This window comes from Eleutherodactylus coqui, chromosome 13, assembly GCF_035609145.1.
Source record: "Eleutherodactylus coqui strain aEleCoq1 chromosome 13, aEleCoq1.hap1, whole genome shotgun sequence".
In the NCBI taxonomy this organism is placed as follows: Eukaryota; Metazoa; Chordata; class Amphibia; order Anura; family Eleutherodactylidae; genus Eleutherodactylus; species Eleutherodactylus coqui.
Window position 1 is genome coordinate 33233397 of NC_089849.1, and position 72089 is coordinate 33305485.

Genomic DNA, 72089 nt, shown 5'->3' on the forward strand with positions numbered 1-72089 from the left:
TTGGTCAGCCCGCCTGACATGAAAAAGGGACTGCTAGCATCCAGTGGTTCACCAGGTGGTTTGGTTAGACCGCCTGACGGAGAATCTGCGATGGACGGATTGAAATTTATATGTTTTGTGTGGAGGCCCCCCTTGGTGTGCGTGTGTGTGTGTGTGGGGGGGGGGGGGGTAGCTGAAGACACATTGAAAAAGACTAGGAACAGACAGTATGTTGATATTTGGTCATTTTTAACAGTGGATCGGATCACATCACAGTAGACAAGGAACGTTTTTCCGAACATGGCCTAGCAGTCAAAGGGAGAAGTGGTAGGGCTCCATCACAAGAAAACTGAGTTCCAGCACCTCTACTGACTCTAAGGGACAACTTTTGGGGTCACCCTGCCCGGGCGAGCATCCGCAAAGCTTCACCTTCTGCTGACCGGTGGCACTAGCTTGCAGCCTGTTCCAGCCCAGGAATCTTCTGCCCTCCCTCACCATCTGACGGAGTCCAGGCCCTCCCACAAACTGGTGCGCCACTTCTGCTCCTCTCTGCCGGAGTGAAGGGGATTCCCCTGTGACATCGGCGGCATCCACTGGATCTGGGGCTCTTGCCCACGGCATCACTGACTTCCGGCACTGAACGGGAGGTTCCTCCACTTAGCATCCTGCCGCTGAGTGCGCTCCTGCAGGCACCAGAGACTATGAGTTAGAGATGGCTCTGTGGCCCAGGATTTAGCACTGTGGGCCGCGGGCCCAGGGTGAGGAGGCTCCCTGCAGACCAGGCAGCCACCATCTTGTTTGGGGACACTGATAGGCTGGTTCTCCCCTGCAGAGAAGAAAGACGTTAATAGGAGGTAAGGTTCCACACACTGGAGAGGAGTCCAGCTGTTACAGGCGTGCTGCTGGGATCTGTAGTTCTAAGCTTCCTTGCAGCACAGCCCTTACAGGGTTAATTGATTGAGCTGGCTGGGTGTGGTACTTCCTGCTAGCCTGTGCCTGTAAGCAGGTATCCTGACGTCTGTCTTGTTCTGGCTGGCTGTGTGATCTGTGCTCTGTCCTGTTCCTGATGCAAGCTTGCTGTGTGATCTGTGTCTTGCTAGTTCATGTCCGTTTGTTCGTTTAAATTCTGTCAGTTTTGTGTTAGCTTGCTGTGTGAGCTGCTATCTGTGTCTTGTCCTGTTGCAGCATTTTGTGTGAACTCTGTCCGCTTCTGCTGGACTCCTGGTTAGTGTAGGGACTAGCGGCATAACCAGGAGCCGTGAAGTTGGCCCGCTAGCACAAAATGTCAACTAACACCTAGTATTTACATTCAGCTTATCATCTGTTACTAGTGGTTTCATTTTGGCTGCTGTATGCTGTGTTTTTTGGCTCTGTGTATCCTGTTGTTCAGTCCCTGTCATGTGGCAGTGTATGTCTACAGTTCTGCTGGTGCGTTGTTCCTAGGATCAGATAGGGCCCAGTTCCAAAGACCGCGGGGCTGCCCTCTTATTGGGGCGATGTCATACCCATGGAAGCACAGGGTCAGTTGCCTGATATCTGTGTTAATCTCCTGTGTTCCCGTGTGCGTGCATACTACGACTACTCTTTGGTCACGATCGTGTGGGCCCTGTGCTTAGTTTTCCCAAACAATCGTAACACCAGCAGCCCCTGGGGAAGAGAAGGCCAAGTGCTCCCAGAGAGACCATCCAAGGAGGGTCAATGATCTTCTGTAGAAGCATCACACATACTCCCAACACCCCAGAAGCCCCTCCATCAACATACCTTCACATTCTCCCTGGCTTGTGCTCTTCTTATCCCCCATCACAGATCGCTGGCTTGAACAATTAAAGACTTCCACTGCCGTCCATTACATTTTCCCCTTCAAGAGAAACCAGGTAATCTTGTAGATATGATACCTTTTAATGGCTAACAAAATACATGATGTAATAGCGAGCTTGCGAACCTCTCGGGTTCTTCGTCAGGCTAAAAATGAAATAGATCCAAAGAGGCATGTAAACTTTTATGCCTCTTCAGATCTATTCCATTTTTAGCCTAACGAAGAGCCCGAGAGGTTCGCAAGCTCGCTATTACATCATGTATTTTTGTTAGCCATTAAAAGGTATCATATCTACAAGATTACCTGGTTTCTCTTCCTGGGAACAATCACATTTTGTTTTACTGGCTAACACCGTACCAAACCTTTGTTTTCATTTTCCCCTTCTGATTAGGATTGCTTTCTTCCTTTGAAGTACTAAATGGAAGCTATAATGCCACCCAGTGGTGGAAAAGCAGTACAACAACCTACAATTACCTATAGAGGCATTAGACCTGAAGAATCTGCTAAAATAAAACATAGTATGTGAACATAATCCATTCCCTACTCTCCCGGCGTAACTTTATCCAGACAGGCAATATGGAAAAGCTTACAAAAACAGCAAATACTGAAAACTCCAGAGACTCTCAGACACCAAAAAGACCACGCAACGTTCTCCGTTGCCTAAAGAAGAAAAACTAAAGAAGAAATTTTATATAAATCCAGGGTAGCCAAAAGAATAAAATACGGCAACAAAGAAATCCAGATCTTCCAAGACCTTTCTAAATTTACACTAGATCTAAGAAGGCAACTTTAACCCATTACAAGTGCACTAAGAGAAAAAGAAATACACTATAAATGGCTCTTTCCTTATAGCCTTGTCATCTCGAGTGCAAACAGAGCTTGGATTATCAAAACACTGGAGGACCCTTCCCCTAGTCTTAAATAAAATATACCTTTCCCACATCCAGATTCCAGACTGGACATCAGCGGAGGAATCACTTGACCCGTCTCCTCTCCCCAAAGCGGATTCCTGGACTCAAGTCACCCCAAATAAATCAAGGAAGATGAGAAAAACTGAATCTGACCACACTAGATTCCCCAGAAGAAGATAAGTAGTGACTCCATGTTTTCCACAAATGCAGTTTGCCTGTCTTCTCTTTTTCGCTCAGAGTTTTCTAATTACATCTTCGGTTACGCTGGGAGATCTGATGTGAACAAATTTGATTTGGTCCATTCAGCTGATCCCATCAAAATTTGACAAAATAGGAGCGTAAACGTTCCTACCATGTTTGTGCCCCCCCCCCCCCCCCCCTCATAAACTTTGATTATTTACTTTTGAAACTGAGCAGGACTGGACATTTTCCATAATCTCCTGCCCAGCTACAAAACATTACCAACTGTTGTTTCTCTCAATTTCATCCTCATGTTGATTTATAAAGTTTTTCCCTTTTCTCCTTCATCTCACCCTTAGCAAGCACTGCTGATCCTAGAATACAACAAAACCCAACTCTTATAATAATTATTATTTAATTATAATTAAAGGCTTAGCTGCGCATCACCTCCTTTAATGTTAAAGGCATTAATGCACCACAAAAGAGAACCCAGATCTTACGCCATCTAGAAACTAACAAAACGGATATTGCCTTTCTACAAGAAACGCACTTTAAGAAGAGCTACATCCCTTATCCAAGAACAAAATGTTCAACAAATGGTATAATGCCTCTTCTCCGCTTAAAAAACACAGAGGTGTGGTGATTGTCCTAAACAAATCTCCCATTCCAATTTTTGGATATCCAACCAGATCCAGAGGGAAGTTATATATTCCTCAACGGCAGGATCCTTGATAAAATTTACACACTAGCAAATGTCTATGCCCCAAACAATAATCAAGTAAACTTCTTTCAAAATTTTTGACCAGCTAGATAAATTCAAAGACAGACATTTAATACTTGGGGGCAATTTCAATGTACCTCTTCAGCCCTCAAATCGACACATCTCATGGCACATCCTCAATATCTTACTTAAACTTAAAGAAAATTTTAAAAAACTTTTTTTCTGAGCTAAACTTGGTTGACCCCTGGAGGATACAAAATCCTTCCATAAAAGCTTTTTCTTTCTACTCATAAAAAATACTCCAGAATAGACTACATATATATTCTGTACCATTTACTCAGCTCTGTGATCAAATCATCCTATGACTCAATTCTTCTTTCTTACCCTTCCCCATTCTCCCTGGAAATAGCCCTTAAAACAATAAAAAAAAATTTGCCCAACTAACTGGATATTAAACGTCAGCCTTCTTCAAAACAAGGAAGATCTCGCCACCAGCAAACAAAATATCCAGATGTATTTCAAAGATAACGCAAGTTACCTCACAAAACCACCAATTTTGTGGGAAAATCATAAGGCGGTAACACGAGGCCTCTTAGTACAAATAGGTTCTAGAAGGGAAAAAGAGAAAAAGAAAAATCTGACCTAATTGAACACATTAAGAAATTAGAACTGCAACACAAAAAAACAACCATGCGTCTTATAGAAAAAGTCCTCTTTGATCTATGCAGAAAATTAAAGGAATTGCTCAACTCAAAGACTGAAAAATATCTCTACTATGCTAAATTTCTGCATTATGCCTTTTCAGACAAGTGCGGGAAAAGACCAGCTTCCCTGATCAAAAAACAAAAAACTCTAAAACATTTATCACTAAAATCAAAGATAAAAAGTACCAACTTCACCAAACAATAAAGGGCACAGCCAAAACATTTTGTGCCCACTACTCGGACCTTTATAATATTGACAAACAAGATAAAACAGACCCACAGAAAGCTCAAACAAATTCCAAAAAATTCCTAAATCCATTTCTCCCCCACAAATCTCCACCCACCAGAAAGTAGCGCTGAACAACCCAATTTTCCCAAAAGAAATTGAGGATGCCATTAGCGCCCTCCCTAAAGGCAAAAGTCAAGGCCCAAATGGCTTCAGCTCCATTTAAAATGTTTAAAGACACTCTAACCCGGCCTCACACAAATACTTCAAGCACATTAACGCCACAAATGATTTCCCCAGAGATGCTCTTACCGCCCACATCTCCCTTATTCCCAAGGAAGGGAAAGACAATACCCTCTGCAGCAGTTACAGGCCAATCTCACTAATCAACATCATCAAACTATATGCAAACATCCTCGCTAACTGAGTTAAGCTGCTTCTCCCGAACCTCATCAACATGGAACAAGTGGGATTCATGAAAGACAACACTACTAGACTTCTCAATGTGATACACCACGGCAGATACACCACGGCAGATACACCAAGAGTCCAAGACCCCTATCAGCGCTTCTCACTACTGACGCAGAAAAGGTGTTTAATAGGGTAAATTGGCTATTTCTCAAAATGACCCTACAAAAATTTATAAGGTAAGTAAAGGTAATCCTGTCCTTACAGAAGTAGTGTTCCACAAGCCTTTATTCTTAAGAAGTGTTACATAACAACCAGTCGGTCAGACGCTAGACAGGACGTGTTTCTACTCCGCAAAGGAGTCTTGATCACCTGATCTTAGGAATCTGCATCACTTCCTTATATGTCTGAACAAATTTAAAAACAATTAAAAACAATGACAAGCAGCTGACCTACAAAACTCCTTCATATAAATCGCATGAACTACATTTAACCCCTTAAGCACTTATATGTAATACTCAATGATAAATCTTATTTCTTTACACATGAGGCAAATATAAACCATATAAACTCATAAATAAATATATCATGTATTATCCATTAAATATCCTGCAAATGCAAAATTATGTTCAATATTGCAAAATTGCATGATATGATATATAAATAATTTTAAATAGATATGTCTTAGAATGATCTAAGTAATGATATAGCAAAATAAAAAATTTTTAAAAATGATTTTTCTTCTTTTTTCCTCTTTCTTCACCCTTTTCTTCCTTTCTTTTCTTTTCTCTTCCTTCCTTCATCTGCTTCCCTTTTCTTCCCCTTTTAATAAATATATAATAAATCCGATCTAAAATTGAGACCATTAGGGTGTCTGGTGCCCAATTTGAGCATCCAATGTGCCTCTCTTTTCAGTAATGTTTTATGATCTACTTGGAGTTTTCTGCCTCTCTTCCCCACCTCAATACCGTAACAAATGAGTGTATCAATATTCTGGTTATGTACCTCCACAAAATGTTTGGCTACACCTGAACATTTTTCTTCGTTCTTAATATATCTCAGGTGTTCTTGGATACATGTTTTAAATTTCCTCCCGATGCAACCAGTGTATTTAAAATTGCAACTGACACACAATGATATATATGACGCTAATGCTGTCACAATTAATATATTGTTCTATGGGGAATTTCACTGTTCCAGTATAGTCAGAGAATTCCTGTTTATTTTTAACCTTGGTGCAGATTCCACATTTGGGCATTCCACGCTGAAAGAAACCTTTCTGCTCTAACCAATTTGATGTTACATAGTATTGGATTTAAACATACTTGGAGACAATATGTTGCCAAGACACCTGCTCTTACGAGCTACACAGTGTACACCTTTACTCAGGATGGTGTCCATTGAAATATCCTGTTGTAATATTGGGAGGTTCCTCAAAACTATCCATTTAATTGAATAAAAATCTCTACTATACTCCGTAGAGAAAATTACTTTGCCATCATATTGGGTGTGTTGATTTCTAGATTTAACATTTAGCAAGGAATCACGACTTTTTGCATCAACCTTACATATAGCTCTTTTTAGGATCCGATTGTTATATCCTCGTTTGGACAACCTATGACAAGTTTCACTTTTATGTGATCCATAACTTTCTTCTTTAGAGCAAATTCTCTTTGCCCTTGTCATCTCACCTATTAGAACTGCCTCTATGGTGCGTCTCGGGTGAGCACTAGAGGCGTGTAGTATTAGATTACCATCAATAGGTTTTCTATACATGTCTACTATGACCTTCCCTTCCCTGACCCGACATCACCAGTTAATTTGAGGTCCAAAAAGGGCACACTACTTTTGTCTGTACTCACTGTAAACCGCAGATTACAACTATTTTCATTAATATATAGCTTAAATGAATCCAGTGTATTTTCCGCGACGTCAGAGTCTGTATCTTTCCAAATGTCATCTATATATCTGTGATACCACACCATGTGGCCATAGAATGGATTAGATATAGAAAAAATGAAAAATTCCTCCCACCAGCTCATTAATAAATTTGAAATGGTGTCCTCCTCACCAAAGCTTGCAGGGATCGGTCCACCCACGCACTAAGGCACTCGCAATGTGAACCGAGCCCTGCATTATAAGGACAGCATTACCTTTACTTACCTTATACATGTGGCCGTGTTGGATGGAGCGGTGAAGCAGCCCAAACAGAAACCCAAGCCAGTATATGGAATACAAAGTGGAAGGAACACAAGAACAGTGGGTGAGCTAACCTTTCTATTAATTACTACAAAAATTTAGTTTCCCTGACAGTTTTATCGAACTCCCTCCCCCTTTTGACGTGGTTTGCAATGGGGGGGGGGCTGAGCAAAGCCCTGCCTCACTCTGCCCCCTCCCATTGCTGGGTGCGGACAAGGAGCGTGGAGGAGAGAAAAGGTGAGCCAACGAGGGGTATATGCCCGACGGTATATACGCCGAGCCCGTGTATCACATTGTAGCGTATATCGGCCGGCCATGAATGCACTGGCCGATTTACGCTTGTGTGACTAAAGCCCAGAGGCTAAGCCTCGTAGGTTACCATAGCTGGCAGACCCAAAGGCTGCATTCAAGCCTTCGGGTGCCACAGCAACCCATCGGGACTCCACGATCACATTGTGCGTGTCCAATGGATGAGACAGAGCCCTCTCCCTCTATCAGCATTTTACATACCGCAGTCACAGCAATTGTGGCATGCAAATTGTTAGGCAGCGGGGATCCATGTTTTTTTTAGATCCCTACTGTTAGAGCAAGTGCCAGGCTGTTATCCAAGAGCTGAACACCCAATCTCCTTGCAAGCAGTATATAGCCCCTTAACGGCTGCCATCAAAAGGCAAATGAGCAGTCGTTGAGGGGTTAAAAAAAAGTGCAACAACTGCAAATATAAATTATTATTTATAAATAATTAGTGATCATAATGACCAATCAGATTTAACATTTTCAAATGGAGAATAGAAAAAAGATATATTAGATGGTTCTTCAAACCCCCCCCAAAAAACATTTTTCATTACCCAATGGACGATGCCCACACCATACATAGGAAATGAAGGGTGCTTTCATACCCCTGTTCCATTCCCTGTGCTGGTACTGACATGTCTACAGCCAGGTAAACCTGCTTGTTTACTTCAGGTGGATGTATGAAAGTAGCAAAAATGGAGAATTCCTTCAAGTAGACTTAGTACATTACAGTACAACAAGAAAGATGGCATCTGTTGAGAGGTTAGTGTTTGGTAAAACACCCCAGCCGATTCTTAAAGTATAGTAGTCCCAGCTTAAACTTCTGTTGCTCTGCAGTATTTTCCCGGAATGAATTATACTTAATATTCAATTTTCCTTCTTTTTCCTTTTCCTGGTGTCCAATAGAAACATGACTACAGGATCCAACTTTCAGACGTCCCAGAGCATCTATAAAGAATTCTGAAAGTGCAACAAAATAATACAAAAAGTAAGGAAATACTTCACAAGGCATAGAGACAAGTAAACGCAGGTGCCACTGTGCTGGTGGCGGGGATTTGATCGGACTTCACCTAGGTGTGAGCTACATATCTTTACTCTGTAATGAGGAATAGGCAAGGAGGCAAGTGTATTAGGTGTCAGATCAAAAGATCCTCCAATGAGCCGGAAGCTATATGATTTTTCAATTGGGTCCTTACTCTTTAGGTGATCTAGTATCTTCACTTCTCAGCTCTACAGTACATATTAAAAAAACATGGATAGTAATTTAAAGTGCAAACCTACTCAAAGTGGCCTACTTGAATAAAAGTTGTTCCTCCAGTAGACGCATGGTAATTAGCCTTAAAGGTCCAACCAAAGACAACTAACAGTTTGCAAATAAAATGATTATGTAAGTAGGTATTGCCTTAGGCATGGGACTGGTCCAAGTAGCTGGCATCGGTCATTGGCAAACCGTAGGTGTTGGAGTTAACGTTTTCATTCTGTTATTCTATTTAGTTTCTATTGTATATGCCCTCTGTTTGCAGTATTAAGAATGAAGCTCTGCTGACACCCCTTGGCCACATGGTTTATGGTTTTTTCCAACATTATAATAAGTGTTGTGCAAGCTATTGAGTGAAGGCTGACATGTGACCAGAGGTTTCTATTTTTTGTAGCTTTGCTTTCCGATTCATATACTGGTACTTGTGTTACCTACCTCCACTGAAACAACTACAAAGGCATCGGGTAGAGCTAGAATTGTACTCTCAGGATTACAGATGATTAAAAGGGTTGTGCCAGGTAATAACGTCATGTACAAAACAAAATGTTCTAATGTATACAAGGTCTCATAACATTAAACTTCCCATTGCTAGAGACAAAAAAAAAAAATCACCTATTTGTCACACCTTCCCAAAATAAAATTAAACAAATCTTTATTACATGTAGGCAAAAGCGCTAGGAGAAAGACAATTCAAAATACAGGAGCCAGTGGTCCAAATACACTAAGCCAATGTGTCACTTTAAGGTGTGTGTCTTGCAGGTGGTACCATAGTCAGACCAAACTGGCTAAAACTAAGCAAGCAAGCCTGGCCATCTCAGTAATAGGTGAATGGTAAGTGAATCCACCTCCATTTAAAGCATTCTAGCTGCCACATAAAAGATGTAAAATTTACACTGCTACCACTCCAAATAACACAAGATCATCAAATATGTAATGTCCCCAAAAGAGAATGCAACTGTTATAGTGGTCTGTTTCGTCTGTAAATACAGGTGTTGCCTCCCAGAAAAAGATTAGTATACATCGGCTCGTAGACAGTATCCATTGCAGTTCCTTGTTCTTGAAGAGAAAAACTTTACACAGGATAGGGAATAACTTTATGATCAGTGGGAGTCCAACCACTGGGACCCCCATCAATCTCAAGAATGGTAGTCCTGAAGGTCCCGACATAAATGGTGTGAAGGTTGTGCATTCATTTTGATTGGAGGAGCAGATATTGCCAAATATGTGCACTCAGCAATCTCCGATACAGCAAGTGAAATTAATGGAACCTCAGCGTGCATGCGTGACCCCTGCTTTATTCATGTGGGGACCTTCAGGACCCCTGTTCTTGAGATCAGTGTGGCTCCCAGCACTCTGATCCCTACCAATCATAAAGTTCTTCCCTATCCTGAGAATAACCTTATAACTTGGCACAACTCCTTTAATTATCTGTAGTCCTGAGAGTAGAATTCTAGCTCTACTAAATGTATTTGTAGCAGTAGGACAGCTCACCATGACCAATGCCAACTACTGTGGATAGGGGAGAACGTTATAACTTGGCATGGGATGGAGGAGTGGGGTAAAGAAATGGGTGGTTTTTTGTTCAGAGGCTTTCCCTGCTCAGCCTCTGAACCCCTATACATCTTTTTATACAATGGTTCTAGAATACATTTGGTGATAAGGAGAGGTGTAAGTTAAAGTGACTGGGACTTAATGCAAAATCTATAAAAGCTGTCCCCTCCTCTGCCTACAGTACCATGTGCTATTTCTTCTACTAGTGTTCTTGTATGTGGCACATGGGTCTTTGGGACCACCACTGTAACTATGTTCCTGGTTATAAGACTGATGCCACTGGAAACCACTTTTATTTTCTGGCTCTTCTAGTGCTAAAAAAATAATACAAGATTGTATACAAAATGTGACAATTACCAGTATGTGCCACTCGGCTTAATTTTGGGTCAAATCCAACACCAAGAATTCGGTTTGTGTGGGCCAGGAAGAAGTTTACCACCCCACCAGTCAGGATGCAGTTAGGGAAGCCTGGGATTGTATGGTAACCTCCTCCCTTCCAATGTAAACAATCACCATCATCTCCACCTTCTTCCAAAATGAGCTTGAAGCTGAAATGGTTTCCAGCAACGTTACCTCCTACCTGTATAAAAGACAAACCGGACAGAAAGTCTGTCAATGCTGTATAGAAAACAAAGTTCTAAGATTTGGAAAATCGGGAGAGGCATAATGAAGAGGGTGAAAGGAAAAACATGTTTAGTTAGCCTATAGAGCAAAATGTGATTGTTCTCAGTAAGAGAATCAAAAGTAATCTTGTGATATGATACCTTTTAATGGCTAAAAAAAAAAAAAAAGTTGTTAGAGCAAGCTTTCAAATCTATTTAGGATTTTTCATCAGACTATAATAGGATAGAGCTGAAGAAGTGTATACATACACACATACACATAAAAGGGCACAGACAAGACACTGTTTGATTAGCAATAACATGACAGGATGAGAAGGCAAATAAATAGTCTTTTGTCTCACTCCCTTCTACAGAAGAAAACACATTTGCTTAGCCTTGCCGAATTGTTGAATAATGAATAACAAGGATGCACTGATGACATCTCTAAAACATTTTAGAGATTAGTATTTTATATTCCCCCAATCTGACATTTTGGGCGCAGAATCATGTTTACAACATTGGACGTAGAATATGTGAATGTCTTAGTGACCTTATAGTCCTGCTGTGTGTTGGGGATCCGTACCTCCTATCTTTACAGACAAGGAAAGAGAGACAGGCAAGGCAGCACGTGAAGTCGACAAAATGCATAAGCCCCGCCCCAACTAATCCCCACCCCTCACCACACCAAATCTGTCAGAAAGAGATGCTTTTAGAAGTGGGACTCAAAATATTAATAACGTTTCCCAAAATAGGGTGCTTTTGGAAGGTTGGGGGGGGGGAGCCCCCAAGGAAATTAAGGTTAGGTTTACAAATTTCCCACAATTAGAATTTTCAAGCGCTGATAAATATGGACCCTCATTATGTGACTGCATGAGGACTGATCATAACCTCTGCAGAAAGCAAACATTTTGAATTGTAACTAAAAATATGCAAATTATCTTTAAGTCTGGCTTGTTGGAAAAAAAATTGGCCAAACATTGTATACACTTGGCCAGCACCAGACAGATACAGCTATGTAACAATGAGCAATGGGGAAAACATTGAAGTATTTCTTCAGCTTCTTACCAGATCCAGGTCAGTCGCCTCCAGCACATCCACCAGCTTTTCAATTTTTGTGTCACTGGTGAAGAGGAAATCATCATCCACCCAGAGGAAATACTTGGTTGTCACCTGAGACATTGCAAGATTCCTGCCTGCAAACCATCCCTACATAAGAGGACAGGCGTCACAACTTATTACATTTTGTACTTTACAAACCAGATGTTGTTCTAGAAAGTATTTAAAATATCTATTTTACATAGCAAATCATAGTATCTGCATGTTTCTGGATATTGCAAGCAAATCATTCAGAACCAGTAATTGAACAGTTGGTAAGCATGATATAGCATGTATAAGGGACTTACCCCGCACAGTTAATGATGAAGGCTTGCCCACTGATCAGGCCCCCATTAATCTCAAGAGCAGGGTTTGCATGTCCCTGTGGGGCTCACTTCTCCCCACACAGGGACAGAATGAATGGAAAACTAGCTGAGCCTGTGCAGTCAGCACGTTATTCATTTCAATTGGGTAAATACTTGAGCGCATGCCACTCGGCAGTCTCAGCAGTCCCATTGAAAGAGGAAGCACTAGTGCACTGCGGTGACAAGTGCTCCATTCAGTCTCCTCCCCACTGCAGGTGTAAGAGGGTGGTGCATAGCCCCTGAGCTTTATAATAATTTTAAATGTGATGTTTGTACTGTAGTTTTGCAAATAATACGTTGCAAGCAACATTTGGTTTAAGCACTGCACCCTCTGGGTGCTGGGTGTGGCAACTCATTTCTGGTGCAACATGCCAAAAGTCCCCGTTGCCTTGAATACCAGGGAATGGTATGAAAGGTGGGACAGTGCATGCCCCCTGACATATTAGGAGTAAGCCAGTCCAAGTTGGTGTATAGTGAGTACTGCAATAGTAAGTCCAAGGCTTAGTAGCAGCAAGAGAGACAGCGATAGGTTCCTGACTCCATGGAGTGTGCCACCCCAGTCATCCAGAGAGATGAGCCGCGTATCATTGAATAAAATACTGTTAAAGAGTTAACGATGGACATGGACTCAATTACTTCCCGCTGTGATGAGGGCTAGAAGGGAAACCAGGCAGTGAGAGCTGAGAGCACAACAGTTGCTGAAAATCCATTGGTGAGCCGGGCGGATGAAGTGGACACCAGGTACCTTGAGGAGAGCGCTGCATCACCTGATACAGATAGACCCCTGATCCTTAAAGGAATTCAACACTTGTCTGTCAGCTGATCCTGATGCGGAGGACTCTGTCGTAGCGCCCCGTTCTACACAGCAGTACGGTAATGCGACAGGAGAACAGTGGGCAGAGGGGAACTCAATTCTTGAGATCGGTGGGAGTTTCAGTGGTGAGACACCCACCAAGCAGCAATTTATCCCCTATCGTGTGGATAGGGGATAACTTGCAATCCTGGTACAGCCCCTTTAAAGAGCTGCTGTCTAAACTGAGAGAGAGGAAAGAGAAGAATTGCAACAGTCCTGGACTGGAGAGGATCCGCAATGACAAAGAGTTGGAGGGGAGCAGAAAATAGCATTCTAGACAATGCTATAAAAGCGATCGGGTCGGTAGAAGAGGCGGCTCCTACGCTGCGAACTGTACAGTAAGTGAGGTTCTCCTCTGAAGTGACTTTGCGACAGCAGATGTGCAAGCGGATCGGGATAGATAATAATTTGCCTGCAGGTCTGGGAGTATTACCTGCCATTTGTTGAGGAGATTGGACTGCAAGAGACCTTTGTGTCATCAGACAAACTCATCAAGGGCACGAGGGTATTGGAGAGAGTGTAAATCTCCCTATTGCTGGACTGGGACACTTTCCAAAAAGGATATCGAAACCGCTTTAGAGGTGAAGGTGTGTTCACTCCCAAAATGGAAACCGTTTATTATATTCCATAATTTGTATTTTTAATAGAAAGCCTTGTTTATACTATTGCTGTTGATCCAAAGGTACTGCTGAATTATAGTCAGAAACATTTAGGCGGGGTTCACACGGGGCGGATTCCCGATGGAAATGTCACGGGTTTGGCCGCAGCAAAAACCGTGACATTTCCGCCGGGAGAACCGCTGCGGAAATAGCCATGGCGGCTTTGAAGCGGCCCGGTCGCTCGCTCTTCTGCTGCGGCCGGCGCTCCCATAGAGGAGAGTGTGGCCGCAGCGGGAAAAAAAAAAAAAAAAAAGACATGCTGCATTCGGCAAATCCGCCGGCTTAGCCGCAGCGGATTTGCCGTCCCGTCTGAGAAATCTCGTCCACATGGCTGGCTAATCCCGGGATTAGCGGACGCATGCGGATTTGCCGCTGCAAAATTCCACATGGAATTTCCGTGGCAAATTCGCCGCGTGTGAACCCAGCCTTAGTGTCTAGATAAGTGAAGGAGTATATCCAACTGTTAGATCCCCATCATACTATCGTCTACGGTTGTTTCCTTCATGTATAGTACTCAGGCTGCCTATGGGCCCCAGTAGGACGAGCAGGCTGAGCTTGCTGCATCTGCACCACCTATGCCTACATTCTTGCATGTATAAGTGCCTGCCTATGTACAAACAAACCTTTGCAAATGGCATAATATATTGCTCTACATTTGGGTCATCAATCTTCTCAGGTGTTTCATTGTCGTCAGCCACAATGACCTTCATGTCAGGATAAAATTGGCGGATGCTCCTTAACATTGTCCGCAGCTTGTCATAGCGCAGAAAGGTCTTCGTGGTGATGGTGACCAGGTCACTAATTTTCCTTTCTGTAAGCAAAATGTTCACGTTCACCTTAATACTGCATTATCTAGATATGATCTACATAGAAAAGTTGGCAAGCTTTGTAAATACTCAGTGCAATAGGGATGAGCTGCAATACCAAACACAACCCATATGCAAGAGTGGTGCTGTTTCTGGAATCTACTATTAAAGGGTTGTTCCACTAGGGTAATCTATGTATTTATGCCTGGTTAGGACCTATTGACATCATAGATGAGGATCATCGGTAACCAGGTACTATCAGCCAAAGTGAAGAGCAACAGAAAAGAGAGCCATCCTACTTATTATGCAGCTGGTCTGCAGCTTTTCTCTGGCAAGTGCAGTAAATTGCTGGGGGGGGGGGGGGGGGGGGGGGTTCTGTTGCTAGACACATGACAAATAGTCCATAATCAGGGGGTCCTCATGGGATAACTCATTTGAATGGGGAGAGGAAGCAGACTTGGCCTTAAAGGCACATGAATGCTGGACCTTATGGCCTATGTTGGATCCCAAACTATGGAAAGTTGTTTGCACAATATTCAGCTACACTTCCTAGTTAACAGCTTTCCCCTTAGTGACATACATGTATGTCACAGAGGTGGGGTTAGTTATGAGGTGGGCTCAGGAGCCGAGCCTGCTATATACCCAGTGGGTGCTGGCTGTTGTAAACAGTTGACACTTGCCACCAACAGCCACGATTGGAGATAACTCTGATCACTGCTGGCGGATAGTTCAAATGCGCAGTCAATCCTGACCTCGGCATGCAAGCTGTTACCTTGCGGGGTAGTCTCCCCTCTGATGGTTACCAAGGTAGCCCTGAGCCTGGTGAAGGTTCCCAAGGCTGCTATGTACTTAACGGCTTAATATGTGAATGTTAAAATTAAAATATACTGCAATAATTAAGTAATGCAGTTAATTGTAGAAGCGATCAAACAAAGTTTAAGTCAAGTACAATTTTTAAATTATTGCAATAATGATATTATATTTACCCCAATATACACACATAAAATAATAATAAACAATATGCATGTAGTATTAACCCCTTAGTGACCAAGCCTGTTTGCGCCTTAATGACCAGGCCAAATTTTGCAAATCTGACATGTGTCACTTTAACATGGAAAAACACCAGAAAGGTTTTGCATATCCAAGTGATTCTGACATTGTTTTTTCGCCACGTGTTGTACTTCATTTAGGCGGAAAAAATAGACCGATAGAATTTGTATTTATTAAAAGCGCCAAAATTGGGAAAATGTTGAAAAACATCGTCATTTTTTCACATTTCCAACTGCAATATCTTAAATATGTGCAAACATAATATAGAAATTTTTGCTAAGATTTATATTTCCACCCCTTTACTTTATTTTGGGCGCACATTGGAAAAACTTTCGTTTTTTTTTAACCATTTACTTTTTAGCATTTTGAGGAACACTTTGTTTTCCTACACCAAGCCAAGATTGGAAAGGCTCATGAGTGTCAGAATAATAGATACCTCCACAAATGACCCCATTTTAAAAACTACACCCCTTAGTGTATTCACTGAGGGGTGTTATGAGTATTTTGACCCCACAGTTTTTTTTCAAGAATTCAATTTAGAGGAGAAAAAGTAAAATTTCATATTTTTGCAAATCTATCATTTTAAAGACATATTTTTTTTTCTATAGTTTACATGAAAATGAGGATTTACACCCCAAAATGGATACCCGTTTCTCCCGTGTTCAGAAATATACCCATTGTGGCCCTAATATTATATCTGAGTCCACAACGGGGCCAAAATGAAAGGAGTAATCGGTGTCTTTCAGAACAGAAATTTTGCTTGAAGTCCTTTTAGACCCCATAGCACACATGTAGAGTTCTTCAGCGCCCAAAACCATAGAAAACCCCCACAAATGACCCTATTTTGAAAACTAGACCCCTTAAGAAATTTATCTAGGGGTGTCCTACATATTTTGACCCCACAGTTTTTGAATGAATTTAAGCCAAGCAAAAAGGAAAAAATTAGGATTTTCGTTTTTTTGGCAATTCTGTCATTTTAAAAACAGCTTTTTTTGTACAGCACACATATGAATGAAGACTTGCACCCAAAAATGGATACCCCTGTTTGTACCGTATTCAGAGACATATCCATTGTGGCCCTAATCTTATGTCTGGATGCACAACGGGGCGCAAAATGAAAGGAGTAATCGGTGGCTTTCAGAACATAGATTTTGCTTGAAGTCCTTTTAGGCCCCATTGCCCACTTGTAGAGTTCTTGAGCGCCCAAAACCATAGAGAACCCCCACAAATGACCCCATTTTGAAAACCAGACCCCTTAACGAATTTATCTAGGGCTGTACTGTGTATTTTAACCCTACAATTTTGAATAGATCTAAGCAAAGCAGTAAGAAAAAATTTAGATTTTCATTTTTTGGGCTATTGCGTCAATTTAAAAACAGGTTTTTTTGTACAGCACACACATAAATGAAGACTTTCACCCCAAAACGGATACCCCTGTTTGTCCCGTGTTCAGAAACATACCCATTGTGGCCCTAATCTACTTAAAGGACACATGGTTAGGCCTACAATGAAAGGAATACTCGTCGGATTTCAGGGTACAACTGAATAAATTCCAGGCCCCATTGCCCACTTATTGAGCCATTGACCGGCCAAAACTATAAAGAACTCCCTCAAATGACCCCATTTTGAAAACTAGACCCCTTAACAGATTCATCTAGGGGTGTATTGCGTATTTTGAAGGAAAAAGTTACGATTTTAAATTTTTTTGGCAATTTTTTCAATTTAAAAACAGTTTTTTTGTACAGCGTACATAGGAATGAAGACGGTCACCCCAAATTGGATACCCCCGTTTGTCCCGAGTTCAGAAACATACCCATTGTGGCCCTAATCTACTTACAGGACCCATGGCAAGGCCTATAATGAAAGGAGCACCCGTTGGATTTTAGGGCACAACTGAATAAATTCCAGGCCCCATTGGTTATTTGTACGGAATAAAAATTGACTCCCTAAAAATATCCCCCCCCCCCCCACACACACACTCTGCGTGCTTTTTGGTGTTCGCAAATCTTAGATAAAAGTAATAATGTGAACTGTGTGGTATTTCCGAAGACAAGGGTAATTACGGAGGCTGGTTGGAATGGGCCCATGGGGCAATAAAACCGGTATCCCCCCTCCTCTCATGCTTTTTGGGGGTCATTTCTTGACCTCAGTAGCGGGTATGGGGTGTAAAAAGTGGCGTTCCATGAGTCTCTGTAAGCTTGATGAGGTGCCGCGGTCTCACATAGAAGGCGCTCAACAAGCTGCTCCTGGAACTGCAGGAAGGCGAGCGTTCCCGGGGCTTCTTGTAAAATACGTATCACAGGTAGCGGTCTGAATAACGCCGGGCTCATGCAGCCGTAGGCGGAATCCGCTTGCGGAGGCCCGCAGCGGATCCCAGCTGTGAGCCCGGCTGTGACCCTGCGTACGGCCGTGTAATGTACTGCGCATAACTGCCTACTCACACAGGCGGTCATGCGCAGTACCTTTTTTTTTGTTTGTATTTCCCGCACCATCGCTTAGCGATGACGTGGGTACCCGCAGCCCGTATACAACTTAGTTGCGTATAGCCTGCGGGTATATCCGCGACCACGGAGTACAATGGGCTCTATGCTGCAAATATCCGCAGTAAAATAGAACCTGCTGCGTTCTCTTTTCTGCGAGTGGATTACACAATTCCGACCCGCTAATGTGAGCGGAATTGTGTAATCCAATGCGATTGATCTGCATATTAGCGCGGATCAGACGCATGCGGAATCCGTAATTTCCAGCCGGTCATGTGAGACTGACCTAAGGTAGATCGCTACCTTTTTTTCATGTGACCGGGGAACGCTCAATGAGGCCACCCGTCACTGCTCTAGGCTCTCGGCGACCATTGGTCGCTGGGAGCAAGGAGATTTTAAGTTTCCTGGGCTCCCCGACTTCTGCGCATGTGTCTGGTGTTTTACTGGCGGTCGCATGTGCAGAATCCGGGTAAGTTCACGGATGAGGATCGCGTCGGGGTGCAAATACGGAGGCCTCCTGTAAAAAGTTTCATCTCCTCTCACCGATCGTATCGGTGAGGGGAGATGAAACTTCAAATTTTTTTAAAAACTTTTACATGATCGCCATTATCCATTGTATAACTGCGAACACGTGACCAGGAACCGCTCACCGCGGCCCCCCGTGAAATCTCCAGGCTCTTGGCTCTGTTTTGTAGCCAGGAGCAGGGAGATTTTAAATTATCCTGGCAATCCACAGCTTTTGCGCATGCGTCCGCCATTTTGGCGACGGGCGTGTGCGCAGAAGCTGGGGTAAGGTCCGCATATAAATCTGGGGGCCTTATGTACGTACTTTCATCCTCCCTCACGGATATGAAATGTACGCTTTTTAAACTTTTTTTACTTTTTTTTTTTTACTTTTTCACACTTTTTTTTTTACTTTACATGATCACTGTCATCCATTGGATGACAGTGATCATGTCCCCAGTGACATCCCTCTGCTCTTGGCTACACATGGCAGCCAGGAACACAGGGATTTTGAATTTCCCGGGGCTCGAGCCCCTCTGTGCACGCGCCCGATGTCAATCATCGGGCGTGCATGCGCAGAGGGGGACTTCGGGTCCCGGACCATCGGGACATCGGGGAGGACTTAGGTGAGTATTTTCACCTCCCCTCATGGATCCGATCCATGAGGGGAGGTGAAACTAGCACTTTTTTTTTACTTTTTAAACTTTTTCGCGATCGCCGCTATCCAATGGGGGCTCCCGGGCTTCTGCGCATGCGAGTGACGTAATCGTCTGGCGCGCATGCGCAGAAGGCCGCCGGCGGGTTCGGGAGGACTAGATCTCCGGGGGACACCGCCGACAAGCCAGGTGAGAATTTTCAGCTGCCCTGATGGATCCAATCCATCAGAGCAGCTGAATATCTATCTTTTGGGGCACTTTTATTAACTTTTTTGCGATCGGCGCTATCCATTGGATAGTGCCGATCGCAATGCCGGGGGGGGGGGGGGGGTTCCCGCAGCCCGGGATGACAGCTCCATGCTGTCGGCTATCTGCGGACACCGACAGCATGGAGCTGTCACGTCCACAGCCCGAGGGGCTTTATTCTCTGTAGGACGCATGTTTTTACGTCCTCAGAGAATAAAGCCCACTTCGGGAGGACGTAAAAAGGCTATGGGCTGGTCGTTAAGGGGTTAAGTTTCCTTTTGGGCAATCGCTCTTACAAGAGTGCCCCCACTCAGTGGAGGCGAACCCTGCTGTAACCCTAGAAAACCTTAAGACAACACTAGTGTCACATCTGTCTCCTGGGAAGAAGATAGGGAGAGATGTTAATCTGTGGTAGTTCACCTGGTGTTCCCTATCAATTCTGGGTCACGTTTGTGTGGGCCTGGTGCTCACTTGCCCACATGAACGTTACAACTAGAAGTAAAGTCTGATGACCCCGTTTACTACCTATACGGGAGAAATGCGTTAGGGTAGGATTTGGTGTACGTCTTAGGGATGTGTGGGGTTGCACAGTCAGTTAGGGTGATTTCAGTGTCTTTTATAGGGAGAGTGTGCCATCACAGCATCGCCTCCAATCTAGGCCGATTAGCCTTGCAACATCATCTACTTATGCACTACCAGAGTTTGAGTCAACAAACCATGAATACCCTTGACCTTAAGACTACAAGCACATTTTTTGTTTATTTTGTGTCTATATATTTGAGTAAATAATGTTTTTAAATATTTCTAAATGAAAGGTTTATACTTTTAATGGGGTATCATTTTGCAGTGGTAACAGTCAAAAAGAATTTTTTAAAATAACAAAAAAAATGTAAAAAGTAATAAAAATTCAACCCCCCCACACTTTTCAATTTAGCCAAATAAACTGCTCTGTCTCCCACCAAAGAGAAAAAGAAAAGATAGAAATATACAGGACTGGCCTATTCAAACACTTAATTTACCACTTTTACAAATAATACCGTATAAAACTTAAAAACAACGAAGCAGGAAAATAAAGAGAAAGAACAGAAAGAAAAAGAAGCAGAAATAAGAATAAAGAACAGAAGGGGGGTGGGGAGGGAAGGATAAAGATAACCGTCTCAGCCGCCATCAAACCATTGTCTATTGATACACAGCAAACCTGGCACAGGTTGGAGGTTCAGGGCGAGGGGATACTTCCATTAGAGACCCAATTAATCAAGGCTGGCGTATTACGGAAGCGGTTGCAGGTAGCCCAGAACAGTATAAATTTGTCACGCCTCAATTCATCCTTGGCACATAATTCTTCCATGTGTCGGATTGTATCAAAGGCCTCCAACCACATTGCTCTAGAGAGCTGGATTGTAGATTTCCCTTGTCTGGGGATCATCTGACGAACCGCCAGAATAAAAAGCCTCAGTAGTGATTTCTTGGCTTGTGCCAGTGAGCCTGAGAACATGGAAAAAAGTGCCAGCTCCGGGGTCAGCCAAACCTGGTCTTCGCTTACCCAGGAATAGAGGGCACCAACCTCCCTCCAGAAAGAAAAAAAAATTGGGGGGGACCACCAAATGTGGATCAAGGTACCTGTCTCCGACAGGCATCTCCAGCAGGTATCCGGATACTGGGGGAAGATTTTGACCAGCCTCTCCGAGGTCCTATACCATTTCTTCAATATTTTATAATTCAAAACCTGTAAATCTACTGGAAATATTGATTTTGTGTGTCAGGATATATGCTTTTTTCCAAAACTCCTATGAGGACGAGCTGCCGAGCTCCCTCCCCCATTCTCTCTCTACAACTCTTCCCCAATCTTTTGTATCCTCTCCCATCAAGAACCTGTATAATTCTGAGATTTTACTTTGGGATGTGGTCTTACAAACATAAAGGCTCTCAAAGGTTGTTAGGAGTGCACCAGCCCGACAGGCCCCACCAATGGATCTGATGTAGTGGCATAGTTGTAGATATTGATACCACGCCCTGGCTGGGGGCCTCCCAGCTCCGCATATTTCCCTCAACGTCTTAAGTCTCCCTTCCGTTATCATGTCACGTACCCTGGGGGTGCTCCCTCTTGATCCGTCACCAACATAGACACCACTGCCATTCCTCTGAAGAAAGTCAAAAGCTCAGGGTTTCACACCAACGGTGTCAACAGACCTCGTCTGGTAATCAGCCCTGTCCTAGTGGCCGGGCCCATCCAAGCTGAAAGTATATTTTCAATAAATGGGCATATTCCCAGGTTTCTATATTTCTCCTATCCCAGTATCCACAACAGACCTGTCCCTTTGTTAGGAGTCTAACCCTGTTCTATTGTTACCCACCTCTTCTGCTGTCCCCTGTGAAGTAAAGTTAGTATCCGTCACGTCAGGGTGGCTCTATAGTAGAGTAATGTTTGGGATACCCATCCCGCCTATCTCTTTTGGGCCTACAAGGGCCCTCCAGTTACGTCGAGGGCTGTTGCCCCCCCATATAAATCCCATTATGGTTTTTTTGATCTGAGTAAGGAAGGCCCCAGGGAGTCTGATAGGTATAGTTTTGAGAATATACAAAAACCAGGGGAGTACGTTCATTTTCACCATGCTAATCCTACCAAAGCAGGAGAGTGGCAAGGTCTGCCTTCTGTCAAAGTCCCTTTCGAGCCCTTCCAGCAGTGGCTTATAATTATTCTGAAGGAGGTTCTCTAAATCTGGGGTGATCATTACTCCTAGATATTTAATCCCCTCCTTCCATTTAAAGGGGAAATCTGATTTCATGGCTTCCTCCTCAGTGTTAGGGATATTGATGTTCAAGATCTCAGATTTGCTGAGGTTAATCTTGAAGTTTGAAAGCTGTTCAAATCTCAAACTCCTCTAGCATGTTGGGTAGAGCGAATCTGGTATTAAATAGGTAAATTAATAAGTCATCAGGATAGAGAGTTACTCTTTACTCTCCATCTGTAGAGTGTATGCCCTTTATATTGGTGTTTGCTCTCAAGGCGTTCACCAGGGTCTCCATTACTAGGATATATAGGAAGGGAGAGAGGGGGCAACCCTGCCTCATGCCATTTCTAATATTAATCTGGTGTGATAATCGCCCATTAACTCGCACCCACGCTGAAGGGTTATCGTAGAGTGCCATGATCCTCTCCAGGAATCTAGGGCCTAAACCTATTTGCTTGAGGGTGGCCTCTAAGAACCCCCAATCCACCCTATCAAACGCCTTTTCTGCGTCTATCGACATGAGGCATAGGGGGTCCCCAGATCTAGATGCCCTTGACATGCGTGCTAAAGTTCTGATGGCATTGTCCTCTGCCTCCCTTCCAGGGACAAGCCTACCTGGTCCATGTGAATCAGTGCTGGGATATATGACTGTATTGTGTAGAAGCAACCAAATAATCAAGTCCCGTAAGGGGACTAAAAGAACTAAAATTAAGTCAGAGCCCGGGCTGCGCAGCAGAGTCGGGGCCCGAGCCGCAGAGCTGTGTGAGTGGAATGTGCATGTGGCAGAGCTGTGTGGCACATTGTTCTACCAGAAACACTGGTACTATGATTTCCTAATAATTACTAGTATATACATATCAACGGCTTCGCCCATTATTTTTCATGAAAGTTGAGAAAAGTTTGCTCACCTAGCATATCAATACAACATATGTCCGTTTTTTCTTTAAATATATTACCTCGTCCTGGGTCATGTAAGCGTGGAATCGGTGGTTGCCGGATTGATATTGGTATCTGTGCTATATGTTCACCCAGAGTAAACTTCACTACAATCGAAATAGAAAGCAAGAACATAACGAAAAGTTTATGAAAAATGCTAGTAAAACTTCTTAATCAGATATTTGTATAATTTTGTTAATAAAAGGGATATGGATTCTCCCATTTCAGTTCAGTGTCTGGTGACCAATAGCCATTTCAGTCTGCGCCACCAGTGCCAAGAAGATGGCATATGGTAGTGCATATCAATATACTAGCTGATATACCCGGCTTCGCCCAAGTTAATTTGGTGCAGGTGTTTACATGTTGATCGCACTAAAAACTTTATGAAGTCGTAGTTACTTCAGAAGAACCGAGGAATATAATATGTATACACATAGAGGAGTGTTAGATTCTCCTCAGACTGCATGTACCGATGTCCCTTTGCAGAATGTGCCACCCATCCCACTCTCCTCACTTTTTACTCTTAAACGTAACGCCCCTTTTTATTAAAATTTACCCCAGACTGGGAGTTGCAGCCCCTTGTTAGCCTTAAAGGCATGCTCCATCCCTGCAATCCGTGGCCGCTTCCTTATGTACTTTACAGCCTTTCAGTATATGCACAGAGGTCAGTTACATTGTTCTCAGTATATATGCATAGAGGTCAGTTAAATTCTCCTCAGCATATATGCATAGAGGTCAGTTATATTCTCCTCAGTATATATACATAGAGATTAGGTAGATTCTCCCCAGTATATACACTTAGAGGTGAGGTAGATTCTCCTCAGTTTACAAATAATTTCCCTAGGCTTTATGGTTTCTGAGAAAAGAACTTACTCATGTAATGGCTTTTTACAGTTTTCTTGCTTAGAATTGAATATTGAAGTTGCAGCCCCTTTACTTTTCCTATTAGGACGTAAAAAATGTCCGTGGCAAATTTCATATTTGTGCGGTTCAGATGTGTGTTATTAGTTACATTACATAGGGCGTCACTTACTTTTGCACTTAGGAAAAGTAAAGGGGTCGCAACTTGATTGTTCAATTCTATTTGCGACCTAAAAGAATGCTCGTGACAAATTTCGCACTTGTACGACACCGGGAAGTTACATAACATAGGAGGTCACTGTCTTTTGCACTTAGCATTGAGTAATCGAGTTGTGACCCCTTTAATTTTTCTATGTAGGACCTAAAGAATGCTTGTGCCAGATTTCATGCTTTACGACACCGGGAAGTTAGAGAATTAGATTAGGTACATTACATAGGGGTGCATTTACTTTTGCACTTAGCATTGAAAAATCAAGATGCAACCCCTTTACTTTTCCCATTTAGGACCTACAGAATGGTTGTGCCAAATTTCACATGTGTACAACACCAGGAAGTTAAAGAATTAGTGGCGAGTCAGTGAGTGAGTGAGGGCTTTCGCCTATAATATATGTCACCACTTCTTCTTTAGTAATGTAAGTGACATTACTAGCTGTCCTCAGAAGTCCGAAGGATTTCCCTATTGCTATCTCACAAGTTCATCTCTTACTAAATCATCACCCTATGAAAAAGCCAAGTAGATAAAAATGTGTCAATCAGCTGTCTGTAAAGTGAACTAAATTGTAAATTTTTGAGTAACTTCTTACCAATATCCAGACTGTCGATGCTATATACTGTGCTTGTATAAGTGATAGACTTCAAAATGAGATTTAATACACTGATGTTGCTGGTAGATATAGTCAGATGTTTTTCTCCTTTGCCATGAACCTGACATTCAGAAGTACTAGATATATTTATTAGAAAGTCAAGGGTTCCCAAAGATGCTTTCAGAGATACCTGCAAGCAAGAGGAAGACAGATAAATAGTATAGATAGATGACAGGGTAGAGACTAGAGATGAGCGAGCGTACTCGCTAAGGCAAATTACTCAAGCAAGTATTGCCATTTTCGAGTACATGCTGCTCGTGCCAAAAGATTCGGGGGCCGGCAAGGGTGAGCGGTAAGTTGTAGGAGTGAGCATAGGGGAGCGGGAGGGAGAGAGATCTCCCTCCCCATTCCTCCCCACTCTTCCCCGCCGCATCTTTTGGCATGAGCGGGCATGTACTCGAAAAAGGCAATACTCGCTCGAGTAATTTGCCTTAGCGAATACACTCGCTCATTTCTAGTAGAGACAGACAGATACACACATATAGACAGACATTTAACACCCCTTCATTCTCAGGATTGGTGGAGGTCCATGAAGTCGGACCACCCCTGATCATAAAGCTATGGAACATCCAAGGGATACATGTGCCTGTGTAGTGTCCTGGATTAGGGTCACTACAGCACCCATGTGGCCGCTTCCTGTTTAAATGTGTTTATTACTTTAAGTGTTAAAAGTAATGTTTTGTGCTCATAATCTGCTTTTCCATTCACCGCTATGTCTTATTCACTGACAGATCCCCCATGCCCATTGGGTTTCCCATCACCTAGAAACAGCTTAGGGAAAGTGGTTAGTCAGGTAGCAGAAAGAGAAGAGCCTGTGATTGGGAAATCCCTTCCCACAGTGGCCCCAGTGGCAATGGTGACCGACCCCCCCCACAGTGGCCCCAGTGGCAATGGTGACCGACCCCCCCACAGTGGCCCCAGTGGCAATGGTGACCCCCCCCACAGTGGCCCCAGTGGCAATGGTGACCCCCCCCCACAGTGGCTCCAGTGGCAATGGTGACCCCCCCCCCACAGTGGCTCCAGTGGCAATGGTGACCCCCCCCCACAGTGGCTCCAGTGGCAATGGTGACCCCCCCCCCCCCCACAGTGGCTCCAGTGGCAATGGTGACCCCCCCCACAGTGGCTCTAGTGGCAATGGTGACCCCCCCCCCACAGTGGCTCCAGTGGCAATGGTGACCCCCCCCCACAGTGGCTCCAGTGGCAATGGTGACCCCCCCCCCCACAGTGGCTCCAGTGGCAATGGTGACCCCCCCCCCCCCACACAGTGGCTCCAGTGGCAATGGTGACCCCCCCCACACAGTGGCTCCAGTGGCAATGGTGACCCCCCCCCCACACAGTGGCTCCAGTGGCCCTCAGTGTTATTAACCCCACAGTAATAATATTAACCTCCTCCGTAATAATATTAATACAGCATTATTATTAACTACCTCAGTAATAATATTAACCCCACAGTAATAATAATATTAACCCCACAGTAATATTAACCCCGTCAGTAACAATATTAACTCCCTCAGTAATATTACCCCCGTCAGTAACAATAATAACTCCCTCAGTAATATTAACCATACAGTAATATTACCTTCATTAGTAACAATATTAACTCCCTTAGTAATATTAACCATATAGTAATATTAACCCTGTCAGTAACAATATTAACTCCCTCAGTAATATTAACCATACAGTAATAATATTAACCCCCTCAATAATATTAACCCCACAGTAGCCCCAGTAGTAACAGCCCCCCAACCCATATACTTACCTCCTCATTGTAGTCAGCGCCGCTACTCCTCTTCTCGGCGCTGATCCTGAGTGCACACTGACGTCAGTGTGTAAGCCTGAAACATTTCCTCCCTTGTCCTCCCCTGCAGAACCAAGGAGGAGAGGACTCAGGGGAGGAGGATCCCGGGTGCATACTGACATCAGAGTATACACCAGGATCAGCATCGCTGCGAGATTACCAGCGGGAAGCTGCAGCACCCCAGCTGATAATCACTACAGTGGAGAGCAGCTATCGGCATGCGTTCCATAGGTTCGCCACCACAGAACCCCTCCGTCGGAGACCCTGACTGTTGTTGTAAGTGGAGCCCTAAGGGCTCCACTGAGCACAGTTTGGAAACCGCTGCTCTAGAGCAATAGTAAAGGGGGAGGAGTCTAAGTCAGTCTAGTCAGGAGAGTGAGAGAAGGAAGAAGCAAGAACGGAGAAGCCAGTGCGGTGCGAAGGAGAAAGTATGAGTACCGAAAACGAGGATTGTTTGGAAGCAAGAGAGAGAAGGCAGGAGAGATATTGACTGTGGAAGGAAAGACAGAGAGAGGGAGAATTGACAGTCAGAAGAAGATAGATTCAAGGAAACCAAAGGAGATTTATATACAGTAAAATCAGAGTGAGAGTAACAGAAAGGAAAAGTAACGTATAAAGGAGTGTGCCCCTATATTGACAGTAACCATTCGCCAAAATAAAGTCTACAGATGTAAGATGCTGCACTTAAACTTCTAATCATCTACCTCAAAGAGGAAATAATGTTTCCTGTATGAAGAAACTGGAAGAAAGTCTCTGTCTCTGGAAAATAAACCATATTTTTTGTTTTACTGTTTAACCCACCATAGCTAACATCTGCACTGAGGTACCACACTACACTTTAGGGGAACATGCCTGCATTCTCAAGAAAGTTTTCTTTTATGTTATTTTATTTTCTCCTTTTATTATAAATAGGTTTCGGCCTACATATGGACTGATGTCTCGAACTTGACAACGTTACCACCGTACACTGCCCGACTAACTGGATCATCATTCACACTGCGGCATTCCCCAGCAGGCACAGTTCATGAGAGGGGAAATAGCAGAGCCACAGCCCCTCCCATCGCTCACACCCGAACCCCTCCGTGGTACTGCCTGCCTATCTGGGTCGCCACACCTGTATGCTTGGATAACAGACTGGCCCTGACACAATAGATAGATAGATATTAATTAGATACAGTTTGTCCTGGTGTTTGATGATTTGGCATACTGTACCATGTATTTTGGGAGATTTGCAATAATCCGAAGTCCTTAATTAAAAAAAGGAAAAGAGAGTTAAATGAGATTCTATATAACTATGAATCATTTAATCTTTATATTGCATCATTTTATATCATTAAAGGAGCTATTACACAAGTGGTAGCCGATGCTTTCTCGACAATTGCAGTGTGGCACCTATGAACACACGTGCTGCCCAGCAATTAGCATCGTTAACGAGCTATAATAGTGCTAATTGCAAATTGGCACCCGCTCTGTCGGGAAAACGTGAGTGCAAGTGGCTTCTGCCAGCGCTCGTGTAATAGCGCCCTTACGAAAGTATAATCCAAAAGGATGAATACAGGCGCGTTACAAGTATATCACTTTAGGTATCTTGTACTGACCCTGAATTACACCATATATTATAACCTGATGTATCATAATTTATATTAAATTATCTCACCTGGCAGGTTAATTGTGTTGAGCGGCATCACTTGGACTCCATATATAGGGTACCCTAACGGAGAATTTGGAGGAGTTATTAAAATGTTTTCAGTGTGTTCCCTGTGAGGAAAGCACATATAGAGGTATCAATATTAATAGGGTTTTACCATAAAATCAACACATGTCCCTGTTTACCCATAAGAAAGGTGGAAGTCTGTCAGTTGGGACCCCAAAAGTGTCAAGAAAAGATTAGTTCCAGCAGTTATTATGTAATGCTTGCTGATTTGGGAAGCATTGATCCTTCTAAACTGTGCACTTCCAAATTCCGCAGGCAGGTGGTGCTGTGATTGGGCTGACTAATCCTCATTAACCCCTTAGTGACAAAGCCCGTTTGCACCTTAGTGACAGAGCCAAATGTTGGAAATCTGACGCGTCACTTTAACATAGATTGGTATCTTTTCTCCTTAGGGAGAGCACCTAGACGGTGAGCGCGAGGAGACTCAAATGGCCATGCATACTCCTCTGGGTAATATGCAAATAAGGGAGATGGAATAATACCTCCACAATGCCACCTATTGGAAGGCAGCATTCCTTCAATTCAAAGTCAGACTCTTTATACAAGCCTTGTAATAATGACTGCGAATTAAAAGCAAAGCCAGACTCCATGTACATACAGCTGTTTCAGGGGTTTTGCCCTTTAGTGTACAATAGGAGTCTGGCTTTGCTAGTGAGAGGTCTGACTCCTACTGTACACTGATGAAGGGCAAACACCCTGAAACAGCTGTCTGTGCATGGAGTCTGGCTTTGCTTTTAATTCCCAGTCATTGCTACAAGACTTTGACTTGAAGGGATGCTGTCTTCCAATAGGTGGCATTGTAGAGGTATTATTCCATCTCCCTTATTTGCACTTTAACATAGAATAACTCCGTAAGGGTTTTGCATATCCAAGTGATTCTGACAAAGTTTTTTTGCCACATATTGTACTGCATTTTGGAGGTAAAAATAGAGCGATAGAAATTATGTAGATTTATTAAAAGCGACAAAATTGAGAAGATATTGCAATTGAAAGTGTGAAACAATACATTTTTCAAAATCTCAAATATGTGCAAACATACTGTACAAATTATTGATAAGATATATATTTCCATCTGTTTAGTTTATTCTGGACGCACATTTGGAATTTTTAATTTTTTTTTTAACCATTTAGGAGACATACAAATTTAACATTGATTATCAACATTTTGAGGAACAGTTTGCTTTCCTACACCAAGCAAAGATTGCAAAGGCTCATAGGTGTCAGAATAAAAGATACCCCCACAAATGACCCCATTCTAAAAACTACACCTTTTAAACTATTCACTGAGGGGTGTCATGAGTTTTTTTACCCCACATTTTTTTCCCAGGAATTAATGCAATTTAGAGGAGAAAAAAAAATAAAATGTCATATATTTTTGCAAAAATGTCATTTTATAGCCATGTTTTTTTCTATAGTGCACATGAAAATGAGGATTTACACACCAAAATGCATAACCCTGTTTGTCCTGTGTTCAGAAACATACCCATTGTGGCCCTAATTTTATGTCTGTATGCACAAGAAAGTCCAAACTGAAAGTCGCAGCCGGTGGCTTTCCGAACAGACATTTTGCTTGACGGTGATTTACAAGTACGTCCCATTGACCACTTGTAGAGCCAAAACGATGGAGAACACTCACAAATGACTGCTTGTAAATTACATATTACAGGTAGCAATCTGAATAATGCCGGTTTCACACGGCCAGATGTAGGATCCCAGCTGCAAGCCCGGCCATGGTGCTGCATACGGCCGCCTAATGTACTGCGCATAACCGTGTGCTCACACAGCCAGTCATGCGCAGTACACCTTTTTTTGTTTGTATTTCCCGCACCGTCGCGGGTACCCGCAGCCCATACACAATGTAGTTGCGTATGAACTGTGGATATATCCACGTCCATGGAGCACAATGTTGCGGATATCTGCGGTAAAATAGTACATGTTGTGTTGTTTTGTGTGAGTGGATTATGTAATTCCAACCCACTAATATGAGCAGGATTGTGTAATCCAGTGGATTTGATTGATCCACGTATTACCGCAGATCAGACGCATGTGGAATCCGTAAATCCTATCCGGTCGTGTGAGAGTGTGAGAATGCTGCCTTCCAATAGGTGACACTGTGAAGGCATTATTCCATCTCCCTTATTTGCATATTACCCAGAGGACCATGAATGGTCTTTCGGATCTCCTCACTCACTGTCTTGGTGCTTTCCCTAAGGAGAAAGGATGGCGTTTAGAGATGAGCGAGCACACTCATCCGAGCTTGATGCTTGTTCGAGTATTAGGGTTCTTGAGATGCTCGTTACTCGAGACGAACACCAAGTGGTACTCGAGTCAATTGCATTTCTTTCCCTGCATGTTTAGTGCCATTTTCTAGCCAATAAACATGCGGGGAAGGCATTACCACTTCCTGCTGTGACGTGCCAGCCCTATCCGACCCCACAGTAGTGAGTGGCTGAGCCGATCAGGTGACCGCCGAGTTCTTAAACTGGTCCCGCCTCAGGCGCATGCTGGCAGAGGTTAGGGATAGTGCTGCTGCTGATATGGGGACAGTGTTAGAGTAGGATCCTGTCGTCAAGAACCTCAACGGTCCTTCTAGGGCTACTCCACATCGTGTGCATTACTGTTGTTGCTGGCTGGAAGCAGTAGTGCACCAAATTTCTTTTTTAATCATCTCGGGCTGTGCAGGCCATTTCAACTATAGCGTTCTCAGCCTGCAGTGCATAGCGCAGAGTTTAGGGACAGAGCTGCTTTGCTTCTATAGGGAAAGTTATACAGTCCCGATCCTCCGTACAATAACCCCAACGGTCCTTCTTAGGGCTACATCTGACCGTGTGCTTTACAGTTGGGGCTGGCTGAGAGCAGTAGTGCATCAACTTTTGTATTACGCATATAGGCCTGTTCCCAGCCTTTCCGTAATAGCGTTCTCAGCCTGCAGTGCCGTACAACCAGCTCTCACTGTGAAAATGCATTCTAACATTTCCCAGCCTACTGCAAACTACTTCAGTTATACCGTTCTGTGTCTGCAGTGCACTAGACAGAGGTCTCACCGCTAAACAGTACTGTAATCTTTCCTGGGCCACTGCAAAGTATTTCTGCTCAGCCACCGTGCAGAGCGTCTCACAATACCCTTTCCTTGGTGGGGTTGAGATAGCCGCAGTTACCAACACTATGCACTGGCTTTAGAGTCTTCTCCCACTCCATACAGCCTCTATTATCTAAAAGTCTCTGTGAGCGGTAAATTACCCCTAGGTATCAGCGCAAGACAGTGGGTTAATTTTTTCAAGCCACAGCATAGAGCCTCCGCTATCTACAAGTCTCTGTGTGCGGTGAATTAGCCACAGTTGTCAGTGCTGTACAGTGGGGTAATTTCTTTGGGCCCTGCTCTATTCTTAATCCGCCATGATAAGGAGTAGGGGTAAGGGTCGAGGACGCAGACGTGGGTTTCCAAGTGAGGGTGTGGGCACAGGCCGAATTCCTGGTCGTGGTGAATCACAGCCGGCTACTGAGGGATTAGGAGAGAGCCAAGTTTCTGGGCTCCCCAGCTTCATATCACAATTTACGGGTCCGCGTCGTAGACCTTTACGACAAGCAGAGCAGTGCGGGTAGATCCTGTCATGGATGGCAGAAAACGCGTTCAGCAATGTATTGACCACCCAGTCTTCTACGCAGTCCACTACTCCCGGCCTAGGGACTGCAACTCTGAATCCTCTGGCTGCTCCTCCCAGCCTCCTCACTCCATGAAAATAACATATTCTGAGCAGGCAGACTCCCAGGAACTGTTCTCAGGTCCCTGCCATGAGTGGGAAAAAATGGTTCCTCTCTTACCTGAGGAGTTTGTCGTGACCGATGCTCAACCTTTGGAAAGTTCCCGGAGTCCGGGTGATGAGGCTGGGGATTTCCGTCAACTGTCTCAAGAGCTTTTTGTAAATGAGGATGATGAGACACAGTTGTCTGTCAGTGAGGTAGTAGTAAGGGCAGTAAGTCTGAGGGAGGAGCGCACAGAGAATTCGGAGGAAGAGCAGCTGGACGATGAGGTGACTGACCCCCCTGGTTTGCTAAGCATACTGAGGACAGGGCTTCAGAGGGGGAGGCAAGTGCAGCAGCAGGACAGGTTGGAAGAGGCAGTGGAGTGGCCAGGGGTAGAGGCAAGGCCAGAGCAAAGAATCCCCCAACTGTTTCCCAAAGCACACCCTCGCTGCAAGAGGTCTAGGTGTTTAAAGGTGTGGATGTTTTTTAGTGAGAGCGCGGATGACCGACGAACTGTGGTGTGCAACCTGTGTCGCACCAAGATCATCCGGGGAGCCACCACTACCAGCCTCACTACCACCACCATGCGCAGGCATATGATGGCCAAGCACCCCACAAGGTGGGACGAAGGCCATTCACCGCCTCCGGGTCACACCACTGCCTCTTCCCGTACCACAACCTGGCACATATATCCAATCCCCTCCCAGGACACAGGCACGAGCGCCTCCCGGCCTGCACCCACACCCTCACCTCCAACTTCCTCCACTCCATCCAGCAATGTCTCTCAGCTCAGCGTTCAGCTGTTGCTAACACAAGTGTTGGAGCGAAAGCGCAAATACGCCGCCACCCACCTGCATGCACAAGCTTTAAACGTGCAGATTGCCAAATTAATCAGCCTTGAGATGTTGCCGTACAGGCTTGTGGAAACCGAGGCTTTCAAAAATATGATGGTGACGGCGGTCCCGCGCTACTCGGTCCCCAGTCGCCACTATTTTATTCGGTGTGCCGTCGCAGCCCTACACCAGCACATCTCCTGCAACATAAATCTTGCCCTCACCAATGCGGTTAGTGGGAAGGTCCACTTAATTACGGACACGTGGACAAGTACTGGCGGGCAGGGCCACTATATCTCCCTGACGGCACATTGGGTGAACTTGGTGGAGGCTGGGACCATGTCAGAGCCTGGGACCACTCACATCCTACCCACACCCAGAATAGTGGGTCCAACCTCGGTGCTGGTATCTGCGGTGTTTTATGCCATCTCCTTCAAACCCTCCCCCTCCTCCTCCTCCTCTGCCATGTCTACCTCTCAATTAAGAAGTGCGAGCACGCCGCCAGCAGTCGCTAGCGCGCGGCGCAGCATCACAGCAGTGGGCAAGAGTCAGCAAGCCGTGCTGAAACTGATCAGTTTAGGTGACAAGAGGCACACGGCCCCCGAGCTGTTGCAGGGTCTGACAGAGCAGACCGACCTCTGGCTTTCGCCGCTGAGCCTCCAACCGGGCATGGTCGTGTGTGACAACTGCCATAACCTGGTGGGGGATCTGCAGCTGGGCAGCCTCACACACGTGCCATGCCTGGCCCACATATTCAATCTGGGGTTCAGTGGTTTCTGAAAAACTACCCCCACTTGTCTGATCTGCTCGGCAAGTTGCGCCGCGTCTGCGCACATTTTCACAAGTCCACCACGGACGCTGCCACCCTGAGGACCCTGCAACGTCAATTTCAGCTGCCAAAGCACCAACTGCTGTGCGACGTGCCCACATGCTGGAATTCTACGCTGCACATGTTGGCCAGGCTGTACGAGCAGCGTAGAGCAATAGTTGAATACCAGCTGTAATGTGGGCGGCGGAGTGGTAGTGAGCCTCCACAATTCTTTACTGAAGAGTGGGCATGGATGGGAGATATCTGCCAGGCCCTCGGAAACTTTGAGGAGTCTACCCAGATGGTGAGCGGCGATGCGGCAATCATTAGCCTTACCATCCCGCTGCTTTGCCTGCTTAGAAGTTCGCTGCTAAGCATAAATGCTGACATTTTGCGGTTGGAACAGGAGACGGGGGATGACAGTATGTCGCTTGATAGCCAGACCACCCTCATGTCTATATTTCAGTGTGTTTTGGAGGAGGAGGTGGGGGAGGAGCACAGGAGGAAGAGACAGCTGGCCACACTGCAGAGGGTACCCATGCTGCTTGCCTCTCATTTGTTCAGCATGTATGGGCTGAAGAGGAGGAGGATCCTGAAAGTCATCTTCCTAGTGAGGACACCGATGTGTTGCGTACTGGGACCCTGGCACACATGGCTGACTTCATGTTAGGCTGCCTTTCCCATGACCCTCACGTTAGACGCATTCTGGACAACACGGATTACTGGGTGTACACCCTTCTCGGCCCATGGTATAAGGAGAACCTTTCCACTCTCATTCCCGAAGAGGTACGAGAGTGATGCAATACCACAGTGCCCTGGTGGAAAAAGTGATGCTAAAGTTCCCATCTGACAGAGCTAGTGGCAGAATGTGCTGTTCCGAGGGCCAAGTAGCAGGGGAGGTGCGGGGATCAGGCAGCATGTCCAGTGCAGGCAGGGGAACACTCTCCAAGGTCTTTGCCAGCTTTATGGCTCCTCAGCAAGGCTGTGTCACCACTCCCCAGTCAAGGCTGAGTCGGACGGAGCACTGTAAAAAGATGGTGAGGGAGTACGTAGCCGATCGTACCACCATCCTCCGTGATGCCTCTGCTCCATACAACTATTGGGTGTCAAAGCTGGACACATGGCACGAACTCGCGCTGTACGCCCTGGAGGTGCTGGCCTGCCCTGCCGCTAGCGTCTTGTCAGAGAGGGTGTTTAGTGTAGCTGGGGGAATCATCACGGATAAGCGTACCCGCCTGTCAACTGACAGCACCGACATGGTTACCCTCATAAAGATGAGCAAAGGCTGGATTTCCCCAGACTTCTCTTTCCGGTGGAAAGCAGCGGATCCTAAAGAATCTTTTCGCTGGAACAGGAGAAAATGCATGTTCTATCACCCCAAAAAAGGGGAGAAAAAGCTTTGTGTATCCCTCTCGGATATTATTACTCCTCCCCTTCCTCCTAAAACAGCATGTCATCACGCTGAACTGCCAATTTCTATGAGGCCCAAAATGCTCTGTTTAAAACTTTTAAAAGTTTTATCAGTTTTTAAAATTTTAAAAGTTAAACTTAAAACCAATTTTTGCTGAGGGCTACCTCCAGGCTCTGTTACAAATTAACCAATAACGAGCTGTATCTTCAAAAAATGTTTGTGGCTTTCACCTGCCCTCGCAGTTGAGCAATTTTTCAGGGGTACACTTGTACTCTTGGTACACCAATTTTTCAAGCCATTGCCAATACTGTTAGCAAAGTAATTTTTCCAGGCTTTGCCTATACTCTTAGTAAACAAATTTTTACAGGTGTTTGCCTATACTCTTGGTACACCAATGTTACTGGGGTCTGCCTATACTTTTGCTACAAAAATGTTACTGGGGTCTGCCTATACTTTTGCTACAGAAATGTTACTGGGGTCTGCCTATACTTTTGCTACAGAAATGTTACTGGGGTCTGCCTATACTTTTGCTACAGAAATGTTACTGGGTCTGGCTATACCTTTTCTACTGAATGGTTTGAGGGGTCCACCTATACTCTTGCTACAGAAATGTTACTGGGGTCCACCTATACTCTTGCTACAGAAATGTTACAGGGGTCTGCCTATGCTGTGGTTGCACAAAGACTTCCCATCGCGGGGTTTTACCTATCTGGTACAAATACACTGACTGGCTTGGGCAGAAATGTGGGCCGGGGCCAAGGTCCTTGGCGGGATGAAACTCTGCCATGTTTGGGCACTCTGATTTCTTCCTGTGTAATACCATTTTTGTGCACCGGCAGCATAGGCGAGCCCAAGGAACTCAAAGACTTCCTGTTGCGGTGTTAAGCTATCTGACACCTACACAGAATGAATAGTGTGGGGACACATGGATTTCCCATTGCTATATAACTCGTGGAATCTTGGGTCACACAAGGTGGAGGCTGGGACCGAGCCTAACCCTGGGCCCGCTCACGTGCTTCCCACACAGAGAATTGCTGCATTGTGGAGATGTGTAGAAGTGCTGGCAACTGAGTCCCCGTTATGCCCACGTTTGCGGCTCTTGACAATTTTGTGACAGAGGTGGCACTGGATTGGAATGATGATCGTAAGTCAATTTATCATCAATTCTCAACAGCATTGTGGGCTATCGCTCACACTTTCAAAGAGGGTCGCTGCCTAGCCCTGCCAACCCTCTGCAGTGTGTGCCTCCGATTCCTCCTCATCCATTACGCACCTCTAAATAGAGATGAGGCCGGTGTGGCTATGAAGCGAGTGTGTGGCATGAGGGCAGCTAAGCGCTGCGCAGGGAAAATTTTGGGTGCCCTGTGGACGCAGGGTCATGTGCGGGAGGGAAGGGGGGTGGACAGCAATGCTAGCATGTAACCCAGGAGAAGAGGCAGTGGTGTCACCCACAGGCAGTGATTGTCCTTGGTTGCAGGTAGTGTGGTGCTTAGCTAAGATGAGCCAGCACGTGTACCTTGTTAATGAGGGTTTGTCCGAAGTAAATTGTTAGGGGGGTGATGCCAGACTCTTGCCCTCATTTTGGCTTAATAGTGGGACCTGGGAGCCTCAGATGCAGCCATGCATGCTGCCTCTGCCCTTCCCTATCCGTTTCTGTGGTGTTTCCATGACTTTCTGATGTTTTCTGGTGTTTGACAAGTCATCACCTATGCAGAGCATCGGTCCCATACAAAAATGCTCGAGTCGCCCATTGACTTCAATGGGGTTCGTTACACGGAACGAGCTCTCAAGCATTACGAAAAGTTCGACTCGAGCAACGAGCACCCGAGTATTTTGGTGCTCGCTCATCTCTAATGGCGTTTCTGGCCCCCTTATCCTGCCCTTCACTAGCAAAGACAGACTCCTACTGTACATTGATGAAGGGCAAATACCCTGAAACATTGGTCTGTGTATGGAGTGTAGCTTTGCTTTTATTTCCCCGTCATTGTTACAAGGCTTGTATAAAGAGTCTGGCTTTGGCTTGAAGGAATGCTGAAAGCCAATAGGGGGCATTGTGAAGGTATTATTTCATTTCCCTTATTTGCATATTACCCAGAGGAGCATAAATAGCCTTTTGGCTCTCCTCACTCATGATCTGGGTGCTCTCCCTAAGGAGAAAAGACAGTGTAAATGTGTTTGTGACTCTATGAAGGTACAGTGTGAAATAAACGTGTCTGACACCATGGGGAGCGCTCTGGGAGGCACCTGCGTGCGCCACCATGGGGAGCGCTCCGGGGGGCACCTGCGTGCGACACCATGGGGAGCGCTCCGGGGGGCACCTGCGTGCGACACCATGGGGAGCGCTCCGGGGGGCACCTGCGTGCGACACCATGGGGAGCGCTCCGGGGGGCACCTGCGTGCGACACCATGGGGAGCGCTCCGGGGGGCACCTGCGTGCGACACCATGGGGAGCGCTCCGGGGGGCACCTGCGTGCGACACCATGGGGAGCGCTCCGGGGGGCACCTGCGTGCGACACCATGGGGAGCGCTCCGGGGGGCACCTGCGTGCGACACCATGGGGAGCACCTGCGTGTGACATCATGAGGAGCGCTCTGGGGGGCACCTGCGTGTGACATCATGAGGAGCGCTCTGGGGGGCACCTGCGTGTGACACCATGAGGAGCGCTCTGGGAGGCACCTGCGTGTGACACCATGAGGAGCGCTCTGGGAGGCACCTGCGTGTGACACCATGAGCAACGCTCTGGGAGGCACCTGCGTGTGACACCATGAGCAACGCTCTGGGAGGCACCTGCGTGTGACACCTTGGGGAGCGCTCTGGGGGGGCACCTGCGTGGGACACCATGGGGAGCGCTCTGGGGGGCACCTGCGTGGGACACCATGGGGAGCGCTCTGGGGGGCACCTGCGTGGGACACCATGGGGAGCGCTCTGGGGGGCACCTGCGTGGGACACCATGGGGAGCGCTCTGGGGGGCACCTGCGTGGGACACCATGGGGAGCGCTCTGGGGGGCACCTGCGTGGGACACCATGGGGAGCGCTCTGGGGGGCACCTGCGTGGGACACCATGGGGAGCGCTCTGGGGGGCACCTGCGTGGGACACCATGGGGAGCGCTCTGGGGGGCACCTGCGTGGGACACCATGGGGAGCGCTCTGGGGGGCACCTGCGTGGGACACCATGGGGAGCGCTCTGGGGGGCACCTGCGTGGGACACCATGGGGAGCGCTCTGGGGGGCACCTGCGTGGGACACCATGGGGAGCGCTCTGGGGGGCACCTGCGTGGGACACCATGGGGAGCGCTCTGGGGGGCACCTGCGTGGGACACCATGGGGAGCACCTGCGTGTGACATCATGAGGAGCGCTCTGGGGGGCACCTGCGTGTGACACCATGGGGAGCGCTCTGGGAGGCACCTGCGTGTGACACCATGGGGAGCGCTCTGGGAGGCACCTGCGTGGGACACCATGGGGAGCGCTCTGGGAGGCACCTGCGTGGGACACCATGGGGAGCGCTCTGGGGGGCACCTGCGTGGGACACCATGGGGAGCGCTCTGGGGGGCACCTGCGTGTGACATCAGGAGCCCTCTGGGGGGCACCTGCGTGGGACACCATGGGGAGCGCTCTGGGGGGCACCTGCGTGGGACACCATGGGGAGCGCTCTGGGGGGCACCTGCGTGGGACACCATGGGGAGCGCTCTGGGGGGCACCTGCGTGGGACACCATGGGGAGCGCTCTGGGGGGCACCTGCGTGGGACACCATGGGGAGCGCTCTGGGGGGCACCTGCGTGGGACACCATGGGGAGCGCTCTGGGGGGCACCTGCGTGGGACACCATGGGGAGCACCTGCGTGTGACATCATGAGGAGCGCTCTGGGGGGCACCTGCGTGTGACACCATGGGGAGCGCTCTGGGAGGCACCTGCGTGTGACACCATGAGGAACGCTCTGGGAGGCACCTGCGTGTGACACCATGAGGAACGCTCTGGGAGGCACCTGCGTGTGACACCATGGGGAACGCTCTGGGAGGCACCTGCGTGTGACACCTTGGGGAGCGCTCTGGGGGGCACCTGCGTGGGACACCATGGGGAGCGCTCTGGGGGGCACCTGCGTGGGACACCATGGGGAGCGCTCTGGGGGGCACCTGCGTGGGACACCATGGGGAGCACCTGCGTGTTACATCAGGAGCGCTCTGGGGGGCACCTGCGTGTGACACCATAAGGAGCGCTCTGGGGGGCACCTGCGTGTGACACCATAAGGAGCGCTCTGGGGGGCACCTGCGTGTGACACCATAAGGAGCGCTCTGGGGGGCACCTGCGTGTGACACCATAAGGAGCGCTCTGGGGGGCACCTGCGTGTGACACCATAAGGAGCGCTCTGGGGGGCACCTGCGTGTGACACCATAAGGAGCGCTCTGGGGGGCACCTGCGTGTGACACCATGAGTAGTGCGCAGTGTTCCATAGAATACCACATGTAATTGTCATTGTGTTTGTGTTCCCAGTGCTTTGACTGCGATGCGGACTAAGTCTGCGCTATACAAATAAACATTATCATCATATTCTGTGAGGTACCTGTATGTGACAACGAGGAGGAACCCCCTGCGAGGTACCTGTGTGTAACCTGGGGTTTGCACCTGGCTGCTAAACCATCAGCCCAGCTCGTAATTTGCTCTTGAGGCAGATGTCAGTATTTAGTTTTTACTAGCCATTTTAATGGCCAATAAAAAAATATTTCCTTAGTCTGAGCACCTTCAGCTTGGAAACAACCTTACCAGCCAGCACTAAAGGGGTTGTCTCGTGAAATCAAGTGGGGTTCAGCACTTCTGTATGGCCATATTAATGCACTTTGTAATGTACATTGTGCATTAATTATGAGCCATACAGAAGTTATTCACTTACCTGTTCCGTTGCTAGCGTCCTCGTCTCCATGGTGCCGTCTAATTTCAGCGTCTAATCGCCCGATTAGACGCGCTTGCGCAGTCCGGTCTTCTCCGTGTTGAATGGGGCCGCTCGTGCCGGAGAGCTGCTCCTCGTAGCTCCACCCCGTCACGTGTGCCGATTCCAGCCAATCAGGAGGCTGGAATCGGCAATGGAGCGCACAGAACCCACGGTGCACCATGGGAGAAGACCCGCGGTGCATCGTGGGTGAAGATCCCGGCGGCCATCTTACTAAGGTAAGTAAGAAGTCACCGGAGCGCGGGGATTCGGGTAAGTACTGGACGTTTTTTTTTTTTACCCCTGCATCGGGTTTGTCTTGCGCGCGGGACAACCCCTCCGAAGCACCGCTGTATTCAATGAGGGCTCTGACTCCTCCCCCTGGTATCTACATGTATATTATGCAGTGCAGACACAGGGGGAAGAAGCAGAGCCCTAATTGAATACAGAGGCAGCCAGATAAGATGTGGCTGCAGAGCTTGGGTGACTAGCAAAGCGCTAGCAAAGGTGGCTGCTGGAGATTAATTACTATTGGTTGTGGCCACTTATGTGGTATTATTACTATTGACTGCAGCTACTAATAGGGGTATTACTACTATTGTGGCCACTAAGAGGGAGCACTATTACTTTTGTGACCACTATTATTATTAGTGCCACTGAGGTTGCACTGTTACTAGAGGGGCCAATGAGAGGGTGCTATTACTATAGGTGGCACTGAGAGGGCGCTATTACTATGGGGACCACTGAAATAATAGAGGTAGAATCATACATTGTGATAAGCCATGCCACTAACCACAACCCTAAACCACGCCCCTTTTACCTTGGTCACTATTTTTTGGTGACAGAGGTGACAACCCTAGACACCAGGGAGGGAGCACAATCCTCTCCCCTTTTTGTGAGAGTCCTTAAGCCCACAAATCCTGACATTCTTTTGCTTCCCCCTCGGACTCTGGAAATGAGGTAAAGTCTGAGTAAAAAGGGATCCAATTGTGTTATGCACAGGTCGTGTCCACCTGCCACTCACTATTCTCAGCTCTTCATAGACCGGCCCTTCTAAACATGCCAACAATACCAGCTGCTGCCAGCACTGGGATTACTGTTTAACACCATGCTGCTTTTGGGTGAACATGTACACCTCCCGGTGTCTGGGTTTATATGGCAGGGGATCAGGAGCAGATTCTGCTCAATTTATGACGGCTGCTGCTATCTTTGACAGCTGACATCCGCCGGCAACAGCCATGTTCAGCACTGGCACTAATTGCAGCTGTTAACCCTTTTTAATGCAGTTGTCAATTCTGACGGTGGCATTTAAATACCCAGATCAGAGTTTGGGGGTCCTGAATGGCGCCCTGTGAGGAGATCACGAGGTGCCATTTCGTTGTTATGGGGATCGTGAAGGCTCCCAATGCTGCCATGTATTTTTGCCTATTAGGAACGGACTGTCCTAATAGAATGCTGTCAGAAATACCATATATTGTAATACTGTCATATTGCAGTAAAAGCATTTGAACGATCGCAAGTTCAAGTCCCCTATGGGTACTAAAAGTAAAAATATGTGGAATATAAAGTCTTTTGTTGTAAATAAATAAATGAAATAAATGGATATTAAAAGTTCACCCCATCTTTTCTCTTATTGATAATAAATAAAACCAAAAGAAAAAAAAAACATATTTGGTACTGCCGCATCCTTGAAAGTCCCATCTATATATATAAAATTGAATGTATGCGTGTCTGTCTGTCTGTGTGTGTTTGTCCTTTATGCGCTACTACACCATTCTTCCGATCGCCATGAAACTTTGGGAAGTTGTTAAGTACACTCCTGGGAAGATTATAGGCATAGTACAACTATCCTACGATAAATGGCGCGCGTGTGTCGTCGACAGTTACGCCCCCCCACGTAGATCGTTCGATTTCCATCACTGCCACTAATTCTCTCACTTCCCAATGTCGTAGAAACATGAAATTTGGCACGAGCATTGATTATGTCATAAATAGGAAAAGCTAATGGGTCCCAACTCCATTATTCAATTGTAAGCACCAAAGAATTAGCGTCCAAATTTTACGTACAGAATCTAATTCTCTCGCTTCCCAATGTAATAGAAACGTGAAATTTGGCACGAGCATTGATTATGTCATAAATAGGAAAAGCTAATGGGTCCCAACTCGATTATTCAATTTTAAGCGCAAAACAATTGGCGTCCGAATTTTACGTACGGAATCAAATTTTCTTGCTTCCCAATGTAATAGAAACTTGAAATTTGGCACGAGCATTGATTATGTCATAAATAGGAAAAGTTAATGGGAAGTTGTTGAGTACACTTCTGGGAAGATTACTGGCATAGTACAACTATCCTACGATAGGTGGCGCGCGTGCAAGCGTCGTCGACAGTTATGCCCCCCCAGACAAAGATCGTTTGATTTCCATCTCAAGCACAAAAGCAAAAGGCATTACGAGCAACGGGATGAGTGTTCAACTACAAAATGATGCATCCGCCGAACGTATCACAAGACAATTCCTGGATATTGAGAATGCTGAGGTAAAATAAAAGCTGTGCTGCGATTGGTTGCTATATATTATACCGCTGAGGTAAAATGAATGCTGCGCTGTGATTCGTTGCTATTTTTTATATTGCTGAGGCAGAATAAAAGTTGCGCTGTGATTGGTTGTTATTTCTCTTACTGCTGACGTAACATGAAAGCTGCGCTGTGATTGGTTGTTATATATTATACCGCTGACGTAACATGAAAGCTGCACTGTGATTGGTTGTTATATTTTATACTGCTGAGGTAACATATAAGCTGTCCTGTGATTGGGTGTTATATATTATAAAGCTGAGGTAACATGAAAGCTGCGCTGTGATTGGTTGTTATATATTATACCACTGAGGTAACCTAAAAAAGCTGCGCTGTGATTGGTTGTTATCTAGATATATAAAAACGAATGCATGTCTGTCTGTCTTCGCAGCAACGCGCGATGGGTAAGCTAGTCTGTAATAAAAAAGCAGCAGTAAACAGCAGCAGTAACAAAATACATAACGACAGAACTGCGTTTCATTGGTCACCCTGTCTCCATAAAAAAAATGATTAAAAAAACAACCAAAAGACATATGTACTCCAAAATTATATCAATAGAAACTGCATGTCATCCCACAAAAAATGAGCCCTCACACAACCATCCTCAACGGAAACATAAAAAAAACATTATGGCTGTCAGAAGATGTTGACAGAAAAAAAAATTTTTTTTCCATTTCACTCCACTTTGAAATGTGTAAACGTTTTTCAATACGTTATACGGTACATTAAATAGTACTATTGAAAAATGCAACACGTCCCGCAAAAACAAGCCCTCAGACAGCGATGTCGATGGAAAGTTTTAAATTGCGATTTTTTGAAAGTGGGGGAGGGGATTACTACTTTTGTGGCCACTAAGAGGGAGCACTATTACTTTTGGGACCAAGCGCAGTACAATCATACACGATTAGCTTCTCAGAACCCAAAAGCACAGTAATGGTAAACAAGAAGTTCTTTAGAGAGAATTGGGAGATCAGGGCGCTACGACCTGAGTCATTCAGTCTAGGTCCTTGGAATGTTCTAATCACAGAGGTCCCTTTTTATTCTTCAATACATTTGAGCAAATCTTGTTAAAGAAAAAGTATTAAAAAAATTGATACCAACTAGATCACACAAAATGAAAGGAGAATGCAATAAAATGGAGCCATATTCATTTCACTAATACAGACGTAGGACACAGCAGCAGCATTGGGTAGGGTTATGCTTAAAACTGCGTCCAGAAGAGACGGTGCGGCTGGCACACCGGACCGGACCGCATACATTAGTATGTGCTGCAGCAAGTTTTAAAACAAGCTTTCTGCAGGCATTCTACAAGCATAGCAAACTCGTTGTAAACAGGTGTAATTCATTAGTCTGCTGCTATAGACCGTTTAGTGGGCTTGAGGCTTCATTCACACGAGCGCATACAGGGCGCATCTTTACGGCCGACCGATATATGTGGCCATCTGAGGCATTGGTCTCCAATGCATTCGTTCACATGGGCGAATATACGACACGTACACACGTCGCACCGAAATAAGGCGCAGCGAATATACGGTGGGTAAAAGAATAGTTCTAGAACTATCTTTTGACCGATATACGGCGGCTCCCATAGAGTCCTATAGGAGCCGGGGACAAAAAGGGGGTGGGGGCATTTTAGCAGTGTTCAATGCTGCGAAAAGTTTACAGGTGCCTCTATTTAGGCATTTGAAGGCTTCCTGTGGCTTTATGCCAAGCAAGGGTTTTCTGGGATGCAGCATATTTTTTCGCTAACAACCACACTCACGGTTGTGTTAATGAACGAAAGGGAGTGAATTTCTTACCGAAAATTCCTTTTTCCGAGTCATCCTGACGGCAGACACGGAGGTTGCACCTTGACCTTGTAGGGACAGGAAGCAAGAGACTTCAAAAGGCTCCTCCTGCCTCCCATTCACCAGGGTCTTCTAAATTACTTACATGGACATGTCGTGGTTAACCAAGGAAGATTTTTATTGCTCCGAGACAAAATTAGCATGGTTAGTTCTTTTTTGAACATAAACAATAAGAGGGTAGCTTACCCGGATTAAACAAAGGAAATATGCACGAATTTACCGCATAAAACAGAAATGTCCAACATAGGAGCCTCTGGGCTACTGGTTCGTGCCCGCATAGACGTAGATATAATCGTGTGAATTTTTTGGGAGGGAAATACGTGCCGTCAGGATGACTCGGAAAAAAGGAATTTTCGGTAAGAAATTCACTCCCTTTTCCCGCGTCATCCTGACGGCAGACATGGAGTATACCAGATTAACTCTCTAGGGAGAGACCACTGCTTGCAGGACCTTTCTCCTGAAAGAGAGATCGGAGGAGAGGTCCGTATTCAGCCTGTAGTGTTTTGCGAAGGTGTGCTGGTTGGACCATGTGGCTGCCTTACAAATTTGGTCCGGCGTCGCCATAGCCCTCTCTGCCCAGGAGCAGGATACTGCCCTGGTTGAATGGGCCTTGAGTCCTTCCGGGATACTTCTGTGCAGGAAGAGTAGGCCTGCTGGATGGTGGATTTTATCCAGCAGCTAATGGATCTTCTAGAAGCCGCTCTTCCTCTGCCCAGCCCCTGGAATTGGACAAAAAGACAATCAGCCTTCCTGAAGGATGAGGTCTGCTCTAAGTAGCATAAAATGGCCCTCCTTACGTCCAGGGTATGGTAGTCTCTTTCCCTCTCGTTTTGGGGATTTTGACAGAAGGATGGGAGAATAATTTCTTGCTGTCTATGGAATTTTGAGGCTACCTTTGGGAGAAAGAAGGGGTCTGTTTTCAGTATGACCCTATCGTCCTGGATTAATAGGTAAGGTGTCTTACAAGATAGGGCCTGGAGCTCGCTCACGCGCCTTGCCGTTGTGATAGCTACCAAGAACACACAGTTTTAAACGTGAGGAACCTAATTGGTATCTGCTCGATAGGCTCAAAGGGATCTTTGCACAGATTTTGGAGGACTAAGTTTAGGTCCCATGGGGGGACCATACTGCGGCTAACTGGCCTCATTCTCTCTGCCCCTTTCATAAACCTGCGGATAAGTCTATGATCCGCTAGGGGCTGATCTAGAATGGCCGAGAGTGCTGATACCTGTACTTTCAGGGTTCCCGGTCTCAGGTTTTTGTCTAGAAGCTCCTGGAGGAAATCCAAAATCTCTGCCACTGAAGTGTCGAGATTGGAGACTTCCAACCCCCTCCAGGAGGAGAATCTTTTCCAGATTTTATTATAGATAGCTGAGGTCACGGGTTTTCGGGACTGGCGTAACGTCGCGATGACCCTAGAGGACAGACCTTGTCTTAGTAGCGTCTGTTCCTCAATATCCAGACCGCGAGGTTCAGTCTCTCTAAGTTGGGGCACAGAACTGGGCCCTGCGTTAGAAGATCCTTCCTGGGTGGAAGGCGGATTGGTTCTGTGATGGCGAGTTTTAGGAGTACCGGAAACCATGCCCTTTTTTCCCAGTGTGGAGCGATTAGGATCAGCGTGATGTTGCTCTGCTGGACCTTCTGAAGAACCCTCGGGATCAGGGGTATGGGGGGGAAATGCGTATGCCAGACTGAAATCCCAACTCTGGGAAAAGGCGTCTAACCCCTCGGCCCTGTCCCTCGGATCTAGGGAAAAGAAGGCGGGGCATTTTGAGTTTTTTCTGGTCGTGAACAGGTCCACCTGTGGACTGCCCTAGGTTTCTGTAATAAGACGGAACTCCTCTTGATTCAGCAACCATTCTCCAGGGTCCAGGCGTCTTCGACTGAGGAAGTCGGCTGTCTGGTTCTGGGACCCTTTGAGGTGGACCGCTGTCAGGGATTGTACCGTGGTCTTGGCCCATCTGAAGATCCGGGCTGTTAGTTTCAGCAGATGAACGTTTCTGGTGCCCCCCTGGTGGCGAATAAGTGAAACGGCGGTCACATTATCAGAGAAGACTTATGTGTCTCTTCTTTAGGATATCCTGGGATCTGTGAAGAGCTTCCCAGATGGCCCTAAGTTCTCTGAAATTCGATGTCTGGGCACGCAGCGTCTGTCCCCACTCGCCCTGGAGCAGGCGCTGCCCCACTTGCGCTCCCCAGCCAGACTGGTTCGCATCAGTTACTATAGTGATGAAGGGTTCTGCCACCCATGGGGACTCAGCTTCTAGAGTGTCGGTTGACCGCCACCAGCGGAGGGACCTTAAGACAGATGATGACATGGGCATCCTCCTATCCAGGGAGATGGGTGTCCCATCCCAGTTACCCAGGATGGCTCTCTGTAGTGTTCTGGAGTGCGCCTGGGCCCAAGGGATAATGCCAATGCAGGAGGTCATGAGGCCCAGGAGCCTCATTGTGTCCCTAATTGCCATTTGCTTTTTCTGGCCGCCCTCCTGTGCTGCCAATCTAAGGCTTTCCTGTCTGAGTGGAGGCAAAGACAAGGTCTGAGATACTGAGTCTATCTGCACCCCCAGGAAGGTTTTCCGTGTCTCGGGGAGAAGACTAGACTTGGGGAAGTTGACTATCCACCCCAATCTCTGAAACAGAGAGATGACTCTGCTAGTATTGTCTCTGAGGATCTTGGATGAGGAGGCGATCACCAGGAAGTCGTCCAGGTACGGGATGATATTTATACCTGCTACATGGAGATGCGCCACCATCTCTGCCACTATTTTAGAGAATACTAAAAATGGCGTACCCGACTCCCTATTTTGATGGCAAACCTCAGGTATTTATGGTGTTCTGGCAGGACTGGGACGTGGTAGTACGCGTCTTTTAGGTCGACGGTACTCAAAGTCTCCTCTTTCGATCAGGGTTACCACTGACCGGACTGTCTCCATTTTAAACCTTTTGTAGGTAATAAATTTATTCAGGCCCTTCAGATTCAGAATCATCCGAAAACTGCCGTTTGGCTTTTTTATCAAAAATAGAGGCGAGTAGAATCCCTGGCCCTGCTCTACTGTGGGGACCCAAACTACTGCCCCCATTTGCAGCAGCTTAGAGATTTCATCTTTAAAGATGCCCTGCATGGCAGGGGATTGTGTGGGGGTGATTCTGAAGAAATTGGGGGGCCGGGTGAAGAATTCTATCCTGTACCCCTGGGCTATGAGCTGCAGGACCCATGGGTTATCTGTAATCTCTTGCCATTCTTGGGAAAAGTTCAATAGTCTGCCCCCCACCTAGTACTCTTCTATAGGGGTAGGGGTTGTTTTTATCTTACCCCTGCCTCCTTTGGGGTAGGACCAGCACCCCGTCTTTCCTTTGCCCCGGTATGGCTTGAAGGATGGCTGGCGTTTGTAGGGATATCCCGTTCTGGCTTGATCTGAGAAACTGTGGGTTTTGTCTGTGGCTCTTTTTAGGATCTCCTCCAAATCCGCGCCAAAAATGTGCTGGCCATGAAAGGGGATGGAACACAATCTTCCTTTAGAGGCCGTATCTGCCTTCCACGTTTTTAGCCAGACTGCCCGCCTGGCCATGTTGGACAATGCGGCGCTTCTGGCCGCCAGCCTCATGGACTTGGCGGATGCGTCTGCCAGGAAGCCTGTTACGGATTTTAGTAAAGGCATACATTCCAGTAACGCCTCTCTGGGGGCCTTCTGCTTAATTTGGTCATCTAGTTCCCCTAACCAGAGGAACATCGACCTCGCCACGGAAGTTGCTGCGATGTTGGACTCCAGCGTGTAGGCCATTGTTTGCCAGGCCCGTTTCATCAATGCATCAACCCTGTTGTCCATCGGGTCTTTAAGATGTGAGGAGTCCTCAAATGGCAGGGCTGTCTTTTTTTGCCATTCTGGCCACTTGTGCGTCCATCTTGGGGACCTCTTCGTAGACACTCACATCTTCCTCCGCGAAGCGGAGTCTTTCTTTGTACTCGCGGGACAAGTAGAGATGTCTGTCCGCACTAGCCCATTCATGCATGATTACTTTTTTCAAAGTATCATTGACTGGGAACACGATGCGATTCCTTGGCCTGAGCCCGCCGAACATGTCGTCCTGTACGGACCTCGGCTCGACCACATCCTCTAGCTTCATTGTATCCCTGACGGCTCTGATCAGGTCATCCAGGTCCCCGGATGAGAACTAATACTTCTTATTCTCATCCTTGGTGTCAGAGGGACGGTCCAAGGGTTCGCCGTCTGACAGGTCGCCCAGGGATTGCTCAGAGTCTGAGCTCGACAGCAGTATGTGGCTCGCTCTTTTAGTGGCCCTTCTTTCCCGCTGGGCTGGGGGGAGACTGGAGATCGATGCCCGGACCTCCTTCCTGACTAGGGATCTAATATCCTCCCTAAATGCGGCCTGTTCATCCGTAAGGATCTTGGAAGTACAGTCCTGGCATAGTGGTTTTTTGTACGCCTCATCTAATTTTTTGAGGCACAGGGCGCATTTCTTGTACTTTTTCCTAAGGTCCTGCTTAGACCGGGTGGATTCCCTGTCCTGCAAAAGACACATGCATGCACATAAGGGAAAACCCCCACACAATGCAAATCCCTGGGCATAGCATTCCTGCAGCAAGTTACACTTACGGTTTGCAGGGCTTCCATCTCTGATTCCTTTGTAGTCATGCTTGCCAGAAGTGTAGACAAGATCAGGCAGACAGATAGCATACCTTCAGAGAAGGATTTGTCAGTGGAAGCTTGCCGGGGGGGTCTCCATTTTTAAATCTCCTGCTGTTTGGGTCAGCTGACGGCGTCTGACGTCACCGCGTCATGCGGCGTCATTGGCTCCGCCCCCCGACGTTGCGCGCGGCCGCGCCGGCCTGCCTGGAGGATAGAGGCATCTGAGCCTATGGCCCGCCGCTCTCCCCGGCTGGAAGACGCTGCACGGAGCCCCATGCAGGAGTGGACTCAGGTCCGCCGCTCCAATGCGCTGCGGTGGTGATCCCCGGGCAGTCAGACCTGTGGCCTGCCGTGCTCCCAGACCGCGCTGACTCTCCGGAGGGGAGGTGAGCGGGGAAGCAGCCCTGTGGACCGTCAGCCCCGCTGTCAGCAGATTCCTTTTGGAAGAAGGTGAGAGGGGAAGCGGCCCCGTGGACCGTCAATCCCGGTGTTATCCTGTAGCTCCCTGGAGGGAGCTCCTCTTGCATGTCCCTGTAGGGACAGGAAGCACTGGTGAATGGGAGGCAGGAGGAGCCTTTTGAAGTCTCTTGCTTCCTGTCCCTACAAGGTCAAGGTGCAACCTCCATGTCTGCCGTCCGGATGACGCCGGGAAAAATACGCTAATTATCATCTCTGGCCGTTGATCGTGGAAAATCGTCCATTCATGCAAATTTACGGTGCAGACGAGAGAATGTAAAAACGCATACAGTCATGTGAATGAGCCCTGAAAGTGCTGATAGGTTCCCTTTAAAGTACTTGCACAGATTTAGAAAATCATGGTTCCTTTCTTCCAGAAACAGAGCCGTGGGTGCGTCTGGTATTGTAACTTGGCTCCATTAAGCCACACACATCCTGTGCACAGGTTGTTTCTGGAAGAAAGAAGCCATGCTTTTTGAATCTATACAAGCCCTTTATTTACTTTTCATTGTATATTTTCTTCCATCTTCACTTACCATTTTTTGTAGTGTTCATATTCTATTTTTCGTCGGTCAAGTGCTGATTCTAGATCACCTGGCGCCAAATATTCCTTGAGATTATAAACGGTTAATTTCTTTTGGTTGGAGGGACATGTACACTTGTTTTTCTGTAAGGCGACCGTGTAACTGAAACAAAACATAGATTTGTATTCTGGTTATAAACATATCAGACCCGGTGCTGCAGATGGAGGTCCACCGATGGACCCACCTGCTTCATTTTTGTGCTTACTTGCACCTGGTTTTAAATGTAAATTAAAAACTAAAAGCATGAAACTAAATTGTGGTGAGACTAAGGTCGGCTGCACACAGCCGTGACGGGCTCCGCCACGGAATTCCCATCACGGCGCCCCCCAGAGACCCCAATACTTACCTGCGGATCCGGCGTCCTACATCCCGCATGACGCTTCGGCGTGACACGCCGCAGCGTCATGTGACACACCGGCCACATCACATGGCACGCCCACAGCGTCACATGACACAGCCGGCTGCGTCATATGACGTGGCGGCGGTAGGCGGGGAAGCAGTTTCACGCTATCTTCAGCTGTACTACAGCGGACGATAGCGTGACAGATAGTTTCCATTGACTGCAATGGAAGCCGTCCGCGCGTACACCCGCGGCAAATAGAGCATGCCGCGGATGAGGACGGGTGGTTTCACGGTGCGGAATTCCGCGATGGAATTCCGCAACGTGAGCATTGAGCTATTAGGTTCACGCCTGTCCATGGGTGTTTTAGCATTGCGTTCCCCGCGGCGATAATCTGGCCGCGGGGAACGCAATACACGATTTCCATAGCGTTGCTATGAAAAGCGCAGCCCCCCTGTCCACTAGCAGAAAATCATAGCGATTCTCCGCTCGTAGCCGGCAATACGCAGTATGCTGCGAATTGCCGCGATTCTCCACGGTCAGCCTGTCAGATAGGCTGACCGGGGAGATCCGTCTGCAGGCTCCTGCTCCCAAGCAGCGGCTCCAGCTGCAGAGATCCGCCGCGGGATACCGCAACGCCAAAGGACAGGTGGCCTAACTGGAATCAGTTCTTTGAGCCAAAACTAGTAGAGGATACAGCAAGTCCTTCCTTTAGGCTCTCTTCACACAGGCGACACGGCAGCACAGCGAGAAAATCGCAGCGGTATCACATCGCTGGTCAGTGCGATATCATTTCGATTTCTCGCTGCGATACCACGACTTTCTAGCACCACATGCGAGGATTTTTGGAGGGGAAGGGGGAAGATTTGAAATATAAGCGCTACCCCGAAAATATGCCACAGCTACAGGGGGAAAAAAAAGTATACATCACCTAGAAGCGCTGTCCTGGGTTCTGCCGTAGCTTCTTCTCGGTCCCCGGCAGTCTTCTTCATTTCTTCTGGACGGGGATTGAAAAATCCCCGCCTCCTGGAAGCAGTGGCTGTGATTGGCTGACACCTAGCCAAACACAGCCAGCACTCGATGAATGGCTGTGATTGGTTCATCTAGTGCTGGCTAAGCGTCCGCCAATCACAGCCAACGCTTCCAGGAGGCAAGGATTTTTCAGTTTTCAGCCAGAAGAGATGAAGAGAAACAGTGCTGGGGATCGAGAGGAAGCTACAGTACTGTCAGACAGCGCTTCTTAGGTGATGTATGTGGGGGGGGGAGGGTTCCTTCAACTAGCACTTAGTTTAGGCTTTGACAGTAGGATTTCCTACTGTCAAAGTTGCATCACACGAAAATCGCGTTTTCGTGCGATGCAACAAAGAGGAAGGCTTCATAGGGAAACATGGGCTACAAAACCTCACGAGTCGCAGGCATATTGCCAGACCCGCAAGGTTTTTGTGTCGGGTTGTCGCATACTACAAAACATCGCATGTTTGAAGGAACCCATAGGAAAGCATGGGCTTCACATACATGCGATTTGTAGCATTGTCGCAACACGACAAAATCGCGCAACTTTGTCGCCTGTGTGAACGAGGCCCTGTATGTACCATTTCTTTCAAACTCCTAGTTTTGACTAAATAGACATAATAAGGCCTCCTTCACACAGGTGACAAAGTTGCGCGATTTTGTCGCATTGCTACAAATCGCATGTATGTGAAGCCCATGTTTTCCTATGGATTCCTTCACACATGCGGGGTTTCGTAGCATACAACAACCCAACACAAAAACCTTGCGGGTCCGGCAATATGCCCGCGACTTGTGAGGTTTTGTAGCCCATGTTTTCCTATGGAGCCTTCCTCTCTGTTGCATCGCATGAAAACGCGATTTTTGTGCGGTGCGATGCAACTTTGACAGTAGGAAATGCTTCTGTCAAAGCCAAATCTAAGCTCTAGCTGCAGAAAAAACAAACAAACAAACAAAAAAAAAGACATACATCATTTTAGAAGTGCTCTCCGCCGCCACAGCTTCTTTCCCGGGTCCCAGCACTGTTCCTCTTCTTCTGGCCGGGGATTGACAAATCCCCGTCTTCTGGAAGCGCTTGCTATGATTGGCTGATGCTTAGACAGTCACAGCCAGTGCTCGATGAATGGCTGTGATTGAACCAAAGCCAGAGGAGAAACAGTGCCGGGACCCAGGGAGAAGCTGCGGCAGCGCCCCGGACAGCACAGGAGAGTGATATATACTTTTGTTTTTTTCTTCAGCTACAGCTTATTTTCAGGTTAGGGCTTATATTTCAAGCCCCCCATCCCGAAAATCCTCACACGTGATGCTACAAAATTGAGGTATTGCGGCAAGAAGACGATACGATAATTGCTGCGATTTTCTAGCGGCAATACCGTGTCGCCTGTGTGAAGGAGGCCTAAACTGCACGTGTGATTCCAGACTGAGCAAAGTAGACAATTTAACAATTTTGACGAGAGAAGAAAACCACTGATTTTGCGGATGTTTCTTCACTTCTGCAGCAAGCACTAATGAAAGGAATTTCAAAATAGGTTGTCTGTGTGCTGTACATTTCCATGAACCCTTCGCCATCACCTGAGAAGGAGCTTACTGCATAACTATAGGAGCATAAACCTGAGGCAATGTGTATACAGTATTGTAGTATCTTAAATATGTAAAAGAAATAACCTGAGAATCCAGAAAATCAACTAGTCTGGCACTTGATACCTCATCAGAGAGGTAAAATAGTACAGAAGAACGCCAAGTTCTCCAATTACGGAGAAACACGATATAGAAGTGGAATTTTATTTTGGCCTTGTTAAGCCCAATGTCCACGGGCGGGTCTGAATTGCAAAATCCACAAGGATGATCCGCAGTTCAAGCCGTCCATAGGGAGACATGGGCGTCCGGAAAACAAATCGCAGCATGCTCCATTCTGCTGCGGATCCCTCACTGACAGCTGCCATTGAAGTTAATGGAAGCTGTCAGATCCGCGGCACACCTGCAACTGACACTGCAGACGGCGGATCCTGCTGGAAAGCAGGAGATTTAAAAAAAATAAAAGATCTCCACTGTGCATGTGCGGCGGCGGCGCACCCGCACACATCCGTAGGGGAATAAATGAAGACCCAGATGGGAAAGTAGAGAACCCATAGTGTCCACTGCCACGGGCAGGGTCAGATTCTGCTGGGGGTTCCCGCAGGTGGAATCTGACATGCCTGTGGATATGAGGCCTTAAAGAAGGTTCTAAGGGCTTATTCCAACGTGCGTATATTGGCCGGGTTTTCACGCTCGGCCGATATACGTTGTCCCTCTCTGCAGGGGAGGAGGCGGGCCGGGAGCAGTGTACTGAGCTCCCACCCCCTCTCCCCCCTTTGCCACTATTCGCAATGGGAGAGGTGGGACCCGGCCGATATATGCAATGTCGGAATAAGCCGTAAGACTTAAGCCAGATTCCCACATGGCGTATTTGCACGTATAATTGTACACGCTTCACCTTAAGGCCAGATTTATACAAGCGTAAGCATATTTGCAGGATGAACAATGTTTTTTGCACGCCCATCAGTATATATTTTGTTCCTTTTTTATACACGCAAAGCATATTCCCTCTTGCGCGTGAAAAAATAAAAAATAAAAAATCAACGACAATCTCAGCCATTAATCCTTTCCAATCTACTGTCTGACCTCTGAAGACATTATGATATAAGGCTGTACAGCTCTGATGTTGGAAGACGTCCATCGGGGTTCTCTTACTGTATATCGCCAGACTCTCTGCTGTCGGAGCCTATCCAACGTGTCACCTCATGCAGTACTGGCTTTAGCCAGCATATAGCGCCGTTGTATAACGGCAGAAAAAGAAAAAGCCCCCTAGGAAAACCAGGATACAAATTGAATTGGAAAGTGTTAAAAGGGCTAATTAGTCTAATGAGCTCAAGATGTGTTTTTTCTTGCATAATTATGCCGTATTTCATGCATCTCCTAGCGTATTCTGCACATATTTGCACATGCCCATTGACTTCTATCGGGGACTTTTGGTGTGCAAATATGCAGGAAAATAGAGCATGCTGCGTATCATTTTGTGCAATTGAAATGCATGTGCATAATTCAGACATGTAAATGAACCCATTGAAATCAATGGGTTCTATTCTCTGCATATTGTGCCTGCAAATACGCCCGTGTAAATCCGGCCCCATGGAGTGGTTTTAACAGACCTACTTTTTTTTATCTGTCTGGTGGCTCAAGTAATGTGCTTTTTTTATTTTCCATAGGGTTGTTTTTTTTATATCATTCTATACTAAATTTATTTGGGGTAAATTGTTCAAAAAGTACAAAGCATTTTACATTTTTCCAATGTCAATTTTTTCCTTTTTATAATTTAGTAAAGCATTAAAACAGTTTCTTCATTTAGTTTAAGTCCCCTATTGGAAATAATAAAAAAAAGGAAAAAAAATATATAAAAATAACTTTTTTTTAAATTATTGCAAAAATAAAAAAATATTAAAAAGATGGAAAAAAAAAACGTTTCACATCCAAAAAAAAAAAAAAAAAAATTGGTATAGCCAAATCTATAACAGACCAATATCACATTATAAGTCCCGCATGATTTAACTCCATCTGAGGAAAAAGTACGCAATGGCAGATTTTTTACTTTCATTAGACACTGTCTCCGAAAACAAAATGAATAAAAATGATCAAAAAGTCTTATGTTCTCCAAAATAGTACCAAACTACAGGTTGCCCCGCAAAAAAACAAAAACAAAAAAAAAAAACGAGCCCTCACACAGCCCTATGGACGAAAGAGAAAAAAAGTTATGGTGCTTGCAACAGAATGTAATTTTTTTTAAGGCGTTTTATAATTATTAATATATATAAGAAAAAAAAAAAAAAAAAAACTCTATAAATTTGGTATCGCTGCACTCGTAATGCCGCCATAGAATAAAGACGTGTCATTCGTACTGCACCTTGAATGCTGTAAAAATAATCACCATCCCAAAAAAGGTGCAGTTGCGGGTATTTTCCCACTTCACCCCACTTAGGAATTTTTAAAAGTCTTTCAATATATTATATGGTACATTAACCCCTTAATAACTTAAACTTTCATCACTTTTTTTTTTCTTTACAATTAAAAAAAAACAAAACTATTGATCATTTTTTTTAAATGTATGTCCTGGAGCGGGAAGGGGTTAAACGGTGCTATCGAAAAATACAACTTGTACCGCAAAAAGCAAGCCCTCCTGTACATACGTCGCCTAAAAAATAAAGGTTGTGGGAATACCAGAATGTGACTGGACGCTTCAGTGACCCTTGGTCATGAAAGACATGAAAAAGTTTTCAATACCATGAAGCACATTTCTCTAAGGATTCGTGCACACGGTGGTATTACGACAGAGTTGTACACAGATGTAATATAGTACCAATATCACTACAGGGGGGTATGCTGTAATTCGGTATGGCTCTGGCTTCACAAGAACCTTTCACACAGGACGGAATATTCCACAACAGCGGTACGGATTATGCCATCCCTGAATTGTGCACCAAAATACGCCTTGCTAACCGCGGACAGGATTCTGCCATTTTCAATACCGCGCCAAAATCCACGGGGCTGAATATTCCACAGTAGGGCTTATTCTGCAATGCTGATGTGTCCCGTGTGAAAGGCCCCTCGTTGCATTGCAGTTTTGCTCTCTGCATGATCCTAGAATTGAAATCATTGATAATATGTAGAACACTATAAGGTCTCCTTCACACACACTTTTTTTTCTGCATTTAAAGCATTTTTATAGGCATTTTCTAAACTTTTTTATTCTTTTACATTTTGTACATGACTTAATGAACTCCGAGCAGGTGAAAAGTTGAAAAGAAGTGTTACGGCCCTGAAAACACTGGCAAAAAACATAGACTTTACAATATTTTAGTATAGATGTCAGAGGAATCTCTATCCTCAGCAATTTGGAGCCAAACACAAAAAATATGTTTATAACAGAAATTTATAAGAGCTGCTCTCGCAAGAACACCAGAATATTCTGGAACCATTATTTATGTAACCTCCTAATATATTAGTCTGTTTACCAAAACCCAAATTATGCAAGTTATACCCTCAATTTTTATTCCAAGATTCTATCAGCTTTTTCAAAAAAAGTGCAGACTTCACACACCTGCTGACGTCTCTTGCTGGTTGCAGCTCCCTCGTCTCCTCATGCAACACTGGCTGGCTGTGGGTTGTAAGGAGTTTCCCTATAAAACCAAGTTTAAAACTTCCCAAGATCAAGAAAGTTCCCAGCAGCATCTTACAGATATGTGCACTCTTAAAACCAAACTTATTCCAAGCTGCCATCATGCTGCTCTGACCCTGGAGATGCTGCTGGAGTAACAGGGAACACTGTATGATGAAGAGAGGAGGGATTTGATTGCTTGGAGTACCTGTGAGCTCCCAGAACACGCCCATGTCCAACAGGAAATACAACATTTTTATTTTGAAAGGTACAATATATACCTATAACTGGGGGCAAAAGCAAAAAGGAGTATTTGAAACTACAAAACGGGAGGGCAGCGAATTAAAAAAGGCTGTAAAGTAAGAAAAAATATGTTGAAAAAATAATCAGTTGAAGATGGCAAAGCTGAAGAAAGAAAAAAGTACTTTCTAAAGAAACTGAAATAAACCCCAAAATCAGGGGCGTAAGTATAGAAGATGCAGGGGATGCGGTTGCACCCGGGCCCAGGAGCCTTAGGGGGCCATAAGGCCTCTCTTCTCCATATAGGGAACCCAGTACTATGAGTAAAGCATTATAGTTGGGGGCCCTGTTACAAGTTTTGCATCGGGGCCCAGGAGCCTTAGGGGGCCCATAAGGCCACTCTTCTTCGTATAGAGAGCCTAGTACTATGAAAAAAGCATTACAGTTGGGGGCCCTGTTACAGGTTTTGCATCGGGGCCCGGGAGCTTCAAGTTACGCCTCTGCCTAAAATAATCTTCAATTATATAAATAGTAAAAAGAGTAAGGACGGCTTCAGATGACCGTATATTGGCCGGGTATTCCTGACGGCCGATATACGGCGTCCCTCTCTGCAGGGGGAGGAGGCTGGAAGAGCTGAAAAAGTCAGGAGCAGTGCTCTGAGCTCCCGCCCCTCTCTGCCTACTCTCCGCCCCTCTGCACTATTTGCAATAAGAGGAGGCGGGACAGGGGTGGGGCTACGTTGCACAAATTCGCTCCACCCCTGTCCCGCCTCTCCTCATTGAAAATATTGCAGGGGGTGGAGAGGAGGCAGAGAGGGGGCGGGTGCTCAGAGCACTGCTCCCAAGTCTTCCAGCCTCCTCCCCCTGCAGAGAGGGACGCCATATATCGGCCGTCGTCAATACCCAGCCGATATACGGTCGTCTGAATGCGCCCCAAAACTGATAGTGTTGGTCCTTTAAAAACTAACGAGGGGAGAATTAAAGAAGGTGATAAGGAGAAAGCGAACTAGTTTGTTTTCTTCAGGCTGTCTTTACACTTCTGATAAAATCGAGTGAATTTTGCATGATGTGAGAGGGAGTGAAAACGCAGAATTATGAAACCAATGATTTCAATGCTTTCAATTCTCATGTGAAATGTTTTTACTCATGCGAGGTGGAGTGAAAAAAAATCGCGGCATGCTTCATCTTTCTGCGTTTTTTTTAACTCCCATGTTTCCCTATGGAGCCTCCTTTTTATCACATCGCAAAGCACGAACCTACGATTTTTGTGCGATGTGATGCGTTTTTAATATTAGAAAGTCTTATTGACTTTCGCACTAAAAAAAAAATTGTGTTAGAAAATCGCAAGCGGCAGGGATGTTTTTGCTGGAAAAAGCATCGCTGATGCTCAAAAATTATGGGAAAAAAGACGCGATTTTGCTGCAATTTTTTCACGGAAAAATCGCAATTGCTAGGAGCCTAAGGGCTTCACACTGACTGGAAAAATCACACGATTTTCTAGCGATGCGAGAGTGAGTGAAAACGCATGATTATGAAACCAATGATTTTCAATAGTTTCATTCTCATTTGTGATGTTTTCACTCAAGTGGAAAAAAAAAAAAAAAAAAAAAAAAAATCGCAGCATGCCTTTTCTTTTTGTGATAATTGCCCATGGTTTTCAATGCAGCATCGCCCACACCATTGAAAACAATGGGAGAACATCGTAACAGCTACACCAGGGGATTCCTTCAGCCCCATGGCGGATCCCTTCAGATCCCTTCATTAGAGCTGCTTCCTATTGTTATGTACATAGGCCGGCTGTGTATAACAGTACATTCAATCAGGGAATGTTGTGGGGTAAGAGAAAAAACCTGGGACTGATTGTAGATTGACAGAGCAGAGCCTATTCTCTGCCCCTCTGTGCATTAGGCCTCATTTACACGAACGTTTTATTGCGACTATTTTGCTGCGATAAAACATCGGCCGAAAATCACGACTATCTTAAGCATTGGATTTTAATGCATTCATTCAGATGGGTGATGTTTAATCGAGTAAAATCGGCCGGCCGGAAAAGATAGCTCATACGCTGCCGAATACAGCAGACGACTTTACACATGGCCGGAAAAGATAGGTCTTGCCCTATCTTTTGGCCACAATCAGCCAGCAGCTCCTATAGAAGCTTATGGGAGCTGCCGGCAAAGGGAGAGTGAGGGGGGAAAGGATAGGGGGGAGAGGGAAGTTTAGCTGGCTAGTGCTGCTGAATTTTCTCCCTCTCCTTTTGCCAGCAGCTCCCATAGGCTTTTATGGGAGCTTCCATTGCCGGGAGATCCTGGCCGTATGAATGAACAAGAAAACGCGTTCACACGTTTTTCGGCTGCAGTGTGGCTCACCAAATAGCGCAACTCCTGTGTGAATGTGGCCTAAGGGTTTAGACACAACGATAGCCAAAGAATTTTCAAGCAAGCGAAAAGAAACGATAATTGTTAAGTATGAACACATGCCAACGACCAGGCGATAATCATTTGCATTTTGCTCATCGTTCATTTTATGCAGGCATAAAAATCATCGTCGGCTCATTCACTTATCGTTCAGTTTAAAGCGCGCTCATTCAGTCTTTCTAATAAACTTATATAGCAAATGTGAAAGACTGAACCATTTCTCGTTTGTACGAACCAAAGATGCAGCTATACAGGCTGCATGAGAGAAGGAGCTAACGATTATGTCATTCGCTCGCTTGCTCATTCAAATGATAAATCGCGGGCATTGAAAGGCATGAATTATCGATGTGTCCTTAACACTCTTAGGGTGCGTTCACACGAGCGCATAAACGGCGCGTTTTTGCGACCAAACGTATATACGTGATAATCTGAGGCAATGGTTTCGAATGTATTCGTTCACATGGGCGATTTTACGGCGCGTAAAAACGGCAACCCGAAAAAAAAAACGGAACATATGCGATCGAAATACGCGCCAACGCATATTCGATGGCCGAAAAGATAGTTTGCAAAGTAGGAACAAACGAAAATACGCTTTCTAGCTCTGGTCGTGATCGTCGAAAAACGTTCTCTCTGGCAATTATACGTTGCGCTCGTGCGAACGTAAATACGCCTACGCTCGTGTGAACGCACCCTTAGGGTGCATTCCCACGAACGTATATCGGCTCAGTTTTCACGCCGAGCCGATATACGTCGTCCTCGTGTGCAGGGGGGGGGGGAATGGAAGAGCCAGGAGCAGGAACTGAGCTCCCGCCCCCTCTCTGCCTCCTCTCCACCCCTCTGCACTATTTGCAATGAAAGGAGGCAGGGCTAAGTTCTGCGAATTAGCCCCACCCCTGTCCTGCCTCTCCCAATTGCAAATAGTGCAGAGGGGCGGAGAGGAGGCAGAGAGGGGGCGGAGAGGAGGCAGAGAGGGGGTGGGAGCTCAGTTCCTGCTCCTGGCTCTTCCTTCCTCTCCCCCCCCCCTGCACACGAGGACGACGTATATCGGCTCGGTGTGAAAACCGAGCTAATATACGCTCGTGTGAATGCACCCTCAGATACGAATTGTGTATTCCTCTGGTGGAGGAAAAATTTCAGCATGCTCTATTTAGCAGTGGCCTCCGCATGGACCGTCTCCAGTGAAGTCAATGGAGGCCGTTCAACCTGCAGTCCATTACGTATGGGCTGTGAGTACTCGTCATTGCTTAACGACGGCACAGGATATACAAACATTGGGCGAAAAAAAAAAAATTGTACTGTGTATGACCGACCGTGGTCATCCACATTACAGAAAAATTAGGTACGTAGGATCGCTGGCTGGCCTTACATTCCAAACCCCTGGAACCACGTGGTGCTGAAAATATTAGAAGTGGGATTAAAAGATGACAAAAGCCGCTGAAAGCCAGGACACACAGAGAGGAAGTGGCAGATATTCAGTGCAAAGAGACCCCTCATAACCCTCCCACCTCAGCCATGGAAATGACTGCAGCAAGGCAGCACAACTCTGTCCGGGAACTCCAATCAATCGGAGCACTTCTCCCCTCCAGCTGCCACATAGACAATGGGAGAGATAAGAACTGGTTAGACCTTGATTGCTCAGCCATAAAGGATGAAACAACTTAACAAGGTACAAAGGTACTTGTACAAGAAAATCTCTGTGCATTTTTTATCTCTGTTTTCTGGAGATCAAATGTGGGTCTTCTGGCTAATGTCCACGGCCGGATTTCCATGGCGCTTCACCGCTCAATGTTCACTCTGTAGGATTCCATAGTGGAATTCCGCAACGTGAAATTACCTGCAGCATGTCCTGTTTGCTGCGGGAATAGGCGCAGACAGCATCTATTGTAGTCAATGGAAGCCGTCCGTCACGCTATACTTCCGCTGTAGTACAGTGTGCGTATGCGCCCCGCCCACCGCAGGCTGCGTCTTCACCTGATAACATGTTCCCTGACCTATTGACTGCAATCCCTGCTAGCCATCATAAACCGCTCCTGCAGTCATACCGATTCTGCCGTCACACTGCTAAATGTCTGACCATTGTCTGTGTATAGAATCCCTCACTCTCCACCTCGCCATACCGCGCACATCTCCAGCCCCTTTACCACCTTCTGTATCCCCCCTATTGTTTCAATCAACTGATTATTATGTAACCGTGGTTCTGTAATGTTTGTATTTTTGTATTCCCCCTGTGTATGTAAGCGCTGCGGAATATGTTGGCGCTATACAAATAAAGTCTATTATCATTATATGACACTGCCGGTGCGTCATGCACTGTAATGCGCATGCGCGCTGGCACGTCATGCGGGAGCTGCACAGTGGATCCAGAGGTGAGTATGGGGTCTTTGAGGGGGCGCCATGACAGACTCTGCTGCGGTATTCCGCTCACGAGGCCCATCACGGCTGTCGGCATGAGCCCTTAAGGTCCATTTCACAAACACAGATGATCGCTGACAGTTCTGAGCGACCATTTTACATAGGTACTAATGAGCTAAATCAGCCTTTTAGTATTTCATTGCATGTATTTAGAGAACAGCAGGTGGTCTGTTCTCTAAATGCATTGCTATTATTCTTCGACAGGACAGCGGCTGTTAATAACTGTTAAAGAATGTTGTCAGCTGTTATCTGCACTACTCAGAGAAAACTCAGTGTGCAGTCCGTCTTATGTTATCGTCCTGAGGGACGAGGATTTCATGCGGACCTGAAGTCAGCGGTAGACGAAAAGTGCTCGGTAAGTGCACGATGGGTGCACATTTACACACAACGATTATCGCTCAAAAGATGGCTTTTTAGCAAATTTTGAGTGATAATCGTTGTGTGTAAAAGGTCCTTAAGGCCACCTGCACATGAACAGGTCAGATTCTGCATGTGGGAGCCTGCAGCGGAATCCAACCGACAGCAGCCGGCGTTCGTGCGTACCTGCCTTTTCCTTCTTTTCTGTGTTCCGAAGATGGCTGCGGCGAGCTGCCATCAGACATGCAAAGTACATGTTTATCTTTCCAGCTAGACGATGACGCAGAATCTGTGAGCTGTCCACAGTGTCAATTGCGGATTGGCCGCAGGCTAGACGGCTTCCATTGACTTCAATGGAAGCTGCCCTCGCGGACATTGCATGAAAATGCAGCATGCTGCGATTTTTCCATCCGCTCACAGAAACCGCAATTGCTTTCCATGAGCGTGCAGGAAGAATCGATTTCCCATAGCATGCTATGAACGGCATTTGCTGTGGATCCGCAGTGCGGATGCCAACTGCAGATTCCGCAATGTAAATCTCTTTGTGTGCTAGCGGCATTAGGCTTCATTCACACGAGCGTATATCGGCCGCGCTTTTACATCCGACTGATATACGCTGCCCATCTGATTCATTGGTTTACAATGCATCAGTTCAGATGGGCATATTCCTGCAGCATAAAAGCGCCTGGCTGGCCAAGAGAGCACATGGGAGCGCATTTCGGCCAGGCACTGTTACGTCGGCCAGAAAAGATAGTTCAGGAACTATCTTCCTGGCCGGAATACGGCGGTGGCTCCCATAATCTCCTATGGGAGCCTATCGTGGCTGCCGGAGAAGGGAGGTGGGAGGGAATTTAGCAGTGTGCCTATAAGCTCCCACCCCCTTCCCTCGTTCTCTCTGCCCCCTCACACTGCTGGCAGGGGTGAAGAGAGGGGACTAGAGCTTAGCACAATAGCTCCCGCCCCATGCTGCCCCCCTTCCTTTGCTGAGAGCCGATGAGGGGGCAGAGCTAAACTGTCTCCCCCCGCCTGACGGCAATCCGGGATTGGCGTATATGCGCTGGACCCAGGCCATCTGAACAGGCGCCAAAACGGCAGATTTGTGCACCCCATTCACGAGATTTTCGGTCACGCTGTGGCCGTGACACAGCCAACCGAAAATAGCTATGCTCATGTAAAAGAGCCCTTATAGTCCTGGAAATATGTTAATTGGATCACAAGTCAAGTTATGATAAACTTGTGAACTTTATGATACTTGTGCACAGTAAAGATCTTTATTCTTGATCACACTGTTCCACCCTCATCTGCCATTTTGATAACTATATTATTCATATTCTGCAACTCCTTCAAGGCAGATATTTGTTTAGAAGTCAGACTGTTGGTGGCATTATTGTCACAGTGTTGCATTGACACATCAAATAATAATTTTAGATTCCTCTCCGCCCAATCTTGGAATTTCTTCATAGATGTAGTTCTGGATTCCAAAGGATAAAATGAAGAATTACTCATTGAGAAATTCTGTACTTCATAAATAGCCCATATAGGTGGGGACTAGAGATGAGCGAGCATGCTCAGTAAGGTCAGTTACTCGAGCGAGCCTCGCTCATCTCGGGTAACTGCCTTCCCCTTCGTGCTCATTATTGTGAGTGGTGATGAGGTACGTTAAAATATGCGAAAACTTTAAAAGAGAACAGGCAGCGCTTGAAAATTGCGGCATTAGAAACAAAGCATTCAAGTGCAGGTCTGTGAGGCTTAGAGATGAGCCAGTATACTCGCTAAAGGCAATTGCTTGAGCGAGCATTGCCTTTAGCGAGTACCTGCCCGCTCGAGACTGAAGGTTCGGGTGCCGGCGGCGGTCAGGGAGCTGCGGGGGAAGACTGAGGGGAGATCTCTCTCTCCCCCCGCTCCCTCCTGCTGACTGTCGCTACTCACCGCTCCCCCGCGCTGGCACCCGAACCTTTGGTCTCGAGCGGGCAGGTACTCGCTAAAGGCAATGCTCGCTCGAGCAATTGCTTTTAGCGAGTATACTTGCTCATCTCTAGTGAGGCTGCATTGAAATCAATGGGAGCATTGCACCGCAATTAGCGTAGGGCTCGGGATACTACACTAATCGCGGTAGGAAGTGGCCACTGTGAGAGCAGCCCGAGAGTCTCTTCTCTGAGCAAGTTGTGGTCATACTTTGTTTTTCTGCTTCTTTCCTGCCCTCCTTTGTTTTTTGGACTTCTCTTATTTTTAGGTCTCTTATAACCTAATGACTTGAGAGAAGGAAAAGATAGGAAGGTATACCAACATCTGAAATATCTGTGTAAGCTTCAAAAGTGTCAACTTTCAATGAACTAAAACCAACCTTTTGTTTAACGAAAGATTTCCTATAATATTCCTCTCCTTCAGAACTCATAGGCCGCAACTCAGTCTTGGTAAAATTTGACAAAAAAATTACTTTTGCTGCGTGTATTGACTGCCATAAGTCACTCTAGCCATAGTCTGTCAGTAGGAGTGCCAGGAAAGAGACTGGATTGTTAACCACTTTGCGACCACTCACTATAAATTTACATTGCTGGGCTCTGTGCAGCAGCTATGTAAATTTAAGTTCCTCAATTTGCAGGTGATAGTGTACCCAAGAGCAGGTAATACACCTGAAGCAGGCTGTTACTAAATCGCTCAGGTCCTGATGAGGTCATCAGAGTGATAGCCACTCTAGCCAATCTGAACACTGGCAGGGAAAGTTGATGTAGTTACAAACTTTCCCGGCCTTTGAGTGATGTAAAAGCCTCTCTCTCCCTTGCTCTGCTATCAGTGGGATATTAGAAGATAGAGAAGGGGAGCATATTCTAAAACACCAACATTAAACTTTAAATTAATGTATTTTCAAAACTATTGTTAAATTAATAAAGCTCCTCAAATGTGCTTCCAAAATACAGTAAGCAAATGAAAATATATATCTGATAAAAAAAAGTGTCTATGCATATGTAAAGACTGTAAGAGGAACAGCAGAATGGTGCAAAAATAGAAATTCACATCAAAGCACATAGGATGCCTCTTTATTAGATTCCACTAAAAAACATAGACAACATTTTGGCTGGAAACCAAGCCAGTTTCAAGCCACAATAGCATTCTAGGACAGACACATTTATATACACGCCCCACCAATAACATCACATTAGACAGTGTAATTAAAACCCACCTGAGTTCCTAGTGGTTATCAGGTGATCCGGGCCAGTGGAACCTCCATAGCATCGCCGGGTGGTGTCAAGTCCCGCCCTGATAATGGACACCATACCGGCATTTGCTTATTGTTATCACACATGCGTGGAAAACTCCACTCATCCTGTGACATCCGAGACCATTCATCAGAGTGAGTAGTGCCATTTTGGCGGAGACTATATCCCACTGCACAAGTGCAGAGCCTCATATTGAACAATATGGGGTTTCTATGGCCACAGTAACATTAACTTCTTAGCTCCTGCAGGCCACCCATCAGTAAAGCCTGCTATTCAAAAAATTGTAATGCTGTTATATCCACAAACAGGGAGTATACTTTCAATTGGTCAAACTAATCTATCAGAAATTAGCTATTTTAGATAGAGTATGCAACTTATCACAAAAGTACACACATCACAAAGAAATCCAATGCAAATAAAAGCATTTATTATGAATCAAGCTTTCCATTCTTATTATAAGTAAAGCATTAAAAATCTTGCTAATGCGTGAGATAAATCTTGGGCATCCGGACACTACATAACATACCACAGGGTCAAAACACCGCCCGGAATCCTGAAATGACATACAAAAAAAATATTAAAAACAATATCCAGTGTTAAAAATACAGAATCAGACCAGGCATAATCACATAATAGGCAATGGGTTGTAATCAAGATTCAGTCCGTGTGGCTGAAGCGTATAAACCCACCTGAGTTCCCTTATTTTTAAAGTCTCTCTCTATCCCCACCTGTATGCATACGTAGCACATGGTCAATGACCTGGTAGCGCAACTGGCTAACCGAGTCGCCCCTTTCTATAAAGTGCTTGGCAACAGGTAGATCTATTTTTTTGGTCTTGATTGTACTTTTTTGACCATTAATTCTGTTGCGAACTTCCATCGTCGTCTCCCCTACAAAGAGGAGGCCGCACGGACATATAATAGAATACACCACGTATGAGGCGGCACATATAAATCTACCCCCTATGTGGTATATCTCCACAGTCAATGGGTGGGAAAATCTGTCACCCTTAATCATGTTGTCGCAACACGAGCATGATAGGCATGGAAAATTGCCCTTCTTAGTAGGGAGAAATGTCCGCTGTACAGAATTTGCATTGCTCATTTCACGAGCAGCATGGACCAGCATGTCTTTTAAATTAGGCCCCCTATGATACGACATCAAGGGTTTAACTTGAAACTCCTTGATCTCTGGACAACACTCAGATAAGATGTGCCAATGTTTCCTTACGATTTGAGATATCCTCCCACTGAGGACCAAATGTGGAGATAAATGGAATACCTATGGATTCTTTTTCTCTCTTGTTCACTCTTAGTAAGGACTCGCGCTCAACTGTACGTGCCTTGGCACACAAATTCTGTACCAGGTCATCAGGATAACCTCTCGTTGTAAATTTATCACACATCTGTTGTAGGCGTTCATCAACAGATTCATCACATGTAAGAACTGACTCCATGGGAGAGAATTAACCATTCTGCTTCGATGGAAGCTGCTATATAACAATAGGTTATTTCTATCTGTTGGTTTGGTTTAAATGTCTGTTATAAATACACCCTCTCTGTTCTTTACACATACATCCAAAAATTGTATAACCTCCGTAGAATGGGACAATGAACTTGAGTTCCGGAAAGATCACATTCAAATTACCATAGAAGGTCTGTAGGTCCTCCAATGTGCTATCCCAAAGAAAGATGATATCTATATACCTCCACCAGGCACGAACAAATGTCCAGCCTGGGGAGGTATAGACAAAACTCTTCAACAAATGCCATGAAAATGTTGGCATAAATTGGCGTGACGTTTGAGCCCATCGCTGTCCCCTGACACTGACTGTAGATCTTGCCATCATGCATGAAAATATTACATGTGAGAACCATTTCCAACAGTGGAAACAGAAATTGGATACACTCATTAGACATAGTAGATCTTACCAACTGATCACACACTGCCTCAAGACCTCTATCGTGTCAAATGTTGGTATAGAGAGAGACAATATCCAGGGTGCCCATAATGGTAATCTTAGTACACGGGATTTCTCGGAGTTCGACCAAAAAATCTGTGGCGTCACGGATATATGATCTGGCATTAACAGCATATTGTCTAAGTATCCTGTCGAGGAAACAAGACACCTTGTTAAACAGAGATCCTTTACCAGATATAATAGGTCGTCCAGGGAGGTATCCAAGATTCTTATGGATTTTCTGCAACGTGTATAGTACAGCTGTAACTGGAAATTTACTAGACAAAAAAATCCCTCAGATGACTATCAACCTACCCACAAAGGCATTATCTAACACCAGTTTCAGTGATGCCTGATATTGTGCTGTGGGATTATGTTGGAGGAACTCATACTTCTACCGCACTTAATTGCTGCAAAATTTCATTATGGTAGTACTGAGTATCCTTAGACTACCACCGCACCCCCCTTATCAGCTGCTCTAATAGTAATCTCTGTATCACTACGCAACGCTCTAAGAGCCCATCTCTCTACAGGTCTAAGATTACTATTGGACCAAACTCTGTTTGTTGCATCTGAGCCTTTTGATGTCATACATAACAAGTTTGGAATATGTAGTCACAGCCGACTCCACCTGAGGTGGTTGAAATGCACTCTTATTGCGTAGGCCCACAGACCGTGACAAAAAGGCTCCACTAGGGTTACTCAGGCTATCAACAGTTCTTACATTATCACCTTGTTTAGAAAAAAAGCTCTTAAGGTTAAGGCTCCTAAAGAAGTGTCTACAGTCAATGTCCACCTGAAACCAATCCATTTGGGGTACTGGACAGAAGGACAAGCATTCTGCTAGCACCTCTACCTGTATCTGTGATAGAGGTTTAGAGGAAATGTTCACCACCAATGAAAGACCACTCGTCAGTTCCTCTGACAGGCTCCTGCCTTGGTTGTAATCTCTGGTTTGTCTCTTCTTGTTCCTATGGTGTCTGTGACCACCTCTCCTTGATTTTCTTCTCCTGGATGTCTCTTAAAGGCGGACATTGTGCTAAAAGTCTTACTTCCTGCTTCACCACCTTGTAAGGAGTCATCTGTGGAGTCAGAATCTGCAGATGAAAAACCAAATTTGGGAGGTCCCCTCTGTCGTTGTTTATGTCTTCTAGGATTACCTCTACCCCTTCTATATCCACTCTGTGGTTGTCTCGTGACATGCCTGCCACGTGTTTGCCAGTTATACACCTACCTGGAAGTATAGTCATCTGCATCTCTGCTCCATTTGACACGTTTAATATTTTCCAGATCATCTTTAAATTTGTTGAGCACCACATCCATTCTCTGCATAAAGGTGGAGAATTTAGCAGTCAACAATCGTCTCAATTAATGTTCCAAAGTGTCCACATCAATGTTGGCTTTTCTGATGTCCTTCTGCAAGAATTCCATGTTCAGTAACATGACATCAAGCGAGTATTTATTAGAAATGCTAGTAAATTTAGCACAAGCATCGTCATTAGTCATCAACGTAGGTCTCAAGTGAGACCTAACACCTCTTGATGTCCTTTTAACTGAATAATGCTCTTTAAGAGTCTCCAGATGTAAACAACTTGACATCGAATGTTTCTTAGCAGCTTCCCATTTCCTCTGTATTGCCTTGATATTGGGGGAGCTTAAAAATGAGCCATCCACATTAGCCCCCCATAAGGATCTGTGCCGCCTCTTCATCCATAAATGTGAAAGTAGTGGAAAGTCCTGCTGCACCCAAAACAGGATCCATAATAAAAAAATGTATATATATTACCGCTTCAATTGTGGTGTCCGCTACTGTTGGTCCAGCAAAATGTCCAAAATTATATGTAGAAAGCAGCACACACTTACCACAGATGTGGTGGGAAGCTGTGGGTACACTGGAAGAGACCGTAATAGCTGGGTTCTTGCCAAAGCACTACCCTGCAGACGCAGCAGAACTGGTAGCTCTGACTAAGGCCTGTCAGTGGGCACAGGGTAAGAAGGTCACCATTTACACCGATACCCAATATGCCTTTTCTACAGTACACGTGTTTGCACAGCAATGGAAAAACAGAGGCATGGTCACCTCCACAGGAACAGTCATAAACCACAAAGATTTGATTTTATAATTACTTGATGCTATACAACTACCATCACAACTGGCAATTTGTAAATGTCAAGTGCATACGTCCAACCAAGATCCTGTTTCTATAGGGAACAAAAGGCCAGATGAGGCTGCGAAGGAAGCCTCACAGATACAACAAATGTATATGCCAGAAACTGCAACCCTGGAAATGCTAATACTCAAAAGATATGCAAACACATGCCCCACAAAATGAAATACAATACTGGACAAACAAAGGAGCCACACAAAGATGGATTATACATTTCCACAGATGACAAACCCATCCTACCTAAGTCAATATTTAGATATGCAGCAGTATTGAGCCATGACCTCTGCCATGTCTCAACAGGTGGGATGGTTGCACTGATATCTAAAGTATTCAGTGTATGACTTCACAAATGACTAAAAAATGTTGTTTGTCCTGTCTTGTCTGTGCAAAGCACAATGCACAAGGGGATATAAGACCAAAAAGGGGGTATTTTCCGACACCTCAGTATCCTTTCCAGCACATTTGTATGGATTATATTGAATTAAACAAGTGTGAAAGTAAAAAATATTGTCAAGTTATCATAGATGCCTTAACTAAGTGGATAGAAGTGTTTCCCACAGGTCAGTCGGATGCAGCCACAGTGGCTAAAGCATTACTAAGGGAAATAATACCCAGCTTTGGAGTACCAGAGAGGATCTATAGTGACAATGGAGCCCATTTTGTGAACTAAGTCATCTCCAAACTAGGAGAAGTATTAAATATAGAGTTGAAACATCACTGTGCCTACCATCCTCAATCAGCAAGATTGGTAGAAAGACATAATGGTATACTTAAAAACAAACGTAGGAAAGCCATGGAGCAGACGGGAAGGAATTGGATATATTGCTTACCTTTAGCAGTGCTTAGTATGCATATTACCCCGACTAAAGAAGGTTTAAGTCCATTTGAAATAATGTATGGTAAATAGAGATGAGCGAGCACCAAAATGCTCAGGTGCTCGTTGCTCGAGTCGAACTTTCTGCAATGCTCGAGAGCTCGTTTCAAGTAACGAACCCCATTGAAGTTAATGGGCGACTCGAGCATTTTTGTATGGGACCGATGCTCCGCATTGGTCATGAATAGAGATGAGCGAACGTACTCGGTAAAGCACTACTCGGCCGAGTAATGTGCTTTATCCGAGTACCTCCCCGCTCGTCCTGAAAGATTCGGGGAGCGCCGCTGCTGACAGGTGAGTTGCGGCGGGGAGCAAGGGAGAGCGGGCGGGAGAGAAGGAGAGAGAGATCTCCCCTCCGTTCCTCCCCGCTCTCCCCTGCAGCTCCCCGCTCCGCGGCGCTCCCCGAATCTTTCAGGACGAGCGGGGAGGTACTCGGATAAAGCACATTACTCGGACGAGTAGTGCTTTACCGAGTACGTTGGCTCATCTCTAGTCATGAAGTGTGAAACTCTGGAAAACCTCAGAAAGTCATGGAAACATCACAGAACCGGATAGGAAAGGGCAGGGGCAGCATGCATGGCTGCATCTCAGGCTCCCAGGTCCCACTCTTAAGCCAAAATGGGGGCAAGAGTCTGGCATCACCCCCCCTAACAATTTTTACTTCGGACAAACCCTCATTAGCAAGGCACACCTTAGCTAAGCACCACACTAGCTGCAACCAAGGACAATCACTGCCTGCAGGTGACACCGCTGCCTCTTCTCCTGGGTTACATGCTGGCATTGCTGTCCAACCCCCCCCCCCCCCCCCCTGCACGATCCTGCGTCCACAGCGCACACAAAAGTATCCCTGCACAGCGTTCAGCTGCCCTCATGCCACATGCTCGCTTCATAGCCACACCACCCTCATGTCTATTTATAAGCGCATAATGGATGAGGAGGAACCGGAGGCACACACTGCAAAGGGTTGGCAGGACCAGGCAGCGACCCTCTTTGAAAGTGTGAGCGATAGCCCACAATGCTGTTGAGAATTGATGATAAATTGACGTACGATCATCATCCCAGCCCTGTGTCACCTCCGTCGCAAAATTGTCAGGAGCTGCAAACCTGGGCATAAAGGTGACTCAGGTGCCAACACTTCTACACATCTCCACAATGCAGCAATACTCTGTGTGGGAAGCACGTCAGCGGGCCCAGGGTCAGGCTCGGTCCCAGCCTCCATCTTGTGTGACCCAAGTTGCATAGCAATGGGAAATCCATGTGTCACCACACAATTCATTCTGTGTAGGTGTTAGATAGCTCAACACCGCAATGGAAAGTCTTAGAGTTCCTTGGGCTTGCCTATGCTGTTGGTGCACAATGACGGTATTACACAAGAAGAAATTAGAGTGCCAAACATGGCAGAGTTTCACCCCGCCAAGGACCTTGGCCCACATTTCTACCCTAGTCAGTCAGTGTATTTGTGCCAGACAGGTAAAACAATGCAATGGGAAGTCTTTGTGCACTCACAGTATAGGTGAGCCAAAGGAACCCAAGGAAAGTATTAAAACATGAAGCAATTAACAGTGCCCAAACGTGGCAGACTTTCACTCCGCCGAGGACCTCGGCCTCCAC

The 72089-nt window shown here is 46.0% G+C and overlaps 1 protein-coding gene across 2 annotated transcripts; it reads right to left on the bottom strand.

Moving 5' to 3' along the window:
- Window positions 1-7857: 7857 nt before the first annotated feature.
- Window positions 7858-57020, bottom strand: LOC136588596 (beta-1,4 N-acetylgalactosaminyltransferase 2-like). Of its 2 annotated transcripts, XM_066587945.1 has the most exons (10): window positions 56777-57020; window positions 50250-50399; window positions 28411-28511; window positions 27966-28000; window positions 24896-25085; window positions 23252-23338; window positions 14445-14632; window positions 11915-12055; window positions 10605-10827; window positions 7858-8398 (listed from the first exon to the last, which is right to left on the bottom strand). In XM_066587945.1, the coding sequence occupies exons 1-10, from the start codon at window positions 56956-56958 to the stop codon at window positions 8202-8204; spliced, it is 1494 nt and encodes a 497-aa protein (XP_066444042.1). In that variant the 5' UTR covers window positions 56959-57020; the 3' UTR covers window positions 7858-8201. The 2 variants fall into 2 exon arrangements, with proteins under 2 accessions (XP_066444042.1, XP_066444043.1); XM_066587946.1 differs by lacking the exon at window positions 56777-57020 and having other exon boundaries at window positions 28411-28464; window positions 50250-50364.
- Between the last annotated feature and the right edge of the window lie 15069 nt (window positions 57021-72089).

Coding starts and splice junctions, on each gene's coding strand:
- LOC136588596 (XM_066587945.1), bottom strand. CDS start 56,958: ATGATGGCAGCTTGGAATAAGTTTGGTTTTAAGAGTGCACATATCTGT. Junction 23,339..24,895: donor CATCGACAGTCTGGATATTG/GTAAGAAGTTAC, acceptor TTTCGATTGTAG/TGAAGTTTACTCTGGGTGAA. Junction 14,633..23,251: donor CTTACATGACCCAGGACGAG/GTAATATATTTA, acceptor TTTTGCTTACAG/AAAGGAAAATTAGTGACCTG.